This window comes from Glycine soja, unplaced genomic scaffold, assembly GCF_004193775.1.
Source record: "Glycine soja cultivar W05 unplaced genomic scaffold, ASM419377v2 tig00104511_1_pilon_84547_1256723, whole genome shotgun sequence".
Classification (NCBI taxonomy): domain Eukaryota; kingdom Viridiplantae; phylum Streptophyta; class Magnoliopsida; order Fabales; family Fabaceae; genus Glycine; species Glycine soja.
In genome coordinates, this window is record NW_021144441.1 from 1043017 (window position 1) to 1115105 (window position 72089).

General features: G+C 38.4%; 1 protein-coding gene across 6 annotated transcripts; it reads left to right on the forward strand.

The window, feature by feature from the left end:
* The first annotated feature begins 23353 nt into the window (after positions 1-23353).
* LOC114404544 (golgin subfamily A member 4-like) lies at positions 23354-35804 on the forward strand. Of its 6 annotated transcripts, none has more exons than XM_028367447.1 (9): positions 23354-23691; positions 24033-24172; positions 25104-25755; positions 25916-31674; positions 32666-33503; positions 33602-34284; positions 34706-34847; positions 34943-35024; positions 35108-35804. In XM_028367447.1, the coding sequence occupies exons 2-9, from the start codon at positions 24122-24124 to the stop codon at positions 35208-35210; spliced, it is 8310 nt and encodes a 2769-aa protein (XP_028223248.1). In that variant the 5' UTR covers positions 23354-23691; positions 24033-24121; the 3' UTR covers positions 35211-35804. The 6 variants fall into 6 exon arrangements, with proteins under 6 accessions (XP_028223248.1, XP_028223249.1, XP_028223250.1 ...); XM_028367448.1 differs by having other exon boundaries at positions 32669-33503; XM_028367449.1 differs by having other exon boundaries at positions 23355-23691; positions 33602-34272.
* Positions 35805-72089: the final 36285 nt, after the last annotated feature.

Sequence of the window (72089 nt, forward strand, 5' to 3'; positions counted from 1 at the left end):
AATGGAAATAGGTTAAAAAAAGCAATCAATCTTAAAATACAAAAACACATACAATGATGTTCTTCGCCCCATGAGAGAAAAATTAACCATCATTCTTTTTGTGAACTTTGTTATACACTTCATTGTAACAAACACGATGGCTCTTTTTTGCCTCTTGTAATAACACTATAATGAAAATTGTAAAACATTGTCAGTTTTAAACTAAAGTAACAAGACGCAAACAAAACCCACCACTAGAAAGACTGGTTTTAACATCGCTACGTTTAACATCGATTTTAGATAAAAACCAATGTTAACAAAAATGTGGTGGCCTATTCATAAATAACATGATTTCGATAACATCGTTTTTCAAAAAATTGATGTTAACATTAGTTTATTAACATTGGTTTTTGAAATAACCAATGTCAACATGAGTTTGTTAACATCGGTTTTTGAAAAACCAATGTCGCTAGAGGCAAATTAACAACGATTTTTTATAAAACCAATGTTGACACTTTTATATATGTAAGTTTGAAGCACGTTTTCAGTACTCCCTCACGTCTCATTTCGTTCCAAAGTTTCAAAACTCCCTCGCTTTCTTAGTTCCAGTGAACCCTAACATCGCTGCAACTTTAGCTCCCTTACACTTGGCATGTTTGTCTCTTTGCATCTTGACGAAAACAAGTTCGCTTCTTTGTTCTTCACCGCTATTGTTTAGGTTTGTGACATTGTTGACATTGGGAGGCTTTTTGTGTAGAGTGGGGCATATCTCAAATTCTAGATTGGTTTTGTGTAAAAGGTCTTCGCGTCTTGACGAAAACAGGTCTTCATTGTTTCCATATAGTGATAATCATTGGTTTTAAATTGATAACAATCATCAAGTTACCCCTGTTAGCCCTTTTGTTCCAAATTGGATGATTTTTAGCAATTTGAACATATAATATGTGACATTTTTTATCACTTTGATTATAATTATTTTATTAAGTCATAAAACTAGAAGAAATAGATTGTTTGAACAAATTATGTATAGTTACGAGACTCACCAAGGGTAGACCTTGGGTTTGTCGAGCCTTTAGAGATGTGGGACTCACCAAGGGCGGATCATGGATTTGTCGAGCCTACGAGACTCACCAAGGGCAGACCTTGGGTTTGACAAACCTTTGGAGATGCGAGACTCACCAAGGGCGGACCTTGAGTTTGACGAGTCTTTGGAGAAGTGAGACTCACCAAGGAAGGACCTTTAGTATCTTTACATTTAATTTTTCTTCCTCAAACACTTTCCCAAGGCCCTTGAGATGATTAACTATATGAGTTAACCTATTTTGAAAATCTTAAATTGTTTCTCCTTGTTGCATCCAGAATGTCTCGTACTCTTGAATGAGAGAATATTTCATTGCTCTTCTAACTTCTGGAGTACATTCAAGAGGCACTTGAATGAGGTCCCACATCTCCTTCGTCATTGTATATGCCGACACCATGAAAAATTCATCACAATTCAAGGACGAGTAAATGATATTCATAGCTTTAGAGTCATATTTTGCTCTTCTAATTTCTTTTACAGGCCATGATTCGAAGGAAACATTTGTAGTTTTGTCATCAACAACTTGGGTTGGAATTGCGTAACTATTTACTACCGCATGCCAAATACCTTTATTAATAGATTCCACAAAAATTTTAATTCGGAATTTCCAAAAGGGATAATTCATGTCACAAAAGAGTGATGGTATGTTAATGGACACACCTTTCGCAAATGGTAATTGATTCTAGCCATATTCAATTTTTTTTGATAAAATCTTGATTAATTTTCAAGACCTCAACTCTAGATACTAATGTTGGATCAAGTGGTCTCAGAATAATTAAGAAGGGGGGATTGAATTAATTATGAACGTGTCTTGACTAATTAAAAATCTATCCTTCTTAATGTTACTAGATTCTATTAGGCTTTTACTACTAAGTTAAAAAAGTAAAGAACATAAATAGAAACTTAACCAAAAGTAAAAGTGATAATTAAAAGTACACAACGGAAATTAAAGAGTGTAGGGAAGAAGAAGACAAACACAAGAATTATACTGGTTCGGCCACAAACCGTGCCTACATCTAGTCCTCAAGCAACCTGCAGTTCTTGATATTTCTTTCAACCTTGTAAAATCCTTTACAAGCCAAAGATCCACAAGGGATGTACCCTCCCTTGTTCTCTTTGAATAACCAAGTGGATGTACCCTCCACTTGAACTGATCCACAAGAGATGTACCCTCTCGTGTTCTCAGTATAATAATCTCCAAGTAGATGTACCCTCTACTTGTACCACAAAGTATGTACCCTCCAATGTGTTGGGACAAAGAATTCTCAGGCGGTTAGTCCTTTGAAATATTTTGCTTAAGGGGAAGGGAAGAATCAAAAGAATTCTCAGGCGGTTAGTCCTTTGAATCTTTTGTAAGGGAGAAGAGAGACACAAAAGAATTCAGGCAATTAGTCCTTCTGTTCTTTTGGCAAAGGGAGAAGAGAATAAAAAAGATGAATAACACAAGTTTTTGATCAAAGAACTTTTCTGGAAAGAGAAAGTATTGAACAAAAACTTTTAGAAAGATGAAGAGAAATGAATCAGAACATTTTGTAGAAAGAGTTGAAAGATATGTTTTTTAAATTGTTGAAAGATGTTGAAGGATGTTGTGAAATTCATGCCATGGTCACATATTTATAATCTCTAGATGACTCAAGTTAAAGTTTGTGACTCTTGGCAATTTCTTTAAAACTAGTCACCTTTTAACAATTGTGACTCTTTTGAAAACTAGTCACTTAAAAAGTTGTGACTTTTGAAAAAATCTTCAGAAACAAGTCACTTGAAGAATTGTGACTTTTGGAAACTTATTTTTTGAAATCAGTCACTGGTAATCGATTACCATTAAGGTGTAATCGATTACACATCAACAGATGTGACTCTTCATTTTAAATTTTGAAAATCAAAACATTTAGAAGCTCTGGTAATCGATTACAAGTATTAATCGATTACACAAGTTTAAAATGATTTGAAAATGTTTAAACACAAGTTGTGACTCTTGAAATTTGAAATATAACGTTTTAAAACACTGGTAATCTATTACTACCTTCTGGTAATCGATTACCAGAGAGTAAAACTCTTTGGTAATGATTTTGTAAAAACTTCTTGTGCTACTCAATGTTTTAGAAAACTTTTTTAGTACTTATCTTGATTGAGTCTTCTCTTGAGTCTTGAATCTTGATCTTGATTATTCTTCAATCTTGATTCATGAAACTTGATTCTTGAATCTTGAATCTTGGATCTTGAATCTTGATTCTTGAAACTAGATTCTTGAATCATTGGAATTTGCTTAACTCTTGATTCTTTGGCATCATCAAAATAACCTTGGAAGGTATTGCTTCCACAACCAGTTATTGGAATAATCGGGAATCTAGAAGGGAAGGTTGAATAGATTCTTTAAAATTTTACCAATTATTTCTTAGATTCAATTGAAATCAATACTCTTTTACAAATCAAGGTTTTCTCATAAGACTTGTTGAAGAAAAATCAACAACATAAGAAAACAAATATATTCAAAAACCTTAGAAAACTAAGTTTTACGACCCTTTCACATCAATTTTATTTCCAATATTGATTCACAAAACTAAGGTTTAGAGAAAGAGAGAATCACACAAAGAATTTATATTGGTTAAATTCTCAAGAAGACCTACATCTAGTTGTTCTAAGATCCCTTAGAATATCTGTAACACCTTAAATTATTTTTTTTCCAAATTTTTCTTCAAAAACTATTTAAATAATAAATATTGTGGAATACACATCATTAACTTTTAATTTTTATTTATAAGTTGGCAAAATATCCCCTCAATTTTTTTTTTGTATAAGTAAGATAAAATAAAATAAATTAAAATAAGTGTGTTGCTTGGAAAGCGTTAAGTTTTCATGTCACAATTAAATCTATATATAAATGAGCACGGATTTATAATATGAATTCTTTGTACGTAAATAAAGCAAATAAATAATGTCACGGTAGAAGAAATTTAGATACAACCCAAAGCATAAAGTAGTGAAACGATCGATACACATCTGCTACACCAAAAAAAGAAATTTTTTTAGTAAACATTGTCCCTCAAAATACATCAAAATATCAAAAAGTATCTAGGATCAGAGCAAATCACTACCTGACTAAAAGTATTGAACTATGCCTAAGGTATAAACACAAGAAGGTAATCAATCATCCTCCTTAAATGAAGGCTCTAAATCTCGTAGAAGCTCGCGATACACTTCCTCCTCCTCGGGCATCATGCTGATGTGACCTCCTTGGTCCTTAGTGACCTACAGGAACATACTAACTTGAATCTCTAACTCAGGACATTACCTCTCGCATCAAACCTCACTAGGTCACTTCGAATTCTTAAGCATTGAGAGGTACTTCCATACCCAGATAAAAACTGATGTCTTCAAACCTCTCCAATTTTCGGTGAGACATAAATCCCCAAGGAATGTAATAATACTGATGGTGATCGTTAGTGATGGGCGTGGCATCTGCTCTATCCACCAAGACCATGTGCACCAGAGTGTGACACATGTAAATTGACGTGCGTGTCTCCTAACACGACCACACTCTTTCTATCTGCCTACTACGCTAAGCTCGCAGGGGGCACGACTCCCTCAACATCTCTTGATCCTAAAAGTTGTTGGTTGTAGGAGTGAGTCCTCCATTCCTCAAATGCCACAAACAACCCACAAAGCATACAACTTACATAACCATGGCGTATGATTTTTCTAGGCAAACAACACTTTCGATGCCCTAAAGCATATAACTATCACACTTGACATAAATGACTATAGTACTTAACACCGCCAACTGACTGTATCAAATACTACACTTGACATAATTGATAATCACATTGGACACAACCGACTATCACACTTGACACATAACAGGGCCCAACAATGCCACCTAGCCTCCCAGGTATTGGTGGTCTTACATAACCATATGGATGACAGTTGGGAGTGATCGCCATATGCGGGTACAACATATATTGATCCCCAAATTCCCAACTCCAAAAAGTATAATCTCGAAGCCCATCATGAGTAGCAAAGTGAGGCCTATGAGTTCCCCCACGCCAAATGAGTGCACCGAATGTCGAATAGTCACCACTTGCTTAGGTTCTTTGAACCTCTCCACCCATTATTCCCTAGTGTACCCTGTAAATCATCCATTTCTCAACATAAAACTCATCATCTCACAGATGGAACATAATCATATACCTCATCATCTTATAGATGGAACATAACTACTTACCTCTTAAATGAATCCAAATAACAAAACACGTCATCTCATAGATGGGATAGAACTAAAAATTCCTTACTCTTCCTTCAATCTGTTTGAATCCTTCCATTGTATTGCTTGTGTAGTCCTCATGTCGCGAACAATACACAAAACAAACATTCATAGAAACACACACACACACACACACACACACACACACACTGTTGGATCAAGTGGTCTCGAAATAATTAAGAAGGGGAGATTAAATTAATTATTAATGTACCTTGACTAATCAAAAATCTATCCTTCTTAATGTTACTAGATTCAATTAGGCTTTTACTATAATGTTAAGAAAGTAAAGAACAAAATTAGAAACTTAACCAAAAGTAAAAGCGCTAATTAAAGTGCACAACGGAAATTAAAGAGTGTAGGGAAGAAGAAGACAAACACAAGAGTTTTATACTGGTTCGGCAACAACCCATGCCTACATCCAGTCCCCAAGCAACCTGCGGTCCTTGAGATTTCTTTTCAACCTTATAAAATCCTTTACAAACAAAGATCCACAAGGGATGTACCCTCCCTTGTTCTCTTTGAACAACCATGTGGATGTACCCTCCACTTGAACTGATCCACAAGAGATGTACCCTCTCTTGTTCTCAATTACAACAACCCAAGTAGATGTGCCCTCTACTTGTACCACAAAGGATGTACCCTCCAATGTGTTAAGACAAAGTTCTCAGGCAGTTAGTCCTTTGAAACTTTGTGAAGGGGAAACAAAAGATATCTCAGGCGGTTAGTCCTCTGAAATCTTTTGTTTAAAGGAAAGGGAAGAATCAAAAGAATTCTCAGACTGTATCGTTTTGAATTCTTTGAAAAGGGAGAAGGGAGACACAAAAGAATTCAGGCGGTTAGTCCTTTGTTCTTTTGGAAAAGGGAGAAGAGAGACACAAAAGAATTCAGGCGGTTAGTCCTTCGTTCTTTTGGAAAAGAGAGAAGAGAGACACAAAAAGAATTCAGGCGGTTAGTCCTTGGCGAATTCTTTTTGGCAAAGGAAGAAGGGAATGAAAAAGATGAATAGCACAAGTTTTTGAACAAAAAACTTTTCTTGGAAGAGAAAGTTTTGAACAAAAACTTTTAGAAAGATGAAACAGAAAAAATCTGTTGAAAGAGATGAAGGAAAATATTGAAAGATTGATTGAAAGAGATGAGTAAGATCAATGAATAATGTTTCATGCCAAGGTCACATATTTATAATTTCTTGATGACTCAAGTCAAAACTTGTAACTCTTGGCAATTCCTTTAAAACTAATTACTTAAAAAGTTATGACTTTTGAAAGAATCTTCAGAAACAAGTCACTTGAAGAATTGTGACTTTTGGAAATGAATTTTTCAAAAACAGTCACTGGTAATCGGTTACCATTAAGGTGTAATCGATTACACATCAACAGATGTGACTCTTCATTTTGAATTTTGAGAATCTTAACGTTTTAAAAATATTGGTAATCGATTACTACATTTTGGTAATCGATTACCAGAGTGTAAAACTCTTTGGTAATGATTTTGTGAAAACTTCTTGTGCTACTCAATGTTTTGAAAAACTTTTTTAATACTTATCTTGATTGATTCTTCTCTTGATTCTTGAATCTTGATCTTGATTATTCTTGAATCTTGATTCTTGAAACTTGATTCTTGAAAACTTCATTCTTGAATCTTTGGAATTTTCTTGACTCTTGATTCTTTGGCATCATTGGCATCATCAAAATAACCTTGGAAGACATTGCTTCCACACACACAAACGAGGCTCAAGTGATTGAAATCACTTTTCACCCAAATCTATCGAAAATTCATAACAAGCAATTTGTTGAGGGTCGAACACCCCCAAACACATACCAAAGCACGTATAGGTGAATATCAATATATTGCATAAATATAAATCACACACCACAAATACAAGTGTTGGAGTTCACACTTTCTCGATCTTAGGCATTCATAAGCAATAATAAAATTTCATCGTTCATTCATATCTTAGCAGTCACACTAACAGGCAATATATTCACTTAATGTGTAACAATAGTCATCTGACATGCACACAATCAATCTCAGCATTGAACATGACATTCACCTTATATCTCAACCATCACATCAATGATATCCATAACATTTATGTTAGATCAAGTGGCCTCGGAATAATTAAGAAGGGGGGTTGAATTAATTATTAATGTGCCTTGACTAATTGAAAATTTATTTGTCTTAGTGTTACAAGATTCAACTAGGCTTTTACTACTAAGTTAAGAAAGTAAAGAACAGAAACAATAACTTAACAAAAAGTAAAAATGACAATTAAAAGTACACAACGGAAATTAAAGAGTGTTGGAAAGAAGAAGACAAACACAAGATTTATACTGGTTCGGCTACAACCCGTGCCTACGTCCAGTCCCCTGCAACCACCGATTCTTGAGATTTACAATAACCTTGTAAAATCCTTTACAAGAAAAGATCCACAAGGGATGTACCCTCCCTTGTTCTCTTTGAACAACCAAGTGGATGTGCGCTCCACTTGAACTGATCCACAAGAGATGTACCTTTTCTTGTTCTCAGTATCACAACCCAAGTAAATGTACGCTCTACTTGTACCACAAAGGATGTACCCTCCAATGTGTTAAGACAAAGTTCTCAGGTGGTTAGTCCCTTGAATCTTTGTAAGGGGAAACAAAAGATATCTCAGGCGGTTAGTGTTGGATCAAGTGGCCTCAGAATAATTTAGAAGGGGAGGTTGAATTAATTATTAATGAACCTTTACTAATTAAAAAAAACTATCCTTCTTAATGTTACTAAATTCAATTAGGCTTTTACTATAATGTTAAGAAAGTAAAGAACATAAATAGAAACTTAACCAAAAGTAAAAGCGATAATTAAAGTGCACAGTGGAAATTAAAGAGTGTAGGGAAGAAGAAAACAAACACAAGAATTTATATTGGTTCGGCAACAACCTGTGCCTACATCCAGTCCCCAAGCGACCTGCGATCCTTGAGATTTCTTTTCAACCTTGTAAAATCCTTTACAAGCAAAGATCCACAAGGGATGTACCCTCCCTTGTTCTCTTTGAACAACCAAGTGGATGTACCCTCCACTTGAACTGATCCACAAGAGATGTACCCTCTCTTGTTCTCAGTCACAAAAACCCAAGTAGATGTACCCTCTACTTGTACCACAAAGGATGTACCCTCCAATGTGTTAAGACAAAGTTCTCAGGCGGTTAGTCCTTCGAAACTTTGTGAAGGGGATACGAAAGATATCTCAGGTGGTTAGTCCTTTGAAATCTTTTGTATAAGGGAAAGGGAAGAATCAAAAGAATTCTGAGACTGTGTCGTTTTGAATTCTTTGACAAGGGAGAAGGGAGACACAAAAGAATTCAGGCGGTCAGTCCTTTGTTCTTTTGGAAAAGGGAGAAGAGAGACACAAAAAGAATTCAGGCGGTTAGTCCTTGGCGAATTCTTTTTGGCAAAGGGAGAAGAGAATAAAAGATATAGCACACTTCTGTTTTCAAGGTTTGGAAAACCAAAAAACTTTAGAAATCTTTTGCAAAGGAAGAAGAAGAATAAGAAGTTCAAGAAGATGTTCAAAGAGATTCAAAGGTTGTAAAAGAATATGTGGAATAGTTGTTTGTAAAGGTTGTAAGTGTTATTCAAATGCAAATCAAGGTCTTGCTTTTATAGACTCTTCAGGTCTGGTCAAGAAAACCATTGGAAGAGTTATAACCTTTAGAAAAACCTGAAATCCATTGGAAGAGTTACATCTTTTGATTTTTGTTCAAAACTTGTCACTGGTAATCGATTACCAAATCCTTGTAATCAATTACACAGCTTTTTATGAAAGGATGTGACTCTTCACAATTGAATTTGAATTCCAACGCTCAGATGCACTCGTAATCGATTACACCATTTTGAAATCAATTGGAACGTTGCAAATTCAGTTGAAAACTTTTGAAATCAAACTTTGCCACTGGTAATCGATTACAAAAAACTGGTAATTGATTACCAGAGAGTAAAAACTCTAGTAACTTTGAAAATTTTGAGAAAAACTCTTTTGAAAAACAAAATTGTGCTATGTTGTTTTTTGAAAAATCTTTTTAATACTTCCCTTGTGAAGTCTTCTTGATTTCTTCTCTTGAATCTTGAATTCATCTTCTTTTGAATCTTGAATTCATCTTCTTTTGAATCTTGAAATCAATCTTCTCTTGATTCTTGAATCTTCTTGATTTCTTCTCATGAAACTTGAAATTAAACTTGATCTTGAACTTGTTGACTCATTCTTGAAATCATTCTTTGGGCCTTTTGTCATCATCTTTGTCATTATCAAAACTACTTGAATCAACTTGATTCATCATCATGAAGCTTGCTTCTACAGTTAGACCTTTGAAATCTTTTGTTTAAAGGGAAAGGGAAGAATCAAAAGAATTCTGAGGCGGTTAGTCCTTTGAATCTTTTGTCAAGAGGGGGAAGGGAGAATCAAAAGAATTCTCAGGCGGTTAGTCCTTTGAATCTTTTGTCAAGAGGAAGAAGGGATGAAAAGATAGCACACTTTTGTTTTCTGCAGAATTTCTACTTGCAGAAAAACAAAGTTTAGAAAGCTTTTTGGCAAAGAAAAAGCAATAGGAAATGGTTAGAGAAAGATTTTGAAAAACAATTGTTTGGAAGAATATCATATATGTCTATTGAATGTGTGCCAAAATCATGCTTTTATAGACTCTTCATGTTTGGTCAAAGAAACCATTGGAAAAGTTGTGACTTTAGAGAAAACTATGTTAAGAGTTATAACTCTTAACTTTTTCTTCAAAACTGTTCACTGGTAATCGATTACCACAAAGGTATAATCGATTACACAATGCATTTTATGAAAAGTTGTGATTCTTCACAATTGGATTTGAATTCCAACGTTCAGATTCACTTGCAATCGATTACAAATATAGTATAATCGATAACACTATTTGAAAAACATTTTGGAATGTTACAAATCATTTGAAAACATTTTGAAAACCAAACTGGTCACTAGTAATCGATTACTAATAACTGGTAATCGATTACCAGAGAGTAATCACTCTAGTAACTTAGAAGATTTGAGAAAATTCTTTTGTAAAACAAAACTGTGCTATTTGGTTTTTGAAAAAATCTTTTAATACTTATCCTATATGAAGTCTTAACTTGTTGCTTCTAGATTTCTTCTCTTGAATCTTGAATCTTGGATTGGATTCTTGATGCTTGATCTTGAAGTCTTGAATCAATCACTTGGGCTTTTGGCATCATCAAAATTGTTTGGTTCATCATCATGAAACTTGCTTCTACAATTTAGAGGCATAACAATAACCATCGGAAAACAATTGCAATTAATTACAGTGTTGATCATAAAATTCACAAATATTGCATACAACATCAACTTACAAATTAGAGAATTAATACAAGTTGGTCCTTATAGGTTTAGTAATTTTGTTTGTCTTAGCTTACAAGTTTATAGTGGATCCTAGAGCATTTCTCAAGGCTCCCTGACACTCTCCCTTGGGTTTTCATCATTCTAAATCCATTTTTAGTCTGAAAATCATCAAATTAAGTTATATGATGTCCATTATCAAGCTGTTGTCTTGTTTCACAAAGTTTCACTCTTAAACTTGTTTTCAAATTTCTAAGTGTTCTAAAAATTGGTCTTAAATTTTACATGTAACCCTATAGTTTAGACCCTAATTAATTAATTAATTTATAATGTCAATATATGAATAAAAGTAACCTATGGGATCAGTTTAGCCAGATGCAACTCGAACCAATTTTAGGGTTCTTACAAAATCACTACAAACTCAATTTTCTCATAACTTTCTCTATAGAACTCTTTTTTAAGTGAATTTTAGATCAAAACCTAGCTTTTGGCATGCATGGAATCCATTTTTGACATGATTATAGTAAGAAAAACATTGCACCATACAGTTCACAACATGGCAGAAACTATGAATTTCTCGCATTAAAAAATAACTCCTATTGAAGCTAGCTTCTAATCAATAATAGGTTAGGGTTTAAGAATTGGAAGGACATAAAAGCTTATGTCTCCAACTTCTAAGAATGAAAAAAAAATGAATCCATAGATGAGAAACTAGCAAGATTCTAGCGAAGAAAACATGTCCAAAAGAAGGATTTGAGACAACTTACCTAAGCTTTCATGGAATTAACTTCAAGAACACATGTATGAACTTGGGAGAAGAAGAAAAATATGGTCTCCCCTCTCTCTAAAAGCTTCAAGCAAAATGGGAGAAATGACCTAGACTTTGTCTTTTAAAACAACACTAATTGTAGGTGAAATGCTTGGAACAATGGAAATTGCAAAACCTAATTTTTATCTTCTTAGTCTAAGCACTTTGAATGACAATTAATATGACTAATGGGTAGCTTGGATAGCCCGTGATGTGCTCTCTATGACCTCAGTCATGCCTTATATGACTTATTTCACTTTTTCCAAAACTAACTATAAAAGGCTAAAGTGTGCTTTGGCCAAAAATGGAAAAGTTGCTTTTACTAAAATTGGCAATTCCTATCTTAATCCTCTAGACAAATGTGCTAACCTTTATAGATTAATGTTCTAATCTCTCTTGAAATATATGTAGTCAGAGTTTACCTTGCACAAAGCCCACTCACATAGAGCCAAATTACATTGTTGTTGCTCGGTGCAATTCTCTCGTAGATGGAAATTTGGTTCAAACAGTTTCTATTTTTCTGTCAAACTTTGCTAAACAAATCATATACACATATATTCATACATGGAACGAAATTCCATGATTAAAAACATATAATTACTTAAATTAAATTCATACATTCATAAATGACATAACACAGAGTTTTCTTTATCAATCCGAGTTGTAATTTTTCAAGGTGTTACAACTCTAACTTATTTTAATTATTCTACATCATATAATCAGACGCTTTAATTGGTCACCAACTAGTTAAACTAAAATTATATTTTTAAACAAGTTGTATAGTCATTTATAACAAGGCCCTCCACTTTAAACCTTTATGACATAATTACCCCTTTTCTAATTCTATGAAATCTAGATCACGATTAATCAACCTTAATTATCCCCACTTAATTTCTAACCTTACTTACATTAAACACTAATTTTCCTCTTTCAAGCTTCCAATTTCTATTTCTAGACTAAAATTCAATTATTAACATCTAGGGCATTAATGAGTTGACCATTATTTAACCAGAGAATTTTATCTAAATTATCTTTATTCTTTCTAGACTTTAACTTAAAAACTTAAGAGCTTAACAATGCTTAGGTATCCTATGGTAACATCTCATTTTCTATCATTTCAATAGTCTAAAAACACTACCTAATCACACAACAAAGCAATAACACTGTCTACTGTGGCATCCCCAAAATAATGACTGGTTTAATAGTAATGATTTAAATAACAAAAACCATGGTAAAAATTTTTTTCTTCTTTTTCTTTTTCATTCCTTTCTCTTTTCACAATAATTAGGTTCAGAAGGAAAATCCTCACTATAGAGTCCTGAATGGCCAGTTCACAACTCTATTCGGAGTCATTTCTTTCTTACCACTCGTAATCTCTAACTATTTTGCTGTTTCAAAAGGAAGAGTATACCAGCCATTACTTTAGGTCGTCACGTGAAAATAATAAAATAAAATACGGTCGGTAAACTCTTTTGTAAATAAAGTTTGCTAATGCTTTCTTTTCAAATAACAAGGTTAAACATAAGTACATTCATCATTTAATAGCTGTCCAAAATATGGGAGTTTTACAAAATACATAGTATCATCCAGAGCAAAGGTGTCCACAATGGTGGCTTCAGCCACATGTATACAATCATCAAATTCCTATACAATAGGTCTACCCATACAAAAACAAAAGAGTAAACCTAACAGTCAGTCCTAGATACACCCACCCTCAAAAGTATATAAAACTAATCCAATGAGCTGTCTACTATGATGAAAAGCCTCCACTGATCGCCATCTCTCCAGGACCACCATCCTCCGTAGAGTCTGCCTCAGATGCCGACATGACGTCCTCGGGAGAATCCACCTCAGGGAGTGGGTCCTCATCACCCTCTAGAAAGTCAAGAGCATCCACAGCAGGCTCAAGAGGTAGCTCCTCGGGATCCTCCTCAGGGTCTTCCTCGGATGACGTCACCTCGATCACTTAGACTGGCTCCACTAGACGGTATGGTGTAGGCGTGGGTAGTATCCACTCCACAGTACGCTGAAGCGTGCGCGCGGGTTCATCTGGATGCACCAATGAAGTAGCCGTAAATCGAATCGTGCCCCTAAATCGGCACCTCGTGTTGCCTTCGAGGGACTCCCAAGCTCCCTCTAGGCACTCCATCTCCACTCGATCATGGATTAGCTGCGCCGCCATCACGATCTACAAGAAAGAAAAGAAAGGGGTAGACTCTTTCACGAGAATCTAACTACGCCGCAACATAATGCGTCTCATAACCACTACATGCAAGTAAAAGGGGTATCTTTAGGCTTTTCATCTCTGGTAATCGATTACACAGCCTTGGTAATCGATTACCAGAGGCCAAACTCGAATTACACAGCTTCAGGACATGAAAACCTGAAAAAGGCACTGTGTAATCGATTACACATACCTGGTAATCGATTACCAGTGGCATGTTCCCCTGTGTAATCGATTACACAGCCTGGTAATCGATTACCAGAGGCCTCCACAACATGCTGCCTTCATTTCTAAGCCTGGTAATCGATTACACCCCTTGGTAATCGATTACCAGAGACCATCTTAGTCTTCTGTCTTCATTTTTAAGCCTTGTAATCGATTACACCCCTTGGTAATCGATTACCAGAGGCCATATCCCATATATCAATCAAAGTTCACAGCTGGCCAGCCACCACACAAGCCTCCTTGCTTTGTGGTCTTTGTTCCTTTTATCTGTTGACTGCCAGGAGCTCGTCTGTTTAGGTACATCACAGGTTCTCAATGAATGACTATGCCCGGGTTGGGTCGAGATTGGTCAAGCTTGGTTTTGGGCAATAGCACCCCACCTGACGTCCCCAAGGTCTCCTGACCCCCACGACATATCTCCAGGTACCACTCTGTGGTCAACGAATAAAAGCAGGAAGTCTCACCCTTCTACACTTCCTCATTTCAAGCTTGTCGGATTATGGGGTACCCATCACATGTGGTACTAGGTGGCAGTCGGGCGATGGTGCAAAACGATTCTCCACATCCACAAATCACGTATAACCCACCATCCCCTGTTGCCCACCTCTAACTGAGCTCACGTACTCCCACGTAGCCCTTATCCTCGTTCCTCTCAACGCCGGGTCCCCATCAATCCTCCCAAGCTTCCACAACATCCAAGTAATTCCACATCCAATCATCATGGACTAACAAAACCAAGCAAAACAGGGCAAAGGCAGAAAACTCTGCCCAAAACACAACTCAAAATCACAACTTTTCACATACAAATACCCCAGTAACATTTCCTTTGTTCCAATTCGTTAACCGTTGGATCGACTCGAAAATTTTACTGGAAGTCTCTAGTACATAAGTCTACATTTTGACCGTTGGGATCTGCTAGCAAATGTACAAAACCCCATATGTACTACCCTTTTTACAACCAGCCATACACAAGCATTTTTTCTGCACTTATACAAAATTCTGCTGCACATTTCAACAGCAAAATTCTGCATAAAGTGCAGATTTCGAAAACCACTCTTTCCCTCATCCAATTTTGCCCAAATTGAATCCTACAAGTCCCAAATCATGTACCAATCATGTCTAAACCAAGGACAAGCTTCAGACCAAAGCAACACAAAATCTAGGTATCCAAAACCCCTCAATTTAATGGATTTTCAAGGTTTGAGAAGTGAAATTGATAATGGGGTAAATTTGGAGCAAACTCTCACCTCACACAAGTCTATAACATCAATTTAAACTTGTTCAAACTGGATTTACACCTAAAATTCCACCGAACCAAAATTTGACCCCTCAACACCTAATTTTACCCTAGAATGGCTCTTTGTTCACTTTGGTCATTTGTTTTTCTCTCTAGCACAGCCCAAACTTTCTCATAAGTCTTAAATGACATTTCAAGCTAGGATTAACTCACTTTAACCTCCAAATACCACTAAATCCAGATTTGGCCTTCCAACTTTCAAAAACTCACTCTTTTTCCACTCATAACACCATATTCTCACTTTCTAACCCTAGGTTAACTCTACCCTTCATCTCTAACAGTTTTCCATAAGCAATTTCAGCACATAAACATCACAAGCATCATCATAAAAACCCTAAAACTGAATGGGTAAGCTTAACTCATCCAAACATGGCAAGTTCAACATGCTTTCAACAAATTTCTTTACAAATAACTATCATGAAGCAGAAACCTAACAAAACTACCCATCATATCTCCCAAAACCCAATACCCACAAAAATCAAGTGAGAAAGAAGTCTACCCAAACCTGAAATTCCGAGGTCCCACACGTAGAGATGCGCTTCACGACTCCGAAAATGCATTCCTTTCACGATTTGGAGCAGAAATGGCTACCAAAGGTTGGAGCTTTGTTGGTGCTTCAATGGTGGAGGAAGAAGAAGAGAATGGCAACGTGAGAGAGAGAGGAAAAGGCTTCTGAAATTTTGGGGCTGAGTGAGGAGAGATAATACAACTTTTTGGTTTTAAAAAGGGTTTTCTCTTTTCCTATTATTTTATTTTAAGCTATGTCACATGTCTCCATTTGAGTGGAGCGAAAGAGTCCACTTTTTCTTCTTGATGTGACTCATACTCAGTCACAAAGAGGGAAAAATTTGACCTTTGCAACGCTAAAATCCTGCTTCGGTTTGCGTGCCATTTCTCTGGTTCCAGTTCCTCACGTTTCTCTGCGCCCGTTGGGGCCAGTTTTCGAAAGTAGGCAATATATATATCAAAACGCTCAGAATGAAACCCCGAGCGTGGTTCAAAGGTTGGTTTTGTTAAATTTTAAGTTACATGCAAAACGATGATTTTTAGACTAATTAATTGAGGATTAACCTATAACCTTCCAGTTATAGATTTCTCTTCCTTAATTAGCCTAACCCGCGTATCTTGCCCCCACTATTCCTACTTCTACCAGGAACATATATGCATATACACTGAATAATACTTATATATATATATATATATATATATATATAATCATTCAAAATACACCGTTTACAAAAATTCCGGGTAGAAATTTCCAGGATGTCACATCTACTACACACATATGAAAAATTTGGATGTTACAACTTCAACTATTAGAGAATCAAGTACAAATACTATGCACATGCAATTTCCTAAAGTTCTACTTTTCCCTTAAACCCTACAAGAGAAAAACCAAAACCTTGAAGTACCATACACCAAGAAATTCCTAGATTTAAAACCTATCAACTCATAAAACCCTTGGTAACCCTAACCAAGATTAAGAAAGTAGAAAGAAATTAGAATTGGATTGAATACACCTTGATGTGCAGATCACAGCATTTCCATGTTCATCCTTTGATTATCAACTCATGATGAAGAATGAATGAATCTTGATCAACCCTAATCTCTTGAAGACTCTTGAAGAAATGCAAAGTAATTCCCTTAGGTGACTTTTAGAATGTGTTTTCTAAAAGATAAAATCATATCAAGAGTCACTAATGAGAAAAAAAACAAGTAAAGGTATTTATAATTTTAACAACTAAAACTGATTTAGTCAATTATCAAATATGATAATTGATTAATTCGTTCAAATCTCTCTTTGTTCTACATTGTTAGAAACATGGTAATTGATTACATAATGTTGTAACTGATTATCTCGTTTCACAAAGAGCTTTTATGATTTTGGGATAATCAATAATCAAATGCGGTAATCAATTATTTTAACATACAAAGAGCTCCTAAAGTTTCTAGATGCAATCTAATCGATTACTAAATGTGATAATCGATTATCTTGAGCAATATAGTCTTCCTTCTGCTAAAATTGGCAATTGATTAATTTGACGATTCTTGTCAAATTTCAAGTAGAAGTGACTTTTGTTGTTTGTGTCTAACATTTTGTTATTGATTATTAACCTATATAATCAATTACAATGTGTTGAACTCATTGCTGCTAAGAAACTTTGAGATCAATTCATTAATCTACCATGTTCAATTTCTACTAAGCATGGATATAAGAAAACTAAGACTAAATCACTCATCATGCCTAGTCTAAAAACATCCAATACAAATGAGACATCTTTTAAAACTTGTTTGGCATTGTAAAATGATTAAAAGCAAAAACCTAAGACTAATCTTCAAGTCTTCAATCTTTGATTTAACAATTTCCACACCAGGTTGGGTGCTTGAGATGACTGAGTGCATTCACCCCCTTTTTTGGATAAAATTGAAAAACCTTTATTCTTTTCTTTTGATAATTTCAAATCAATAAAAATCTTTTTTATGTTAAAAGTTTGGATGCAAAAAATGGCAGAATTTGAAATTTCGAGTTATATAGAGGAAATGGAAAAAGAAAGTATGAAAAAAGAGGAGGAAAAAAAAGGAAATGAGGAAAGAAAATGTATAGAAATAGTAGAATCTAATGAAAAGAAAGAACTTTTGTTTTCTAATAGTTTGGGGGATGGAAGTCAACTTGCCCTTTTATGGTTCTCCCCAAAAAAAAATATTTTCATCCTTGTTTTTACCCCATTTTTAAAGAATTAAAAAAATGAAACAATTTCAATTTTTCACTTTTCAAGTTCTAAAAGTTTTTAAGTATATTTAGTCTAGGGCCCTTTATTTTATATGTATTTGATATGGGTAGGCCTAGGATTTAGTACTTTTTCTCATGTGTATATTTAGTCATTTACTCTTGTCTCATATACAGTTGTACCCTGAGTTGTGCTCATTACTATACTCGAGGAAAACACTTATGCATATTTATATATATTTTCTAAACTTCGAATGTGTTATTTCTTTCTTTTTGCTTTAATTGTTTGACCACGGTATGCTTCTTTTTGAAAATGTGAATAAGTACTTTATTGATTATGTAAGGTTGATCTTAGAAAGTAACTAATGAAAGTTTTAAAAATTCACTAAAATTATCGTTCATGCTTTCTCGATTTTATTTGATTATAAAAATTAAATGGACTAACACACTTTATAAAATAAAGAAATTAATTAATTAAGGTATAATCACAGTCTTAGAATTTAGGGTGTCACACAACCAAGTGGAAATTGAAGCAACTACTTAACAAATTCAAGCATTGTAGAAGAAAATTAAAAAATTGATAAAGATCTAGTCTCAGGTTTCAAACTCTACACCTCTTTACCACACTTGTGAGAAGTGTGGATGTGTCCATGGTTCACGATAATGCATAATAGGCAATGAGTTGGCCCAAGGCATGGATGAGATTAACTTTGTGGGAGGCATGAAAAATGGTTATGAGCAGTAATCCAACAACAACTTCAATTAGGGGCAAAATTACATGTAGGGTTAGAATAAAAACTTGTATAGGCCACCACACAAGAAAAACTAGAGGCCTAAACAAGAGGAGAAAAGATCCAACGTGCAAGAGGCACTAATGCAATATATCTCCCAAAATGATTAGCGAATGAAGCTTATGGAGTCTCAGCTCACTTCTATACAATCTCTTATCTCAAAGAGCTCCTGGCACACTTCTTTCCCAAAATGAAGCTAATCCTAAGAAGGAAGAGGTAAATGTTCTAAGTACCAGGAGTGGACAGCCTATGGCAGAGCTAAAGAAGAAGGAGAAAGTCATTCCACCACAAAAAAAAGAGAGGCTATTACTGAAGAGAGCCAAGAGGCAAACAAAGAAGGTGAGAAGGAGGCACTGCCACCTCCTCAGGTAAGTGTTCCCTTCCCTCAAAGATTGAAAGACGAGTGAGGATTGATAGTTTGCTAGATTTGTTGAGATGCTTAAAAAGGTGCACATCAATATCCCTTACCCTTTCACTAAGGCAATTGCTTAAATGCCAAAGTATGTCAAATATTTAAAAGAAATTCTTTCAAATAAAGGAAAATTGACAGACTTTGCTACAATTGACCTCAATGAAGAGTGCTCTCTAGTGTGATTTTAAGGAAGTTGTCACTTAAGCTTAACGATCCAAGGAATGTTTTAGTCCCTTGTACTTTAATAAGAAAACTGAATAAATTTGAAGTTATAATACCACATGATTCTTTAGAATAAATTTTCTTTTATAATAAATAATTAAGTGATATAATAAATATTAAAATAATATATTTTTTATCTAATAAAACAAAACATTTATCATGATAAAAATATATTATTATACTTTATTTTTTAAGATACATAATTATATATTTTTAATTTAAAACTATCTTAATATTTATCTTTATGATTCACAAACAACTTAATAATAATGTGATAAATGCTTACTAATCTATATTATGGTATAAAACTATACAACATTACAACTATAAGCCATCCAGTGGAGTGGTTTCAATCAGAGGAAAAGGGAGGGGACTGGTAGGCCATGGTTCCCACAAGTTTTTAAAAATGTGCTTATATTATTATATAAAAAATATTATGGTCCCCTTAAAATTAAAAAAATATTTTAAAATGATCCATTAATTTCTTATGTTAGTTGACGTTAAGAAGAGAAAGGATAGAAGAAAGAAAAATATAAATATGATAAGTAACTTGATTTGATAGAAAAAAAGAGTTATGAAGAAATTATAAGTTTTAGAGAACAATTTATCATATAATTACCCAAAATTATTTTATTTATCTAATCTATTTGTTTTATTATATACTAGGGAGAAAGGCACTTCCTGTCTCTTTACATATTAAAAATTAAAAAAAAAGATTTAGAATTTAAATAAAAAATAACTAACAACTTAAGCAAGACGACCCACTTGCACCTTTTGTATTCACACTGGTCCTGAAAGGCTTGAGTGGTTTGATAAGGGTGATCACTGCTACAAATATTTTTAAAAGGTTCAAAGTGGGTGATGGGAGAGGAATGCTTGAGTGGGTAGTTAGGAGGAGAGAATAGAAAAAATTTAAAAACTGATAAAAGATAGAATTGTCTAAAATTTGTGGATACTAAAAAGAAATATTCCTTTTATTAATAATATAGATTACCTATATTTGTTATATACCGAACACATAATTAATTTATCAAAACTAAACAAAATAATTAAGTTATTTAATTTTAATTAATATTATTATAGAATTAAATAGTTTAAGTAGTGATTATATTTAATATTATTATTTCTAACTAAGGAATATTTTTTCATTAATGAGTGTGACTTAAATGGTTAATAAATCAATGAATGCATCTATTAGTGAAATACTTGAGTGTTTCATTAATAAAATTCTTAATAATTTAATGGTAGAAAAAAAATATAATTAACACATTTTTATTATAAAAATTTGAAAAACTGCTTTGAAAATGAATCTATGTTTTTATAATTAGAAAAAAATGTATCATCATTTCTTATATAAAAATAATATTATTTTTATACTTGGTATAATTTAATTTGTTTTTATTTATAAAAATATTAGATATATATAATATTAAATTTTTTATATTTTATGCATGTAAAAATTTAAATTTTATTTATTAAATTATATTTTTTCTTGGTCCTCCTCCAGCCACTTTTTTTGCTCCGCCCCTGGTTTCAATAGTAAATTAGTAATTTGCCACGTGTGATATGAATTGCGCAACAACACTTCAACTTTCACTTGACCAAAAGCTATGTTAGTTCAATAATAAGTATTTTATTCTTTTTGATTTTTTTATTCGAAGGAATTTTGTTTTTTTTTTTTATAAACACACTAACAATCATAAATTTCACACTATTGTTTTTTCACAAATTTTATAAATTTTTATTATAATCGTTTAAATTATATTTAAGATAATTTTAATTAATTTATAGTAAAAAATAAAACTCTTAAATAAGTTGTTTCTGAAAAATAGATTATTTTATAGTAAAAAATAGATTTTAGTTTATTTTTTAATTTTCTATAAATAAAAAACATTTGAATATTTAAATAATTAAAAATTAACAAATTTATCCTATAGGATACTTTATGACTGAATAACATCATAAAAAATATTTTTATAACATTTTAATGAAATTCATTTAAAATATTAATCCAATTAAAGTGTCATAAATAGAGAAAATAACTTATAATTTAATTTTTTATAAAATTATTAAATCACAAATATATATATATATATATATATATATATATATATATATATATATATAAATTTATTATCTTAGTTATTCTTATTTCATTTTTTTATTTAGTTCAATTTTTATCTTTTAAAGAATTCAATTTGTTTTTTTTATTCAGTTCATGGATAACAAAATCTAATCCAACTCTATGAATACCCACAAAAATAGTTACAAGGGAAGTGGATAATTACCGCAATATTGGGATTGCTATATAGGACGGATATATAACCACAAATTTACACACGGATATGAGTATAGGTACAGATAATATATATAAATAAAAGTAAAGTGTGGATTATGAATACTGGTATCAGAATATAGGTATCCAATGAATATAAAAATAATGATTAAAATTGTTACCGTGTAAATATGGGATTGTGTACAAATAATTTTAAAAGTAGGTTTGAAAATGGATATTATAGGATCCTTATTCATTGTCATTATTCATTATCATCCTTAGTTAAGTTTAGTTCCTTATCTTTTAAAAAGTTTATTTTGATCATTTATTTTAATTTTTGTTTAATTTAATTATTCAATTTATTTAAGATTGACGTTGTTAATCATTTAAAAATGATTTTTTTTGTTAAAATGAAGTAAAGGGAAAGGGAAGAAAACTGAACAAAAATAAGTTTTTTTTTAAATGATTAACAACATCAATCTTAAATAAATTGAAGGATCAAACTAAAATAAAAAAGAAGATAAATGATCAAATTGATAAAAAAAGATAAAAGAACAATTTTTTTAAAAAAGATAAAAGACTCAACCAAAAAATAAAATAAAAAACCAAATTAAACTAAAAAAATCAAACTGAACAAATAAAATAAAAAGGATCAAATAGGTTATTTACCCTATAATTTTTTACACACAATTTATATAAATTAAACTAAATTCTAATTTTTTTTATTCATAACTAAACTATAAATAAATACAATACTCAAAGCATAGGAATTAGGAAGGAAAAACAAGAAGCGAAGAAAAAACTGAATTGGCAGCCAAATCACTCACAAAGGATAAAGAAAGTATGTCAAAATATTTTAAAATGTTGGTTTTAACTTTTATAAAATTTTAATATGTCCTATAAAGTTATATAATTTTAATCTTTTATCAAGAATTGAACCAACCACATTCAATTTTCAAGAGTATGATTGGTTTTTGATCTAGTAGTTCAAAAGACATCCATAATATATAATGCAAGATAAATAAAAAGTACATATTTTCTGAATAAATGTATATAATTATAAAACATATTAAATTTTTATAAGAATTAAAATTAGCATTTAAGAATACTCTGTTGGAGAAAAATATATTTTATTCAATGGATTATCAGATTCAAACCGATTCAAAAAAAAAAAAAAACTAAATTGATATTTTTTTAATCCGTTTGGATGACTTTATGCTAAAACTAAATGATTGTTTTAATATTATATATTTTATATTGTATATACCATTATATTTTATAATATTTTATAACATTTTATAGTTTTATGAATATGACACCTATATAATGTTTATTACTTTGTTTTTAGACAAATTTTTCAAAATTAGTTTGATTTAAAATGGATAAAAATTATTAGAAGATTTTGATTATAAAATATTTAATACATTAACTAGTTTTAAAGATTGTTATTAACAACTTTTTAAATATAATTTGATATAAAAGATGAAAAGAAAATAAAAAATTTTAATAGAATAAATATTTTAATAAAAATCCAAAAAATTAAACCAAACTCTTAAAAGATTGATTTAATTTAATTCGGATTTTAAATTAAGCTTAAGTTGAACGAAACCACACCTGAACATCCCTAAATTATCCCACAAATAAAATTTTTCACGCTCGCAATTGCAGATGCTGCTCCCTTAAGAAACCGACACCAAACTATAACCGTCACTGGTGCAAATCCCAAACCCAAACTGAACAATCCTATTTTTTATTTATTTATTTTGTCTCTTTTTCGGGTCATAAAATCCCTCTTCTAAAAAATGAAAAATTGATGTTGCTTGATTCGACACTTAAACCAGCGGAGAAAATAACGCCCGCGTTGCGTTTAGATCTGAGAAACGCTGCTACCAACAATACCACCACACCCTCTTCTCCTTCCTTCACACACAAAAACCGAGAAAGAAACGGAACCATTCAATAGCCATAGCCATAGCCACCGAGAACCTCACTTCGAATGACACTCTACGACGTCGTTTCAAGAACCCGCAGCCAAGGTTCTTCTCTTTTCTTTCTTCCCTACAAAAGTTTTCGCTATTTCATTTATTCATTCATGTAACTTTCAATTCATTGTATTATTATCTGCGTTTCGAATCAGAAGATTAGGTTATGCCTTGTTTGGCTGGTGCGGAAATGGAAATGAATTTTAAACACCTTCACACGCAACACGAACACGTTGTTGTTTTTATATTTAAGTTTAATTCTGGGAGGATATAAGCTATGAATATTTTGATTTCTCTATTTTGTTTTTATTTGTTTTGGATTTTGAAGGGCGTTAATGGTTGTGACTGTGCCGAATTTGATTCGATTCGATTCGGTGGTTTTGTTTGGGTTGCAGTGTAATAGGTGGATCTGAAGGATCGCCGTGGCTCGTTTTTAGTGACTGCGGTGGTTACCGTGGGGAGCAAGAACGGGGTGGATCGGAAAATGGACCGGAACAAGAACCGTACCGATCTACTCGCAGCTGGCAAGAAAAGGGTATGTGATCTTTGCAATTTGAATTTCAATTCTTGCTTTGTTAAGTGCGTGTGTGTGTGTGTTTGGAGGAGAATGAAGTGTAGCTGTTGTGTTTCTAGAGCAAGTTTTTCATAATTGGATTTTGGTTGGTTCCTACTAGAGAGTTAGATTGTATAGGAATTAATAAGTTGTTGGGTCTAAGTGTGGGGCGTATATACTGTACTTTAGAGAGGAAAATGTAGATTTGATAACCAGTGATGAGACTATTAAGTATCAATGGCTTAGAGTTTAATTAAACCAAGACCTATATAACGAATCATGTATGTGTGTGAAGGCTAATTCCTTGTTTTACTTGTGAGCATTCACTACGTGCACTAACTTATTTAGAGGATCCAAGTCCACTTAAGAAAATAGTGCAAGGGACTGTACTGTACCCTGTAGAATTCACCTGTTCATTTATTTTGGAAGGCTGATGTGACTGCGTGATTTGATATTTTGATAGAACTGGTATCATAACAGCAAGAAATAATGAGTTTTTTATTTAATGAAACTCGGGAGAAGCTCCCTAGGAACTAATACACTGCTCTGGATCCACTCCTTACACCGTTTTCTCAGTTTCCAAAAGTCTCCTAAACTGTTTACACTTTACAGTTATTCCTATTTATAGGCAGCTGCTGGTCTGCTGACATAAGCACACCCTTAATGGGCCTAGTCAGTTGCATGCCTGGTCCACTTCTTTCTAACACAAAAGGCTTGTATTTCCTTGGCCAAGTAACCTAACTAATGTGTATCTATCAGATTTTTCTTTTTTATTATTATATGATCAGAAAGCATGTGATTTTATCTTTCTCTTTCTATTTGATTCCTTTCACTTTATGGTTTCAAAATATATAGGGTGTACAATTTACTGGTTGCAGTTCTCAATTTTCACTCTTCATGTTTTCATTTTCAGCTCCAACAATTTCGTCAGAAGAAGGATGGTAAAGGTGGTAGTAGCCGTGGAAAATCATCAAAACAAGCTGGTAAACCTCAGCTACCGGACCCTGATTCTGATGCTGCAAGTAGTGCCTCAATTTCAACGGTATCATCTCAAATTACTGATGGAAATGTTGAAGCTGACAGCCACTCCAATATGGTTAATACAGAATCATCAGAGTCACAGTCTGTGACAAACTCATTAGCTCCTGACAATACTGATCCATCTGTTGATTCATCATCAGTGGTCACTACATATGATACAGGCAATGAAACTGTATTGGACTCTAATGCTGAGGTAGCACATCAAGTTCATGGGGTCTGTGAGAATGATTCTGAGTTATCCGCCCAAGATCAAGGGGAAATTGCTCAAGACATTGGTGCTGATGTGCTAGAGGATGTGTCTTTGAGAACTTCAGATAGCCTGGTTTCTGAAGGTGGAGCAACACATGATCGTGAATCTGTAACTGTTGCCGTTTTGTCCCCACCTGCTTCTGTTACAACTGCAGTGGGTGAGAGTGTTACAGATGAACGAGAAGGTGAAAAGAGGGAGGAATTGTTGCTTTTATCTGAGGATATACCCAATACATCTGTGATGCAAACAAGGGAAGATCAGGTAACAGATTTAGGTTGTGCTCTCTCTCTCTCTCTCTCCCCACACAAACACACCTTTAATTTAATATTATATTATACCTTTATGTTTAGGTATTTGGATATTAGTTGGGCAGGCTGTGCAAACTAATACATGGATTTGATTTATAATTTATATTCTCATTTGTTGCTGGGTAGGGGCAATGCAGGAAGCTGATGGTTTGGACATGAAGAAATCTTATCAAAGCACTGATCCTGTGATTGATGGTCAAAAGGAGCTTTCTTTGTCTGAGGTTGGTGAGAGTGACCAGTCTCTTTCGGGAATTGCTTTGGAGAAGATTAGAGTTGAGGAGGCATCTCATGAAGCTGAGCAACTACGCAAGTCAATTGAATTACTCTCCTCTCAGTTTCTGCTCGAGGCAAGAGGAGCAGTCTCTGATTTGGATCCTTTAGCCAGTAGTTCAGTTCTATCAGACAATGACATTTCAGAAGCATTTCAGAGTCTCAAAGAAGAATTGTTTCTTGCAAATTTAATGAAAAATATATTTAACACTCAACTAGCTGAACAACTGGAGTCTGATGATCAGCGTCACCAGTTGGTTGATGAAATATCTCAGCTTCATGCTTCTCATAATAAAGTAAATGACAAGAATCAACAACTTACTGAAGAACTTGCTAATTGCCATGTTGAACTACATGATATTTCTAGCAAGAACGTAGAAGTACAAAATCAATTTAATGCTGCCATGGCTGAGGTGGAAGCACTTTCTGTCAGAGTGATTGAGCTGCAGAATAGTTTTGATGTGTCCCACAAAGATTCGTTGGAATTGTCCAGAGAGTTGGCTGACTGCAGAGGCTTGATCTCAAGTTTACAGGTGGAAAAGAAGGGCATGAATGAAACTCTTAATTTGATGATTGCTGAGAAAAATAAACTTGTGGAGGAGAAGGAATTTCATCTATGTGAAAGTAAGAATCTGGCAACTGAATTGGCTGACTTCAAGAGTTTGATGGAAGGAGTAAGAGTTGAGAATTCCAACTTAATTGACAGGATCTCTTTGGTGACTGAAGAGAGGAATAAGATTGAAGCAGAAATTGAGCATCTCAAACATGAGATTGACAGACTGTCATTAGATTTGGTTGAAAATAAAGATTTGGTGGCAAGTCTAGAGGCAGAAAATTCCAACTTAAATCGTAACCTTGCATTGTCAGCTGATAAGATTAAAAATCTTGAAGATGAGAATCAAAGACACTCTTCTGAAATCATTGCCCTAAATGAGCAATTGTCTACAGAAAAGGCGGAACGAATGAGGTTTGAAGGTGACCTTAAAGAAGCCACAGTGCACTTGGAACAAATTTCCAAGGAAAATGTGTTTCTCAATGACACTTTGGATAAGCAAAAGGCCAAGATAGAAGAAATTGGAAAGGAGCACAGCCAACCACTATCTCAACCTAGGGACCTTGGAAATCAAGCTCATGTTGCACGTACACAAAGTAAGGGCCTTGAAATTGCTATTGCTAACGATTCTCTGCATATGGATCAGGAGCCAGATGAAGGGGCACTAGGAGGACCACATGTGAATATACTTGAGCATGAAGTCTTTGATGATTCTCATGGGTTTGTTTCATTGAAAGCTTGCTCGGATGAGGTAGAGAAAGTTCTGGTGAAGCTTGAAAAGGCAATTGATGTGTTGCATTCTCAATCAGTATCCTCCAGCAGGGCCGGTGAAAAAGTTTCTTCGCCTGTGGTTTCGAAATTGATACAGGCTTTTGAATCAAAAGTACAAGAAGATGAGCATGAGACAGAAAGTAGGGATTCCAGTGATGTTCTGTCATCATCAAACTCATTTATTATGTTAACTAAAGAGCAAATTGGAGATTTGAAAAAATTGCTTTCAAAGTGGAAGCTGAATGTTCAGATTGCAGGTACATTATTCAATGGGGAGCGAGATGATCGGAAAACTGGTGATGCAAAGTACAGTGATCTCAAGGACCAGTTTGAACAATTGAAGCAACATTGCTCAGATTTGGAAGCATCCAACATTGAACTTGCAGTTCAATATGAAACTGCAAAGCAACTTCTGGGTGATATTCAAGAAAAGAAATGCCTTCTTGAGGAATTCTATGATGCTTTAAAGCAAGAAGATACCCATCTCAAAGCCAAAAATAATGAACTTTATGAGAAGCTTGGCTATTGTCAGTCAAAAATTAGTGAATTGCATACTGAAATGAATGATGTGAAACAAATTTCAAATGATATGGCTTCTACTGTTGGCAGTCAACTGGAAAATTTGCAGAAGGAGGTGACAGAGAGGGCAATGCTACTTGAGCAAGGCTGGAATATGACTATTGCCCAGATTGTTGAGTTAGTTGGGAAGCTGAAAGAATCAGTTGGTGAAACTTTGTGCACAACTGTTTCTTCTGATGCTTATGGCAACTTGGATATCTGTCATCAGTTAGAAGTTTCAGTTAATGCAGCCGCTGAAATGATTTTTGATCTGCAGAAGAAACTTGAAGCTACTTATTCGGAACATGAAATAATGTGCACATCATATAAAGAAATGAATTCAAAATGTGATGATCTGCTTGGGAGGAATGAATTGGCTGTTAGTCTATTGCATAAGATGTACAGTGACCTGAGGAAACTTGTGTTTAGTAATGGTGGGACTATGGATGAAGATAAGATAGATTTACAAAGTGAAGTGCTGCCTGATCTGCTGAACTATAATAGCTATCAACCCATCTTGAAACATATTGGGAATATATTGACCGAGAAGCTGGAACTTGAGTCTGTTACCAAGGAGATTAAGTCAGAATTGATGCACAGGGAAACAGAATTGGAAGAATTGAAGATGAAGTGCCTTGGTTTAGATTCTGTTAGTAAGCTAATAGAAGATGTCGTGGGTGTGCTGAATGTGGACATTTCAAAGATCGATATAAATAAATCACCCCTTTCTTGCTTAGATTCATTAGTCTCTAGTCTTGTACAGAAAACCAGAGACACTGAAATCCAGTATCACACGACTAAAGAAGGATATGGATCTAAGGAGATGGAATTGGCTGAATTGAAGGAAAAAATGCATTTTCTAGACACACTTCGTCTTGAGAATGAAAATGAAATCCTTGTTCTGAAGGAAAGCTTACATCAGGCTGAGGAAGCTCTTACTGTTGCTCATTCTGAATTGCACAAGAAAGCAAATGAACTTGAGCATTCAGAACAGCGGGTGTCCTCCATTCGGGAAAAACTTAGCATAGCTGTTGCCAAGGGGAAAGGGTTGGTTGTACAGCGAGATGGACTCAAGCAATCCCTGGCAGAGACATCCAGTGAATTGGAGAGATGCTTGCAAGAGTTACAGTTGAAAGATACAAGGCTTCATGAGGTTGAAACGAAAGTTAAGACATATGCAGAGGCTGGTGAGCGTGTTGAAGCTCTGGAATCTGAGCTTTCTTATATCCGTAATTCATCTAATGCTTTGAGAGAGTCATTTCTTCTTAAAGATTCAATGCTTCAGAGGATAGAAGAGATATTGGAAGACCTAGATCTGCCAGAGCAGTTTCATTCAAGAGATATAATTGAAAAGATTGATTGGTTGGCTAGTTCAGTTTCAGCAAACTCATTGCCAATTAATGATTGGGAACAGAAGGAAGCTATGGGAGGAGGCTCATACTCTGATGCTGGTTATGTTGTCACGGATTCATGGAAAGATGATAGTCAGCTACGACCAGATTCAGATGATTTTAGAAAAAAATTTGAGGAGTTGCAGAGTAAGTATTATGGGTTGGCTGAGCAAAATGAAATGCTGGAGCAATCATTGATGGAAAGAAACAGCTTAGTTCAGAGATGGGAAGAGCTTGTAAATAGGGTTGAAATGCCTTCACATTTGCAGTCTATGGAGACGGAGGATAAGATTGAATGTATAGGCAGTGCGCTTACTGAGGCTAATCATCATATAGATTCTATGCAGCTGAAGATTGAAAAATATGATAGCTACTGTGGATTGCTAAATGCCGATCTGGAAGAGTCTCAAAGGACAGTGTCTGCTCTTCAAGAAGACCTTAGTGCTCTTACATCTGAAAGAGAGCATCTTTCTGAGAAAATGGAGTCTTTGGTGTATGAGTATGAGAAACTATCATTGCAGACAAGGGAGGCTGAACTTGAGAATGGAAAGCTGCATGATGAAATAACTAGTTTGAAGGATAAATTGGAACACAAAACTGCAATTGAAGAACAAATTTTCACTATTGAAGGCAAGATCAGAAAGTTGCGAGACTTGGTTGGTGATGCCTTGTCGGAATCTGAAACAGAAAATATGGTTTCCGGTAGTGCAAATATTGATTCCTTGGAAGAATTGCTGGAAAAGCTTGTAGAAAAGCTGAACATGGAAAGGAAACCATCAGCACAGACAAGAGAAGCTGAACTTGAGAATGAAAAGCTGCATACTGAAATTTCTAGTTTGAAGGATAAATTGGAACAGAAAGCTGCAATTGAAGAACAAATTTTCACCATTGATGGTAAAATCAGAAAATTACAAGACTTAGTTGGTGATGCCTTGTCAGTACCTGAAACAGAAAATCTGGTTTCTTGTAGTGCAAATATTGATTCCTTGGAAGAATTGCTGAGAAAGCTTATAGAAAATCATGCAAAGCTTTCATTAATGAAACCTGCATATGGGGTTGTAGGTGATGGACTCCATTCTCAAAAGGAGGATGCTACACTTCTCGAGGAAAGAAGTATGGATGTGCATGATAAGGAGGCGGCAGATATTGACATATATAAAAGAGATCTGGAGGAGTCTTCAAATGAATTGATGCATGTGAAGGAGGAGAGAAATAGATCTTTGGAAAAGCAAATATCTTTATCAGGTGAAGTTGAAGCTCTGACAAAAAGAATTGAGGAATTGCAAGGGCTTCTTAATCAGGAGGAGCAGAAATCAGCTTCTTTTAGAGAGGAGTTAGCAAGTGAAGTTGAAACTCTGACAAAAAGAAATGAGGAATTGCAAGGGCTTCTTAATCAGGAGGAGCAAAAATCAGCTTCTGTTAGGGAGAAGTTATCAGGTGAAGTTGAAACTCTGACTAAAAGAATTGATGAATTGCTAGGGCTTCTTAATCAGGAGGAGCAGAAATCAGCTTCTTTTAGAGAGAAGTTAAATGTTGCAGTAAGGAAAGGGAAGTCATTGGTGCAACAACGAGACAGTCTAAAGCAAACCATTAAAGATATGACTGTTGAGATGGAGCACTTGAAATCTGAGATAAACAACCGGGAAAACACTCTTGGAGAGCAAGAACAGAAGTTGAGACAGTTGTCAACCTACCCAGATAGGTTAGAAGCTCTTGAATCTGAGAGTTTGCTTCTGAAGAAACATTTGGAAGAAACTGAGCACCATTTGCAGGACCAAGAATATTCTTTGAAACTGATTTTGAACAAGTTGGGTGAGATTGAGGTTGGCGGTGAAGGTCATATAAGTGATCCAGTGAAGAAATTGGAATTGGTTGGGAAGTTATTTTCTGATCTACATAGTGCTGTGGCATCTTTAGAACAAGAATCCAGGAAGTCTAAAAGAGCATCAGAACTCCTCTTGGCAGAGTTAAATGAGGTTCAAGAAAGGAATGATAGTTTTCAGGAGGAGCTCGCAAAGGTGACTGCTGAACTTGTGGATCTCAGAAGAGAAAGGGATTCAGCTGAGGCTGCCAAACTGGAAGCGGTTGCACATCTTGAGGAGGGGAAAAAGAGCCATTTTTCTGACATCATGGAATTAAAATCTAGTATGAACCAAGTCTGCAAAAGCTTTGGTGAGGTTCAGAATTTACTGTGTAATGCTTTTTTCATGGATTTGGAATCTTATCGGAAAGTGGAGGCTGGTCTTGAGTCATGTATGAAAGGAAACAATGATAAAAATGTGGTGGATTCATCCATCACCAAAGAACATGATGGCATTTTACACTGCTCATCTGCTAATAAGGTATTAATATCACACAGATATTCAATTAGTTTAAAAGTACATATATATGTTACATCAATTTTTGACATTTTCTATATTTCTACTTCATCTGTCTTTCATGTGGTATATTATGATAACAAGAAAGTGATGATAACTATCATACAATGATGTTGGCTGGTGTGTGACAACAGATATGTTAGTTTAAATTATTGTACTAGTAATTTTTTGGGGTGTGTGGGTGATCTTTAATATTACTTTATGTGCTATTTAAATATGCTATTGATCTCTGATGTATCTGGTATTCTGGTTTGCTCTGAATGCATAATTTTCAAGGTTGTTCTTTTGTGCTTACAGATTTTAATAGGATAAGGTTGTGTTCCTGGCCTATGTTTGATGTTCTGTGAATGGCTATTTATTTCTTGGAAATTTTCTTTTCTGATGTGCTGATGGATTGAACAGCTTTATTCCATCTTTGATATCTTTTAGGGTCATTATTTTTGTAGTTTCTATTTCCTCAACCATCATTATAATGCTGTTGTAGATATTTGTAAATGAACACTGACTTTTCAAACTGGAACAAATTGAGCAGTAGAAAGTAGAGATATTTGTTGTTTTTGAGCATGTATATCAGTATCTTGGTGGCATTCTTTCAATCACTCGTTTGTTGAATATAGTTTTCTTCACTTATTTTAGAAATGTGAAATATGTTACAATGTGGTTTTAAATTAAGATTAATTGGAAATGGGTAAATTGTTGTCTTAGAATTTAAGTCTGTAATTAGAAGTTGAGCTTATTTATATTGTATGGAATGTTGCAACTGCAATTCCAACTCAAACTCTCACTCTCTGTTTTAAGTTTATGACTCAAATTTTACTCCTTGCAAAATGTGCCTTCTGGTTTGTATCATTTTATAGATTTTTCGTGTTAAGGCTTAATTGCACTCCTTGTTATTACTATTTTGTGCAATATGACCTAGTTTCCTTCTTAAATACTTGTGATATTTGTTCTCCAGAAGAGCTCTGTGTCTGCAGATCCTTGGTCAGATTTTGACAGAATTGACCACTATGATGATAATACTATAGTTGAAATTTCTCGTCTATTTGGGCATCAACTGCAAGAGCTCATGGTGGAGGTTAGTTCTCTCAGGGAAAGAATAAACATGCACTCAAGTTTGGCGCAGGAGACGGACAAAACTCTATCTAAACTAATAGCAAGTATTCAAAGGGAAATGACTTCCCAAAAAGAGGCGTGTGAAACGATGAAGAAAGAAGTAAGTGAGCGAGATGGGGAACTTGCTGTATTACGTGGGAACGTTGCCTATCTTTATGAAGCATGCATTAATTCTGTCATTGTACTTGAAAATGGAAAAGCTGAACTGGTTGGAAGGAAGGTTGAATCTTCAGATCTGGGAATTAACTTGGAAATACCTTCATTTGATGATGGCATATCTGAGGAATGTATTAAAACCCTGACAGATAGATTGCTGTTGAGTGCAAAAGGGTTTGCTAGTTTAAAAACTGAATTTTTAGATGCCAATCAAAAAGAAATGAAGGCTACTATAACAAATTTGCAGAGAGAGCTTCAGGAGAAGGATGTTCAAAGAGATAGGATTTGCTCAGAACTGGTGAAACAGATCAAGGATGCTGAAGCTGCTGCAAACAGTTACTCTCAAGATCTTCAAGCTTTTAGTCTTCAAGAACATAATATAAAGAAAGAGGTGGAAGCAATTGAGGCAGAAAGGAAGATACTGGAACAGAGAGTGAATGAACTGCAGGATAGACAAGAAACCGCAGCTGAATTAGAGGAGAAAATGAGATCTCAAACTGGTTTACTGGCTGCCAAAGATCAAGGTGAGCTTTGTCTGATTCCTTCTCTTTTGAGAAGTGATCTTGTAATATTTTTTATAAATGAGAAACTTACATTTCTGGAACTTAATGGTTTATTGCAGAAATCGAAGCACTAATGCATGCACTTGATGAGGAAGAAACGCAGATGGAAGAATTAACAAATAAGATTGTGGATCTTGAAACGGTAGTTCAACAAAAGAATCAAGAGATTGAGAACCTTGGATCTTCCCGTGGTAAGGTTATGAAAAAGCTTTCCATAACTGTTAGTAAGTTTGATGAGCTTCACCACCTGTCTGCAAGTCTCCTTTCTGAGGTTGAAAAGCTCCAATCCCAGTTGCTAGAAAGAGATACTGAAATTTCTTTCTTGAGGCAAGAGGTTACTAGATGCACTAATGATGCTCTTCTTGCATCACAAATGAGCAACCAGAGTTCTGATGAGATCTTTGAGTTCTTGATGTGGGTTGACACAATTGTGTCTCATGATGGGGTGCATGATATACATCCTGATATGAAGAGCAACAGTAAGGTTCATGAATGCAAAGAAATACTTCATAAGAAGCTTACGTCTTTATTGTCAGAATTGGAGAATCTAAGGGAAGTTGCAGAAAGCAAGGATGCAATGTTGCAAATAGAAAGGAGTAAGGTAGAAGAATTGAACTGCAAAACAGAAACTCTTGAGACATCCTTACATGAGAAAGAATTGCAATTGAATTTGCTTGAAGGTGTGGAAGAAACTGGAAAGGGAGCTGGCACAAGCTCAGAAATTGTGGAGGTAGAACCAGCAGTAAGGAAATCAATTATTTATTTAATATTTGATTATTCCCACTAGTACAAGAATCTTATATTAAATCTGGATTAAATAAAATTCTTATTCAAATTAGAACTTCAATTGGAATAAAACATGAAATATGTTATTGTGCATTACCTTGTCATGATCAACAACATTCTCATTATATGTGTCAACTTAGAAAAGACAAATATATTCTAGCAGTTTGAAAGTTCATTTTTATGGTAGAGTTATCTAGGTTAAGATGGTACTTTTGATTAAATATGATAATTAATACTTGCTTTTAAAAACAGTAAATAAATAAAACTATACGAGTAAATGGAAATTAAAGATATTTTGTTTTTTTCAACATGACATTGACAGTTATGGTTGATTTGAATTTGAAGGGATTGAATTTATTTGCCTTTTTTTCAAATAGATGAATGATTGGTCGTCATCTGGTGCTTTTGTAACACCCCAAGTTCGCAGTTTGCGCAAAGGCAATAGTGATCATGTTGCCATTGCTGTAGATGTAGACCCTGGTAGTACTAGTAGGATAGAAGATGAAGAGGACGACAAAGGTAATTATGTTTTACTAAACCTGTGTACTGGCTTCTGTTGTTTTCAGCAGCATCGCCTGAAATTTAATTCTGGCATTCCCACTTTTCTGTTGCAGTCCATGGTTTCAAATCCCTCACAACATCCAGAATTGTCCCAAGATTTACTAGACCGTTGACTGACTTGATTGATGGCTTGTGGTATGTGTATATCCCCCCCCAATGCTTTCATGGTTTCAAATTTCTTTTAATCTGACGAATGGTTTGCATTTGTATTCATGCAGGGTTTCTTGTGATCGGACTCTAATGAGACAACCCATCTTACGGCTTGGAATTATAATTTATTGGGCCATAATGCACGCACTCCTTGCATTTTTTGTTGTTTGAGGTGGGAGGCCCTGATTTGGCTTTGTATGATTTAGCCGGCCACAGGAATTGCCGTGCCACCTTTATAGATTGGGGTTACATGATTGACTCCACTGATACTTGAAAAAAGGACTCAGTTAAGTTGTACAGTATCTTCCTTCTGCTTAGTTCTTGTTGCGGTGAGAGACAGTTACAAGTATAATGAATTTAAAGATGCAGCTGCCAGAAAGAGTTACAGGCAGAGCATTGAAGAAAAGATGAGAAAGCAGATTGCTCAATATTTTGAAGAGCAACACAAACATCATTCCAGTTGGTGTTTTTAATAAGGATATGCCTTCAACAAGATCAATACTATCTGTTGGAGGGATAGTTTGTGTCTTAAAAATCATGGGATAGTTTGTGAGCAGGATGAATGACCAGTTAGGTATAGAAAGACGTAATTCTTTTGAACTTTAATTAAGGTTTTTGTTATCTGCTTAGCCATTAGAAATTTTAGTTGCCATTCTTTGTATTCTCACATCAATCATAGCATCGTTATGAATATTTTTGGCAGTTTGTCAAGCATTAAAATACATACATGTAAACTTGGAATATATTTAGATTTTGACCTTCATACGTGCTTGTGTCGTTTGCTTCCAAGTAGTAAATCAGTGTATGATTTCTCAGATGCATTTTTAAGCATTTGATAACATTGATAAACCAAAGAAATAAAGAAGTAGCATTATGTGACGTGCTTTTTTTTTTAAAAAAAAGAAATTGTTAGACTGCACAAGAAATTGCAGAAAGGTCTAACAAGTTAAGGAAAAGATTCCCTTGGGGTTTATTTGTGACCCTTCCGCTATAACGTAGGCTCATACTATTGGCACTTTTGTTTTTCTCCTAATTACACTGGATTATCTTCCAAAAATACTCTCTTCTATAACCACCCACACCCGACTTGTCTCATTTCATTTCTGGAAACATTTCTTGCCACCTGTCAATCTTACCGCCCCCCCTCTCAGTGTTTGTCGCATGGTGGAAGAATGCTTGTTAAACAATAACTTGTTCTTACACCCTGTATGACCGGTAAGAATGTTGTATGCACGGTGTAAGAATCGGTTCTGGTAAAAGAACAAGTTCTTAACAATAAAAAAAAAAAATCATTTATAATGCTCTCACTCTTGAGCAACCATTTGATTCTAGAAACCCAAAAGGAAGGTCAGATTCAAGAGGTGAACAAATGGGGATTATAAAAGTGAAACACAAAATCAATCTAAAATTAAAGAAATCAAATTCAAAATTAAGGCTGAGCACTGCCTCGCACGACCAAAGATTGCTGTGCTCCGTCACTGCACAACTGAGTGGGTTTGGGGTAAGGTAAGAAACAAGAACAAAGAGGAAAGAAATAAAGAGGTTAGGCGAGAAACTAGAGGAAGAAGTGCAAGGGAGAGTGAAAAAGAGAAGGATGAGTTACTCATTAGAATGAACATGTATAGGGATCCCCAGAGGATCAATTCTGAGTTATTTTGGGTTGTTTCTTTCTTTAAATTAAACTCTATTTTTTCTAAATTTTCGTTTGTCATTGTGATTGAATTTCACTTGTGCAAAAATTGATTTATTTACATATACTGCAAGTTTTAATTTCACGTGAATTGTTTGCCTATTTCAATGCTTTGATTTCAATTTGAATTATATAATAATAATAATAATAATAATAATAATAATAATATGTATATAATCGGAAGTGGCATTCTAATTTGACTTGATTAATTCTAACCATAAACCTATGGTTTGTTGATGTTATCCTTTTTGTTTTTCATAAGCAAAAACAATATTTTATTGATGCTAATGTCCTGTCATCTGGTTTTTCTTGGAATGAATTTGTAAGAGCCATAATGTATTGGATTATATTTATTATGGTATGGAATCATTCAATTTTGATGTTGGATACCTATGTTTTATTGTAATAAACTGTAAGTTAACTTTGTCCATTTGTCCTTATTTTCTCCAAGTTTGAATAATTATTTTAAAATGTTGTAATAGTCTAAACGGATTTGCAGCAGTAAAAATGTTGATACTTAGAGGCTTCTCTTGAAGGGCAATATATATGTTTAATAAGTTAATGATTCTGCATATTTAATTGGTAAACGGATTGCAGCAGTAAATATTCCTTTCAAGGTGTAGTAATACATGTTTAATAGGTTAATCATTGAAGATATTAAATTTGTAAATGGTTGTGCAGCAGTGGTAATATTCACACGGTTCTTGCTTTTATTTGTATATATATATATATATATATATATATATATATATATATATATATATATGTTTATCTAATAATATGTTATATATATACGGACAGAGCCTCTTAAGGTGAAGCATACTTTTTTTTTAATGTTAACTTGCCTATTAGTAATTGAATTCAGGAAGTTACTGAAAGGAGGTCAAATTCATACTGTTCAAACATATTTGATATTTCCAAACGTATTTGAAATCAAAATGCTCTAGATATTTTTCCCAGTAGTTCCAACAGATTAAAGGTGAAGGATATGTGATGTGTTATATATATTTGCTACATGTAAATATATTTATAAGTTTTGAAGTTAGATATATTTCGTTATTATGATACATGCTTACCTATTAGTTAAACATTTTTGTCGTTAGTTAATTCAGACTTAGAGGTGTATATCAGTATTTTATACTTAATGTTTTGATTTGGTTAGTGCGTATATACTACCTTGAATTTATATTGTTATTAATTTATTGACATTGAAGATGTTATAGTGTTGCTTTGATATGATTTTGAAAATTATTCGAGTCGATGTGTATGTACTGGGTTGTGTCATATAAATATTGCTATGAATGTATAACATGATATATGAGTATAATTGAAGGATGCGATGAATTGTGAGTTATGAATTATGCAATCACACAACTATAAGACCCTTTAAGGGCGACGAGTTAATGCACAATGAGTTGTGATGGGTTCCACGGTAGGAACCCGACGAGTTTAATCACTTGAGACACGATGAGTTAAAATAATTTTGGAAAATAATTGAGATTTTGAAAACAATTGAGTAGTTGTGTGCATTGCATAGTTCATAGGTAGAGTTTGTGTGTTAAAATATTTTTTGGGTTAGACCTGAATTAGGAGGGAGAGGCCTTGACGGACTCCTCGGAGTCAGCCTCGGGGGTAAATACACCCGGTTTGAGTGCTCCTTTAAGCCTGTGTTAATCCCATATGGTTGGAGTATTCTCGCAAAATAGAGTGACCATGACTGGTCTCCCTATGACACTACTACAAAAAGCAGTTTTAACATCGGTTTTGGACAAAACCGATGTTAATCTAAACGCGGTGGCATAAATGTTAATAATATATATTCATTAACATCGGTTTTTCCGAAAACCGATGTTAATCAAAAGACGTTAACATCGGTTTTCGAAAAACCGATGTTAACATATGATACGATAACATCAGTTTTTTGGAAAACCGATGCTAACGTCTTTTGATTAACATCGGTTTTTAATAAACCAATGTTAATGTATGATATGTTAACATCATTTTTTCTCAGAAAACCGATGTTAACGTTAACATCGGTTTTTTATTGAAAACCGATGTTGGACTTATATATTTTAAAATTTTAGAACCCAAGCCCTAAACTTTTCCTCGCGCTTTGTTCTTCTCTTCTGCTTTGTCTTCGCTTCTTCTTCGCTTCTTCTTTGTGACCGTGGGTATAGGTTCTTCAGCTTGTTTGTACGGCTTATCCAAATTACCTAGGAACAATTTGTTTTTCTTCTTCGCGACCTTAGGCTCTGTTGTCTTCTTCTTCTTCTTCTTCTTTGTTTGTTTGTTTGGGGAACTTGTGCTCACTGCAAGGATGTTTGTTGTGTGTGTTGCAAGGAGTTGGTTTGTGGAAGTTGTGGTAGCTCGAAGGAGTTGGTTTGTCGTCATTGTCGTGGGCTGTTTGGGGTGCTGACTTTGCATTCTGTTTGGGGTGCTCACTCGTGCTCGCAAGGTGTCATTTTCAGTGAGGTAATTTAGATTGATTTGTGTCCTTTGAATGCCTAATGGGTAGGTAGGTAGGTGTGTGTTGTAATGCGTATAGCACCATGGCAAATGTAACAATGTTCTACTTTTCCATTTAATGTTCTGTGTTCTGAGCTTTGAGGAGTCACTGTGTCTCACTTGATTTGTTGGTCATTGTGCTTTGTTTTTGTTGAATTTTTCACTTCTGAAAGTCCTAGGTGGATTGTCGTCAAGGTACGTCATTTTCATAAAACTTCCATTTATATATATTTCTTATGTGTCTGTACACTAATTGTTTAATTAATATCCAAATTTTATTATGTATTTAGTGTAATAGACAAAAAGGAAGTACTGAGTGCGGCTACTATGTCATGCACTGGATGTCTACCATCATTTTAGGAAGTTTTAGGAATAACTGGGAAGCGGTACGTTTATTTCAAACAAATTCGATTTTTTTCATAATTTGTATTACATTATTAACTTATTATCATTTATTTCATCATGCAGTATTTTAACGATCCTAGACCATTGGACCCAGAGAGATTAAAGGCGTTGCAGATCCAATGGGCACAGTATTATCTCCGAGTTAGAGATCAGACTTAGGGTATAGGGACATTAAGTTTAGCTTAGTTTACTTTGGTTTAACATTTTTGACATTTCCTATGTAATTTGAACATTGAATTCATTTGTTGATCGTTGTTTATGATAAATCAATTATTCAATGTTTATTATGATTAAAATTACTTTAAAGCAGAATAAAATGTTTATTTGCTGTGAATTGGGTCTGAAATTGCATTTTACAGGTACAATTTTGGGTTTATTGTAAAAACAGAAAGTTTATATATATAAAAAACTTCAAAACAACATCGGTTATTAACAAAAACTGATGTTAATATAGTAAACAATATCGGTTATTTACAAAAACCAATGTCAACAAGAACCTTAACATCGATTATCTAAATAACCGATGTTAATATACAAATGTTAACATCGGTTAATTATACATAACCGATGTTAACCTTTGTACTTTGTCATACCCTAATTTCGTCCGGGTGTGACATCTTGGAAATTTCTACCCGGAATTTTCAAAAACGATGTATTTTGAATGATTATATATATATATATATATATATATATATATATATAAGTATTATTCAGTGTATATGCATATATGTTCTTGGTAGAAGTAGGAATAGTGGGGGCAAGATACGCGGGTTAGGCTAATTAAGGAAGAGAAGTCCATAACTGGGAGGTTATGGGTTGATTCTTAATTAATTAGTTTAAAAATCATCGTTTTGCGTGCGACTTAAAATTTAAAAAAACCAACCTCTGAACCACGCTCGGGGTTTTATTCTGAGCGTTTCGATATATATATATATTGCTTGCTTTCGAAAAACTGGCCCCGACGGACGCAGAGAAACGCGAGGAACTGGAACCAGAGAAATGGCACGCAAACTGAGGCAGGATTTTAGCATTTCAAAGGTCAGGTTTTTCTCACTTTTTGTGGCTGAGTATGGGTCACAATCAAAAGAGAAAGTGGGCCCTTTTTGCTCCACTCAAATAGGGACATGTGGCATAGCTTAAATAAAATAATAGAAAAAGAGAAAACCCTTTTATTTAAAACCAAAAAGCTGTTCTCTCTCCTCACTCAGCCAAAAGAAAGAAATTCAGAAGCCTTTTCTCTCCCTCTCTCACGTAGCTTTCTTCTTCTTCATTCTCCATTGAAGCTCCAAACAAAGCTTCAAACTTTGGCCATCATTTCTGCCCCAAATCGTGAACGGAGAGCATTTTCGGGGTCGTGAAGTGCGTGCCTACGAGTGGGACTTCGAAATTTCAGGTTTGGGTGGACTTCTTTCTCCTTTGATTTTCGTGGGTATGGGGTTTTGGGAGATATGATGGGTAGTTTTGTTAGTTTTCTGCTTCATGATAGTTATTTGTGAAGACTCTTGTTGAAAGCTTATTGAAATTGCCATGTTTGGATGAGTTAAACATACCCATTCTGTTTTAGGGTTTTTATGATGATGCTTGTGATGTTCATGTGCTGAAATTGCTTATGGAAAACTGTTAGAGATGAAGGGTAGAACTAACCTAGGGTTAGAAAGTGAGAATGTGGTGTTAGGAGTGGAAAAAGAGTGAATTTTTGAGGGCTGGAAGGCCAAATCTGGAATTGGTAGTATTTAGAGGTTAGAGTGAGTAAATCTTAGCTTGAAATGCCATTTAGGACTTATGAGAAAGCTTGGACTGTGCTAGGGAGAAAAACAAACGATCAAAGTGAACCAAGAGTCATTTCTAGGGCAAAATTGAGTGTTGAGGAGTCAAATTTTGATTCGGTGGAATTTTAGGTGTAAATCAAGTTTGAGCAAGTTTAGATTGATGTTATAGACTTGTGTGAGGTGAGAGTTTGCTCCAAATTTACCTCATTCTCAATTTTACTTCTCAAACCTAGAAAACCCATTGAATTGAGGGGTATTGGACACCTAGATTCTGTGTTGCTGTGTTTTGAAGCTTGACTTTGGGTTAGACATGGTTGATACATGATTTGGGACTCGTAGGAATTGATTTGGGCAAGATTGGATGAGGGGAAGTGTGATTTTCGAAATCTGCACTTATGCAGAATTTTGCTGTCAAAATAGGTGCAACAGGATTTTGGCTTTGTGCAGAAAAATGCTTGTGTGTGATTGGCTGTGGAAAGAGTAGTGTAGAATGAGTTCTGGATGTTTGCTAGTAGATCCCAACGGTCAAAATGTAGGCTCATTTACTAGAGACTTCCAGTAAAAATTTCGAGTTGATCCAACGGTTAGCGAATGGGAACGAAGGAAATGTTTCTGGGGTATTTGTATGTGAAAAGCTGTGATTTTGGTTGGTGTTTTGGGCAGAGTTTTCTGCCTTTGCCCTGTTTTGCTTGGCTGTGATAGCTTGTGCTGTGTGAATGTTGTATTACTTTGATGTTGGGGAAGCTTGGGAGGATTGATGGGGACCCGGTGTTGAGAGAAACGAGGATATGGGCTACGTGGGAGTACGTGAGCTCAGTTGGAGGTGGGCAACAGGGGATGGTGGATTTATGCGCGCATTGTGGATGTGGAAAACTTGTTGTGCACCATCGCCCGACCGCCACCTAGTGCCACATGTGATGGGTACCCCATAATCCTACAAGCTTGAGATGAGGAAGTGTAGAAGGGTGAAACTTCCTGCTTTTATTCGTTGACCACAGAGTGGTACCTGGAGATATGTCGTGGGGGTCAGGAGACCTTGGGGACGTCAGGTGGGGTGCTATTGCCCAAAACCAAGCTTGACCAATCCCGACCCAACCCGGGCATAGTCGGTCAGTGAGAACCTGTGATGTACCTAAACAGGCGAGCTCCTGGCAGTCAACAGATAAAAGGAACAAAGACCACAAAGCAAGGAGGCTTGTGGTGGCTGGCCAGCTGTGAATTTTGTGTGATATATGGGTTGTGGCCTCTGGTAATCGATTACCAAGGGTGGGTAATCGATTACAAGGCTTAAAAATGAAGACAGGAGGCTAAGATGGTCTCTGGTAATCGATTACCAAGGGGTGTAATCGATTACCAGGCTTGAAAACGAAGTCAGGAAGCTAAGGGAGCCTCTGGTAATCGATTACCAGTCTGTGTAATCGATTACACAGAGGAATGGGTCACTAGTAATCGATTACCAGGTATGGGTAATCGATTACACAATGCATTTTTGCAGATTTCATGTTCTGAGGCTGTGTAATTCAAGTTTAGCCTCTGGTAATCGATTACCAAGTCTGTGTAATCGATTACCAGAGATGAAAAGCCTTAAGATACCCCTTTTAATTGCATGTAGTGGTTATGAGACGCATTGTGCGGCGGCATAGTTAGATTCTTGTGAAAGAGTCTACCCCTTTCTTTTCTTTCTTGTAGATCGTGATGGCGGCGCAGCTAATCCGTGATCGAGTAGAGATGGAGTGCCTAGAGGGAGCTTGGGAGACCCTCGAAGGCAACACGAGGTGCCGATTTCGGAGCACCATTCGATTCACGGCTACTTCTTTGGTGCATCCAGATGAACCTGCACGGACGCTTCAGCGCACGGTGGAGTGGATACTACCCACGCCTACACCATATCGTCTAGTGGAGCCCGTCCAAGTGATCGAGGTAACGTCATCCGAGGAAGACCCTGAGGAGGATCTGGAGGAGCTACCTCCTGAGCCTGCTGTGGATGCCCTTGACTTTCTAGAGGGTGATGAGGATCCACTTCTTGAGGTGGATTCTCCCGAGGAAGTCATGTCGGCATCTGAGGCAGACTCTACGGAGGATAGTGGCCCAGGGGAGATGGCGATCAGCGGAGGCTCTTCATCATAGTGGACAACTCTTCGGACTAGTTTTATATACTTTTTGAGGGTGGGTGTATCTAGGACTGACTGTTAGGTTTACTCTTTTGTTTTTGTATGGGTAGACCTGATGTATAGGAATTTGATGATTGTATACATGTGGCTGAAGCCACCACTATGGACACCTTTGCTCTGGATGACACTATATTTTGTAAAACTCCCATATTTTGAACAGCTTTAAATGATGAATGTATTTATGATCAATCTTGTTGCTCGAAAAGAAAACATTTGCAACTTTATTTGTAAAAGAGTTTATCGACCGTATTTTATTCTTTTATTTTCACGTGACGACCTAAAGTAATGGCTGGTACATTCTTCCTTTTGAAACAACAAATTAGTTTAGAGATTATGAGCGGTAAGAAAGAAATGACTCCGAATAGAGTTGTGAACTGGCCATTCAGGACTCTATAGTGAGGATTTTCCTTCTAAACCTTGTTTTGGTGAAAAGAGAAAGAAATGAAAAAGAAAAAGAAGAAAAAAAATTTACCATGGTTTTTGTTAATTAAATCATTACTATTAAACCAGTCATTATTTTGGGGACGCCACACCGGGGACCATTGTTGATGGCATGCAACCTTTGCTTGACCGCTTCGAGGTACTTGGCACCCATTGTTGCACAATACGTGAAGTTCCGTAACGTATCGGAAGTCAAAAGAGAGCATTGTGGCACGATCCGTGAAGTTCCGTAACATGCCGGAAATCAAAAGGAAGCATTGTTACTCAATCCGTGAGGTTCCGTAACATTCTAAAAGCCAAAAAAGGAATGATTACGTAATCCGTAAGGTTCCGTAACATTACCGAAGGAAAACAAGTATCGTTACGGAATTCATAAATTTCCGTAACGTTACGGGAAAAGAATCAGCAAAAAAGGCAGGGGGTGTATTTAGTAAATAGGTGGGTGCAAATAGCAACCAGGCCCACTTGGGCCTTCCAGGATGTTCCTCCAGAAGGCACCCTAGCTCGCCTGGGCGAGCTGGGTGGCAAGCTCCTCCCTGATTTTCCTATAAATAGGGGGAGGAGGGAAGAAGAAAAACGTTCAGCCCTCCTGGTATTTGAGGATCACTTGAAACTAGTGAAAAAAATCATTTCCGTGAAGAAAATCTAAGCCGAGAAGCTTCCGTAACGCGTCCGCAACGTTTCCGTGGGTGATTCCATGAAGATTTTCTGCTGTCTTTCGTTTGTTCTTCGGTCTTCAACCGGTAAGTTCCCGAAATCGAACTTTTTAATTCATTCTATGTACCCTTGGAGGTCCCCATTTGTTTCGTGTACTTTTATTTTCATTTCATTTACTTTCCGTACCCCTTTTTGACGCGCTTTAGTCATTTATTTAAGTCATTTTCTCGCCTAATCAAAAAATAAAATAAATTTCCACCGATCATTTGAATTGTAATATCCGTTAATTTATGTTAAAATGAAATCCGACTGTTCGGTCATGTCGTAACCACGTTGGAAACCAAAAAAGAGGTAAATTAATAATATAATAATCAAAAAATATCTTTTAGTAAAATAAAACAAAAAAAATCAATCGGACGTTTTCTTTGGTATTTTTCTTTCTTAATTGAATTGACTAATAACTAAAGTGAAACTAAGGCTAAAATCAACTCACAAAATCAAGCTTTGTCCGCAAAAATCACTAAAAAAACATTTTAAGGTCCAATGCCTCAGCTTTTCTCACCAAGTAAAAATGGATCATTTTAAGGTCCAACGCCTTAAATGACCACCTTCCAAGTAAAAAAAGAGAATCACTTGATTCACCCCTTTTGAAAGAACTACGTAGGTCTGATTTCCTCTTCGATGGAGGGTACGTAGGAGCAAGAGCCCCGCTTTTGTCGACCTCAAAAATAAAAAAGAAATAAATGTTTAGATACATAATTTCACACAATTCTAATCTAAGGCTGTTGTCCTTTGGGACAAACGTGAGAGGTGTTAATACCTTCCTCTAATGTAAAGATAACTCCCGAATCTGGAATATTCTTCATGACCGGTTTCCTTTGGTTTTTCTAATGTTTTCCTTTCAATAAAAGTTGGTGGCGACTCCGCGCATTTTCCTTTCTTGGAAGACGCACCCGTGAGCCTTGCCTCGCTCACCCGCAAAAAGGGTAGGTTGCGACAGTTGGCGACTTCACTGGGGATTGTTTTGTGAGTTAGGCCTATTTTAGGAAAGTGTGGAATTATGAAACTTTGTGTGTGCTTTTTTTCTTGAACTGTGTAAAAATAATAAATGTTGTCTTTTTCATATTTTTACACTGCATTCCAAGCACCCACGGGTTTGAGTAAAAAAGGGGCCCTATACCCGGGTTCATAGAAATCTAAGGAGTGGAGGTGAATCTATGGTCATGCTAGGTCTCCGACTTGCTTGATAATAGTGAAACCTCGTCTAGAGCTTTCTCTCTTTATAATGTGTTGTCGCTGGTATTCCATACCGCCGCAATATTATTATCTTGAGTGATGATACCTCTAGAAAATAGCCATGTCAGATATGGATAATTGGAAGTAGTTATTAGAGACCCCTAGATATTATCCTATAGGTCCCCAAATAGGGGCATGGAGCAAGCACGCTCTGTACCATTTGTTCTCATGCATTCTTCTGTGAATAGCACATAAATTATAGCTTTGTTGTATATCTAGTGATATCTTGTCTCTTTAGAGTAATGCGTCACTTTTTAATGCGTACGTTGGGGCGCCGCAATGCCTAGAGCCTAGTATTAAAAAGATGGATCTTTTTCGGTCTTGTATATGTAAATTACCACTTGTTTTTCTTTTCGTTTCATGCATGTGCATTGCAATATCAGAGCCTTGATTCACCCCTTTTTAGGTAAATGATGGGGACAAATCAAATCGGGAAAAAGTTCTATCAAGTCAAGATTAAGGGCCTAGATGTCACCAGCCTTAAGGAGTTAGGACAGTTGATGGGTCAGCTCCAGCGGCAAACTTTTCGCAAAGCTTACGGTAAAATCTGGGACCTAGCCATGGTAGAAGTCTCCATAGAGGCCATTGCCTCCCTCGCCCAGTATTATGATCAGCCGTTGAGATGCTTTACCTTTGGGGACTTCCAGTTGTCACCCATGGTGGAAGAATTTGAAGAGATCCTAGGATGTCCTCTAGGGGAAGGAGACCATACCTCTTCTCAGGGTTCTATCCCTCATTAGCTAGAATTTCAAAGATAGTCCAAATCTCAGTGCAGGAATTAGACCATGGAAAGCAAGTCAGAAATGGGGTGGTTGGAATACCGAGAAAATGTTTGGAGGCAAAAGCAAGAGCCTTGGCAGGTAGAGGCGAATGGGCCCCGTTCATAGACATTCTCGCACTGTTGATCTTCGGAGGAGTCCTCTTTCCAAATGTGGATGGGTTGGTGGATCTAGCAACGATCGACGCTTTTCTCGCCTATCATGACCACAAGGAAAGCCCGGTTGTCGCTATGCTAGCCGACCTATATGACACCTTCGACCGAAGATGTGAGAAGAGCAGTACGAGGATTGTTTGTTGTACTCTAGCTCTTTATGTATGGTTGGTTTCACACCTTTTTCGCCAAGAGGTGAGACATGCTTGCCCGCTAGAGAGTCACCGTTCATGCACAGAGAAAGGAGGGGCAAATTGGGACCAACTCTTAGCAAACAAAGAAGGAGCGTCTGTCAACTGGTTCCCTCGATGGAAAGAAGGAAGAACCGGGGTTCTTATTTTATGCAGAGGATTTCCGAATATTCCCTTGATGGGGACAAGGGGTTGCATCAGTTACAACCCCGTTCTTGCTATAAGGCAACTTGGCTACCCTTTGAGAGGGGCACCGCTAGAGGAAGAGCTCACGCCTGTCATTTCACGAGGTTTCAATAAGACCAACGGGGAGAAACTTTAGAAGGTCCGCAAGGCATGGGAGGTGGTGCAAAAGAAGGATAAAGAACTCAGGGGTAGTAACAATGGGCCCATCGGTGGCTACCGAAGGTGGTTGAAAGCCCACGTGCAAGGTTTAGATTGGCTCCCGAGTTTGAGAACTGCTAAAAGGGAGGAAGTGGAGGCACCGGAGGAAGACGAAGAGGTGCAGGCCCTTAGGGCAGAACTCGAGCAAGCCCAAACAATCAAAGAAAGGTTCAGATGAGTAGCTCTTAAAATCCGAAAGGAGAATGCCGAACTAAAAGATACAAACATAGCTACCACCAAGGCCTTGGAACAAGAGACCAAGAGGGCTCGTAGGGAAGAGCACGACCGGAACAAGTTCCGAGGGGCTCTGTGGGGCAGCAACAGCGAGCTTAAACTCCGGAGAGAGGAAAGAGACCAGTCACGAGTACATGGCATGGTCTTAAAGGAGGAGTTAGCCGCTTGCTCAAGATCCAAGAAGAGTTTGGCCCAACACTTAGAAGCCACGGAGCAAAGCATGCTAGCTATAATAGGGCAGTACAAAGAAGAGTTAAACCAGTCTTTGACCCATGAGCAAAAGCTAGTAAAGGACTTCGTGCAAGCATACACCGAGAAGGAAGCAAGAGGGAGGGTGATTGATGCATTGCATCAAGAAGCGACCATGTGGATGGATAGGTTCGCCTTGACCTTAAATGGAAGTCAAGACCTCCCGCGACTACTAGCCAAAGGAAGGGGCATGGCCGAAGTGTGTTCAGCCCCAGAGGAAATTCATGGGCTAATCAATTACTATCAACACATGATAGATTTAATGGCCCATATAATTAGAAACCGTTAGGTTCTGTTGTAACACTTTTGTAAAATCTTGGCTAGATGAAAGCTTTTGTTCCTTTTTATAAAAAGAGAAGTTCTGAAACTCATCACGTTGTCTAAAAAGGCCTTGAGGTGGATCTAAGTGCTCTGATCATTCATTAGCATATTCATGATTTGGTGGCATGCTCACCATTGTTTGTTTCTTTAGGGAACTCACCATAACTAAAAAAGTGCAAAGGCACCCCCATAACACCTGATCCAAAAGTAAGATGGATAACAAAGAGGGAGTGTAAGAGCAGATGAAGGCCGACATGTCGGCCTTAAAAGATCAGATGGCTTCTATCACGGAAGCCATGCTAAAAATTCAAAAATCAATAGAAGACAATGCTATGACAACCGCTTCCTATACGGCTAGGGAAGCGGAACCGGTGCTACAGCCCGCAATGAACTTGGGCTGGGACAGAAGCGCGACGGGTTTCAATCGGAGGTATAGTCCTCAAGCCTACCCTTACGGTTTGCCTCCAGACTTCACCCCCCGTACCGCTCCAGACGATTTGAGCCAAGCCTCTACCTTCGAGGGGCAACTCCCTCCTCATGCCGACTATCCTCTACAGGAAGATGATGAAGGAGATGCCCATTTAGGCCCTCTACTTCCCCTCAAGGAACCGCCCCCCCATGAGTTGCCCCAACCAAACATAATCCGCCATGCCCCGTCTCAATCCACACCCGTTAAAGAACTCCTTCCCATTTCAAAAGACAAGGGAAAGATCGATCTGCTTGAAGAGAGGTTGAGAGCGGTGGAAGGCCTCGGCAACTATCCTTTCTCGGATTTAGCCGATCTGTGTTTGGTACCTGACATCATCATTCCTCCCAAGTTTAAGGTACCATATTTTGATAAATACAAAGGGACGACGTGTCCAAAGAGTCATCTGTGGATGTATTGTCGAAGGATGGGGGCATATTCCATGGACGAAAGGATGTTAATGCACTTCTTTCAAGACAGCTTAGCCGGAGCAACAATGACGTGGTACACAAATCTGGAAGCCTCTCAGGTCTGATCGTGGAAAGACTTGGCAACTGCTTTCATTAGGCAGTACCAATACAACACAGATATGGCTCCCGATCGGAACCAACTTCAGAGCATGAGCGAACGGGAACATGAGTCCATCAAGGAATATGCTCAAAGGTGGAGAGACCTAGCAGCCCAAGTCATCCCACCTATGACTGAGAGGGAAATGATCACGATTATGGTAGATACGTTGCCTACGTTCTACTACGAGAAGCTGATAGGATATATGCCGACCAACTTTGCAGACCTCATCTTCGCCGAAGAAAGAATCGAGTCCGAACTGAGGAAAGGCAAATTTAAATACGCCTCCAACGCTAGCCCCAACAGCAATAGAAGAGCCCTAGTGGTGGGCACACGGAAAAAGGAAGGGGATACCCACGCGGTCACCACCGCCCCAACGTGGATGAAAACGCCCCAAAATGCTCAAAACTCATACCAACACAACCACCCAAACTTTTCGATCCGAGCCGGAAGTTCCCTCCCAACTCAAGTAGAAGGGCCTGTCACAATAGAAAAACGCCTGCACAACACGCGGCTCCAGCCACACCCCGGCCAACCAATAATACGACTCCTGGCACGAGCTATGACAATTCACGACGCTCCCCGAAAGACTAGTTATCTCCTATTCCCATGGCGTATTCCGAGTTATGGCCCTCATTATTGGAAAACCATTTGGTGGTGGCCATACCTGGGAAGGTCTTCCAGTCACCATATCCCAAGTGGTACAACTCAAATGCCACGTGCGCATACCATAGTGGAGCCCCCGGACACAACATTGATTCTTGCCTGCCATTCAAGTATAAGGTGCAACACCTAATAAATGTCGGATGGCTATCATTTCAAGAAGAGGGCCCCAACGTTAAGACCAATCCACTAGCCAGTCATGGAGGAGCTAGTGTAAACGCCATTGAAAAGGATAGGTCGTCAGGATCAAAGAGATTAGAAGATGTGGCTACATCCAAAAGATTCATCTACCAGTCGCTGCAGGCAGTATGCATGGTCTCTCGTGGCGGAGAGAAAAGCGACGAATGTTTGTTTCATCTCAGGGAATCACACGACATGGAAACCTGCCCCGCGATGGAAGAGCTACTTCAACAGCTCATGGATTGGGGGCAGCTCGAAGTGTTTGAGAGGGGTAGGGAAGAACCGCAGATTTGCACGCAGTCGGCAGAAAGGAAGGCTCCCCCAACCCCCAAAGCCCTAGTAATATGTTTCACTAGGAATATGACCAACCCCAGGTCCGAGTACCCCCCGACAATGCCCAAGCCAACGCCATTTTCCTATCAAAGTAATAAGGCCGTCCCATGGAAATATACCCCTCCCGCTTTTGGAGAAGGGGCTGCAACCGAGGTTGACTCCTTGTCAGCCAAAGAACATTACCGACCTTAGTGGCATAACCCGCAACGGCCGGGTGTTCGCTTCCCCCTACTCGGCGGAATTGCCCTCCAAGGGGAAAGCACCCATGACCCAAGAGTCCGCAGGCGCGACCACCCCCTCAAAAGAAGTGAATCCCCTGGTAGTAAAGGGAGCTGAAAAGAAGGAAGGTCTCCAAGGAAAGGCGGTGACCTTGGAAGAGGCTCATGAGTTCCTTCGTCTCATCCAACAAAGTGAGTTTAAAGTAGTTGAGCAATTGAATAAAACTCCAGCAAGGATCTCCATGCTCGAACGTCTCATAAGCTCCGAGCCTCATCGTGCACTATTGATAAAGGTCCTCAACGAAGCCCACACAACACACAACATCTCAGTCGAGGGTTTTGAAGGCATTGTTAATCACATAACTACAAATAACTATATCACGTTCGCGGAAGAAGAGATTCCACTTGAGGGGAGAGGGCACAACAAAGCTCTACATGTGTTTGTCAGATGCATGGACCATGTCGTCGCTAAGGTACTCATCGATAATGGTTCAAGTTTAAATGTGATGCCAAAGACCACCTTGGAGAAACTTCCTTTTAATGCGTCACATCTAAAACCCAGTTCGATGGTAGTACGAGCTTTTGACGGTAGTCGACGGGAGGTGATGGGGGAAATTGACATCCCCATTCAGATAGGCCCCCACACTTGCAATGTGGTTTTCCAAGTGGTGGACATAAATCCCGCCTACAGCTGCCTTTTGGGGAGGCCATGGATTCACACGCTAGGTGTGGTCCCTTCGACGCTTCACTAGAAATTGAAATTCGCGGTTGGTGGACTCTTGGTGATAGTGTCAGGCTAAGAGGATATGTTGGCAAGTTGCCCCTCCTCGGCACCATATGTAGAGGCAGCAGAGGAATCATTGGAAACAACTTTCCAATCCTTCGAGGTGGTAAGTTGTGCCTCTATGGAAACAAGTCCATTGCTACCTTGTCTCTCTAATGCGGCCTTGATGGTGGCGTGGGTAATGCTCAGGCACAGTTATGAGCCCGGAATGGGTCTGGGCAAGGACAGCCACGAGAATGCCGATGTGGTTGACATTAGGGGTAACCTGTACAAATATGGGTTGGGGTATGAACCCGGGAAACCTGGAAGAAGGAATGCACCATCAAGACTCCAGGCAGATAGGGCATGGCCAGGTCATGTTAGCCAGTGTTTCACAAGTGCCGAGATAATGTTTGAGGAAGAGGTGGAAGCAATAGGAGAAGAGGCTCCACAAGATCCGCCGAGTTTCGTGCGACCGTGCCATCCCAATTTCCAAGTAGGGAACTGGCACGTGATGAGCCAGTCAGAAGTCTATGCCGCTGATTCAATGTAATTGGAGGCTGTAGATTCCTTTCTCTTTTGTTTTATGAAACCTACCTTATTAAATAACAAAGAGATCTTGTTTCATCTGTTCTTGCGATTCCACCTTTTCTCATATCATTTTGCATGTTTTTGTTTTTTGTCTTGAATGGTATAGATGTGAGGATCGATCCTTTGAGGATCCTAACAACGAGGGTTTGATAATCAATTTTGACCGAGAAGTAAGTCAAACAATAAATGAAGAAGAGGAAGAGGACGTCCTTTCACCAGAGTTGGATAGATTGATCGCTCAGGAAGAACACGAAATGAAGCCTCACTAAGAGGAAACCGAACTGATAGACTTAGAGGCCGGAGAGGGAAAGAAAGGAGTGAAAATAGGGACCGGTAAGACCGCACCTATTCGCCAAGGTTTGGTAACCCTTCTTGAAGAATACCAAGACATCTTCGCATGGTCGTACCAAGACATTCCAGGTCTGGACCTCGACATTGTGCAGCATAGGTTGCCATTGAATCCTGGGTCTTCCCCGGTTAAGCAAAAACTATGAAGGATGAGACCCGAAATGTCTTTGAAAATTAAAGAAGAAGTAAGAAAGCAGTTCGATGCGGGTTTCTTGGCTGTGGCTCGATACCCGGAGTGGGTAGCCAACATTGTCCCGGTCCCATAAAAGGATGGCAAAGTGCGAATGTGCATAGACTATCGGGATTTAAACCGAGCCAGTCCTAAAGACAATTTTCCCTTACCACACATTGATATACTAGTAGATAATACAGCTAAGTTCGCCTTTTTCTCATTTATGGACGGTTTCTCAGGGTATAACCAGATAAAAATGGCACCCGAAGATGTGGAGAAGACCACTTTCGTCAACCTATGGGGAACATTATGCTACAAAGTAAGCCTTCAGGCTAAAAAATGCTGGGGCAACCTATCAATGTGCCATGGTAGCTTTATTCCATGACATGATGCATAAAGAGATAGAAGTCTATGTAGATGACATGATTGCCAAATCTCGGACCGAGGAAGAACACCTCGTCAATCAGCGTAAGCTGTTTTGAAGGCTGTGGAAATACCAACTAAAACTAAACCCCGCCAAGTGCACCTTCGAGGTAAAGTCAGGAAGGTTGTTGGGTTTTATCGTGAGCCAGAAAGGGATAGAGATAGATCCCGAGAAAGTGAAGGCCATTCTTGAAATGCCAGAGCCGCGCACGGAGAAGTAGGTTCGAGGTTTCCTGGGCAGGTTGAATTACATCGTGAGATTTATCTCGCAACTCACCCCTACTTGCGAACCCATCTTCAAACTATTGCGTAAAAACCAGGCGGTCCTGTGGAATAGCGACTGCCAAGAGGCATTCGAAAAAATCAAACAGAGCTTCGTGAATCCCCCGGTGCTCATGCCACCTTTGACAGGAAGACCTTTTTCCTGTACATGACTGTGTTAGACGAGTCTATGGGGTGTGTGTTGGGTCAGCACGATGACTCTGGGAAGAAGGAACAAGCCATTTACTATTTAAGCAAGAAGTTTACCGCTTGTGAGATGAATTACTCAATGTTGGAAAGGACGTGTTGCGCCTTGGTATGGGCGTCACATCGTCTTAGGCAGTACATGCTCAGTCATACCACTTGGCTTATTTCCAAAATGGATCCCGTGAAATACATCTTTGAGAAACCGGCCCTCACGGGACGAATTGCTAGGTGGCAGGTACTACTATCTGAATTCGATATTGTGTAAGTCACCCAAAAGGTAATAAAGGGAAGCGCCTTGGCAGATTACTTGGCCCAACAACCCCTCCAAGATTATCAGTCGATGCACCCTGAGTTCCCGGATGAAGACATCATGGCCCTATTCGAAGAGAAGCGGACGCACGAGGATATAGACAAATGGATTGTTTGTTTCGATGGGGCATCTAATGCTTTGGGCCATGGAGTAGGGGCAGTCCTTGTATCCCCAAATGATCAATGTATTCCTTTCACGACTAGGCTAGGTTTCGATTGTACCAACAATATGGCCGAATATGAAGCGTGCGCCCTTGGGATTCAAGCTGCCATTGATTTTGACGTAAAGCTACTCAAAGTATATGGAGACTCGACTTTGGTAATACGTCAGTTGAGAGGAGAATGGGAAACTAGGGATAAAAAATTGATACTCTATCAAACTTATATCTTGAAGATAGCCAAATTCTTTGATGATATTTCTTTTCGCCACATACCTCGTGAAGAGAACTAAATGGCTGATGCATTGGCCACCTTGGCATCCATGTTTCAACTTGCCCCACACGGGGATCTGCCGTACATTGAATTCAGATCTCGGGGCAAGCCGACACATTGTTGTGTGATAGAGGAAGAGCGAGATGGGAAATCGTGGTATTTCGACATCAAACAGTATGTCGAGAACAAAGAATATCCACCAGGGATTTCTGAAAAGAAAAACGTTAAGGAGATTGGCTACTGGTTTCTTTGTGAGTGGTACCATCTTGTACAAACAAAACCATGACACGACCCTCCTACGATGCATAGATGCCAAAGAGGCAAACTACATGATTGAGGAAGTCCATGGGGGTTCATTTGGGACACATGCCAATGGGTATGCTATGGCTAGAAAGATCCTTAGAGCAGGTTATTACTGGCTCACTATGGAAAGCAATTGCTGCACCCATGTAAGGAAATGCCATAAATGTCAAGCGTACGCAGACAATGTCAATGTTCCGCCACATCCTCTGAATGTCATGTCCGCCCCTTGGCCTTTTTCCATGTGGGGGATAGATGTCATAGGGGCCATCGAACCCAAGGCTTTGAACGATCATCGCTTCTTTCTCGTGGCAATAGATTATTTCACCAAATGGGTCGAAGCGGCTTCCTATACCAATGTCACGAGGAGTGTGGTGGTCAGATTCATAAAGAGGGAACTGATTTTTCGATATTGACTCCCTAGGAAAATCATTACTGACAATGGCACCAATCTGAATAACAAAATGATGCAGGAAATGTGCGAGGATTTCAAGATCTAGCATCATAACTCCACCCCTTATCGGCCGAAGATGAACAGGGCTGTGGAGGCTGCAAATAAAAATATTAAGAAGATTATTCAGAAGATGACGGTGTCATACAAAGATTGGCATGAGATGTTGCCTTTTGCCCTGCATGGATATCGAACCTCGGTACGAACTTCTACTGGGGCAACACCGTACTCCGTGGTTTATTGGATGGAAGCGGTACTCCCATTTGAGGTAGAGGTCCCTTCCCAGAAGATACTAGCAGAATCAGGCCTAGAAGAATCAGAGTGGGCTCAAACACGCTACGACCAACTCAACCTTATTAAAGGTAAGCGTTTGATGGCCATGAGCCATGGGCGCCTGTATCAACAAAGGATAAAGAACGCGTTCGACAAGAAGGTGCGCCCGCGCAAGTTCAACGAGGGGGACCTTGTGCTGAAAAAGATATCCCACGCTGTTAAAGATAATCGAGGGAAGTGGGCCCCGAACTACGAAGGGCCTTTCTTTGTGAAAAGGGCTTTTTCTGGAGGGGCTCTGGTGCTCACCAACATGGATGGCGAGGAGCTACCCTCACCCGTGAACTCCGATGTTGTCAAGCGATACTATGCTTAAGATCTGGGGCAATTGAGGAAATCACTGGATGTTCTTTTATTTTTGTGTGTTTTCCTTGGTTTCCCCCAGGGATTCCTGTCCGCTGTAATTTTCTCGTCACAGTTCTTTAAGAGAAGAGAACATGGGTTTAAGGTTTCAGTCCTCACTTTGGTTTTAAACCATGTGCAGTTTGTGATAACCTGAGCCTTTTCGCTCAGTTCATGGAGTGCCCCAAGCGCTTAATTAAAACTGAACCTAACCAGCTTTCACTAAGAAGATTGTTGCATTTGAAAAACACTCATGCATACGCATACTCATGCATATTTTGTGATAACAGGGGTAGAATCGTCTTAGGTAGTGGTCAGATGCCGGAACGAAGCTGAAGGCAGAAACCAATCAAGGTAAAACAGTAACGCAGTCACAGTTTTCCGTGCAATGTCGTTTCCTATTTTCAGGTACTTAGGGACAGACGCAAGTAGAGGCTAGGGTCATGACCGATAGATCATCGTCCCTTGCCCATCTCTGGACAAACGAAAAGCGCCGTTGCAAGGCAGCCTAGTATCCTTTAAATTCACAGTAATTATTACTGTTGTGTCTTTAAAGTAAATATTGGATGTTTAATCTATCTTGAGGGGGGTTCGAGTAAGCGAACGCTGGCCCATAGGAAGCCGCACTTATTTGATACCAAAAAAAAAATTGCAGGTTAGCTCGCCTGGGCGAGCAACCCCTGCACGAAATGGGTTAAAAAAGGGGGAGGGGTAAGGTTTCTGCACCAAAAACTCTCCCCCCTCATTCAAAAAAGCAAAAACTCATGAATTCACGAGTTTTGCAGCCCTTGGGTCACCATTTTTCGCATTTTTGATTCCATTTTGCTCTATTATTCATCTCCAACAAGTAAGTACCTTATTCTTGGGCTCTCTAGCTTTCCATTGATGTATTTTGGTGCTCTAAGTTGCATGTATTTGCTCAAAAACATGGGGGATTTATCCTTGGATTGTTGCTTGTTTTTGATGAATTAAGGGGTTGTAGGGGATGGCCCTAGGCCTATGGTGCATTTTGAGATAATGGGGCATGCCACATTGCCCTTATTCCCTTGATTTTCATGCTTAAACATGCGCCCACCAAGTGTTCGGTGAAATTCCTCAATGGCATTTGCACATGATTTTGTGAAACAGCTTGTGAAACAAATTGTGCACATATGGCTGCCATTGTGAGTGTGTGGGCAGTTTTGTAGAAGCTAGACTAAAGTGCCAAAAGCATGACTTACGCCTAGGAATCTAAGTTTTTGGTTTTGAATGTAAAAAATGCATGAATATTAGAACGTGTTTGAGAAGTTTTTGACTAGAATTTGAATTTGCTGCCTCATGAGGGATACCTTGCACCTAGGTAGCATGAAAAATACTTTTCAATAGTATGTATATATGTGAATATATAGCATGGAAATGCATTGCAAAGTGTGTGAATATATAGCATGAAATACCTTACAAAGTGTGTGAATATATAGCATGAAAATGCCTTACAAAGTGTGTGAATATACGGCAAAAAAATGCCTTTCAAAATTTGTATATGTTGGATAGGTAGCGTAAAAATGCCTTTCAAAATATGTATATTTGTGAATAGGTAGCATAAGGAGCCTTTAAAAAAATGTGCATATATGTGGAATGTAGCATGAAATGGCTTATCAAAACATACATAGATGTGTGTCGTAAAATGCCTTTCACCAAATTTTTTTATGTATGCATGTGTAAATGCATGTATATAGATATGTGTCATAAAATAGCACATGCCCCAATGTGATTATTTTGTAAAGCGCATGTTGAAACTCGCGCCATATAAGTGTTGTTTGGCTCTTGTTTGTAATGATTGATATCTTCTTGTAAACTAATTTTCCAAATGTTTGTTCTCGCAGGAAATGGCTCCAAAAAAGCTTTCCGCGAAGAGATCTAGGAGGGACGCTGCGGCTGAAGGAACCAGTGCCGCCCCCGAGTTTGATAGCCACCATTTCAAGAGCGCCGAGCACCAGCAGCGCTTCGAGGCCATCAAAGGATGGTCGTTCCACAGAGAGAGACGCGTCCAGCTCAAGGACGATGAGTACACGGATTTTTAGGAAGAGATAGCTCATTGACGTTGGACGTCGCTGGTCACTCCCATGGCTAAGTTTGACCCAGATATAGTCCTGGAGTTTTATGCTAATGCTTGGTCCACAGAAGAGGGAGTACGGGACATGCGGTCATGGGTGAGGGGTCAGTGGATTCCCTTTGACGCAGATGCCCTCAGCCAGTTCCTGGGTGACCCGCTAGTGTTAGAGGAAGGCCAGGAGTGCGAGTTTAGTCAGAGGAGGAACAGGGCCGATGGGTTCGACGAAGAGGCCATTGCCCAGCTATTATGCATACCGGGTTAGGATTTTGCTCGGACCGCTGCAGGGAGGCGGGTGCGGATCATGCGCACCAACATGATCACCTTGACCCAGATGTGGATGACATTGCTGCTCAGCAATGTCTTGTGTTAGTGCTTAGCTTTACTGAGTTTTAAAAGATTGGCTAAAATTTTGTTAAAACATAAGCACTTAGACAATGAAGGAAAGCTGGAGTTGCTGCACATGATGTCCAACGTTATGTCAAGGAATCAGATTGGGCTGCACAATGCACAAGGCAAGATAAAATGTCAAATGAAGAATTGAAGCTGCAGGATCCACGATGTCGGATACGATGTCCAGGACATCCTGCCCGAAAATACTGGACACATAAATCTGTTATATCTTTAACAGATTAATGTGCAGTTAGCAACAGATTTGGCGATCTATCTTTAGGAACGAATTAAAAGATAATTAAAGTTCGAATTACAAACTTGAATAGTTCGTTCAGGGATTAAAGATTAAAGATAAAAACTAAAAGATCAAACTTTATCTTTTAGATCTTTAAGTGCAGATTTTCAGGAGAATGATAGATCTCATCCAGCGCAAGTTGTTGCAGCCCAGATACGTACACTGCTATATAAACATGAAGGCTGCACGGGTTTTCTACCAAGTCCGAGATTGAAGAGTTATTTTGTGAGTTTTGGGACTTGAGTGTTTTGTGAGCCACCTTGATGTTACCCTAACATCAAGTGTTGGACCTGAGTGTGTAGAGTTGATCTCTATTGTTCAGAAAGCAATCTCTGGTGTGTCTTTGATTTATTTGTAAACACGGGAGAGTGATTGAGAGGGAGTGAGAGGGGTTCTCATATCTAAGAGTGGCTCTTAGGTAGAGGTTGCATGGGTAGTGGTTAGGTGAGAAGGTTGTAAACAGTGGCTGTTAGATCTTCGAACTAACACTATTTTAGTGGATTTCCTCCCTGGCTTGGTAGCCCCCAGATGTAGGTGACGTTGCACCGAACTGGGTTAACAATTCTCTTGTGTTATTTACTTGTTTAATCTGTTCATACTGTCAAAAATAATCTGCATGTTCTGAAGCGTGATGTCGTGACATCCGGTACGACATCTGTCATCGGTATCAGAATTTCAATTGGTATCAGAGCGGGCACTCTAAATCACTGAGTGAGATCTAGGGAGATAAATTCTGATGAACATGGAGAAAGAAGGAGGACCAGTGAACAGACCACCAATTCTGGATGGAACCAACTATGAATACTGGAAAGCAAGGATGGTGGCCTTCCTCAAATCACTGGATAGCAGAACCTGGAAAGCTGTCATCAAAGGCTGGGAACATCCCAAGATGCTGGACACAGAAGGAAAGCCCACTAATGAATTGAAGCCAGAAGAAGACTGGACAAAAGAAGAAGACGAATTGGCACTTGGAAACTCCAAAGCCTTGAATGCCCTATTCAATGGAGTTGACAAGAATATCTTCAGACTGATCAACACATGCACAGTGGCCAAGGATGCATGGGAGATCCTGAAAACCACTCATGAAGGAACCTCCAAAGTGAAGATGTCCAGATTGCAACTATTGGCTACAAAATTCGAAAATCTGAAGATGAAGGAAGAAGAGTGTATTCATGACTTCCACATGAACATTCTTGAAATTGCCAATGCTTGCACTGCCTTGGGAGAAAGGATGACAGATGAAAAGCTGGTGAGAAAGATCCTCAGATCTTTGCCTAAGAGATTTGACATGAAAGTCACTGCAATAGAGGAGGCCCAAGACATTTGCAACATGAGAGTAGATGAACTCATTGGTTCCCTTCAAACCTTTGAGCTAGGACTCTCAGATAGGACTGAAAAGAAGAGCAAGAACCTGGCGTTTGTATCCAATGATGAAGGAGAAGAAGATGAGTATGACCTGGATACTGATGAAGGTCTGACTAACGCAGTTGTGCTTCTTGGAAAACAGTTCAACAAAGTGCTGAACAGAATGGACAGGAGGCAGAAACCACATGTCCGGAACATCCCTTTCGACATCAGGAAAGGTAGTGAACACCACAAAAAGTCAGATGAAAAGCCCAGTCACAGCAAAGAAATTCAATGCCATGGGTGTGAAGGCTATGGGCACATCAAAGCTGAATGTCCCACCCATCTCAAGAAGCAGAGGAAAGGACTTTCTGTATGTCGGTCTGATGATACAGAGAGTGAACAAGAAAGTGACTCTGACAGAGATGTGAATGCACTCACTGGGAGATTTGAATCTGATGAAGATTCAAGTGATATTGAAATCACTTTTGATGAGCTTGCTATATCCTATAGAAAACTATGCATCAAAAGTGAGAAGATTCTTCAGCAAGAAGCACAACTGAAAAAGGTCATTGCAAATCTGGAGGCTGAGAAGGAGGCACATGAAGAGGAGATCTCTGAGCTTAAAGGAGAAGTTGGTTTTCTGAACTCTAAACTGGAAAACATGACAAAATCAATAAAGATGCTGAATAAAGGCTCAGATATGCTTGATGAGGTGCTACAGCTTGGGAAGAATGTTGGAAACCAGAGAGGACTTGGGTTTAATCATAAATCTGCTGGCAGAATAACCATGACAGAATTTGTTCCTGCCAAAAACAGCACTGGAGCCACGATGTCACAACATCGGTCTCGACATCATGGAACGCAGCAGAAAAAGAGCAAAAGAAAGAAGTGGAGGTGTCACTACTGTGGCAAGTATGGTCACATAAAGCCCTTTTGTTATCATCTACATGGCCATCCACATCATGGAACTCAAAGTAGCAGCAGCAGAAGGAAGATGATGTGGGTTCCAAAACACAAGATTGTCAGTCTTGTTGTTCATACGTCACTTAGAGCATCAGCTAAGGAAGATTGGTACCTAGATAGCGGCTGTTCCAGACACATGACAGGAGTTAAAGAATTCCTGGTGAACATTGAACCCTGCTCCACTAGCTATGTGACATTTGGAGATGGCTCTAAAGGAAAGATCACTGGAATGGGAAAGCTAGTTCATGATGGACTTCCTAGTCTGAACAAAGTACTGCTGGTGAAGGGACTGACTGCAAACTTGATCAGCATCAGTCAGTTGTGTGATGAAGGATTCAATGTAAACTTCACAAAGTCAGAATGCTTGGTGACAAATGAGAAGAGTGAAGTTCTAATGAAGGGCAGCAGATCAAAAGACAACTGTTACCTATGGACACCTCAAGAAACCAGTTACTCCTCCACATGTCTATCCTCCAAAGAAGATGAAGTCAAAATATGGCATCAAAGATTTGGACATCTGCACTTAAGAGGCATGAAGAAAATCATTGACAAAGGTGCTGTTAGAGGCATTCCCAATCTGAAAATAGAAGAAGGCAGAATCTGTGGTGAATGTCAGATTGGAAAGCAAGTCAAGATGTCCCACCAGAAGCTTCAACATCAGACCACTTCCAGGGTGCTGGAACTACTTCACATGGACTTGATGGGGCCTATGCAAGTTGAAAGCCTTGGAGGAAAGAGGTATGCCTATGTTGTTGTGGATGATTTCTCCAGATTTACCTGGGTCAACTTTATCAGAGAGAAATCAGACACCTTTGAAGTATTCAAAGAGTTGAGTCTAAGACTTCAAAGAGAAAAAGACTGTGTCATCAAGAGAATTAGGAGTGACCATGGCAGAGAGTTTGAAAACAGCAAGTTTACTGAATTCTGCACATCTGAAGGCATCACTCATGAGTTCTCTGCAGCCATTACACCACAACAAAATGGCATAGTTGAAAGGAAAAACAGGACTTTGCAGGAAGCTGCTAGGGTCATGCTTCATGCCAAAGAACTTCCCTATAATCTCTGGGCTGAAGCCATGAACACAACATGCTATATCCACAACAGAGTCACACTTAGAAGAGGGACTCCGACCACACTGTATGAAATCTGGAAAGGGAGGAAGCCAACTGTCAAGCACTTCCACATCTTTGGAAATCCATGTTACATTTTGGCAGATAGAGAGCAAGGGAGAAAGATGGATCCCAAGAGTGATGCAGGAATATTCTTGGGATACTCCACAAACAGCAGAGCATATAGAGTACTCAATTCCAGAACCAGAACTGTGATGGAATCCATCAATGTGGTTGTTGATGATCTAACTCCAGTAAGAAAGAAGGATGTCGAAGAAGATGTCAGAACATCGGGAGACAGTGTAGCAGATACAGCTAAAAGTGCAGAAAATGCAGAAAACTCTGATTCTGCTACAGATGAACCAAACATCAATCAACCTGACAAGAGTCCCTCCATTAGAATCCAGAAGATGCACCCCAAGGAGCTGATTATAGGAGATCCAAACAGAGGAGTCACTACAAGATCAAGGGAGATTGAGATTGTCTCCAATTCATGTTTTGTCTCCAAAATTGAGCCCAAGAATGTGAAAGAGGCACTGACTGATGAGTTCTGGATCAATGCTATGCAAGAAGAATTGGAGCAATTCAAAAGGAATGAAGTTTGGGAGCTAGTTCCTAGACCCGAGGGAACTAATGTGATTGGCACCAAGTGGATCTTCAAGAACAAAACCAATGAAGAAGGTGTTATAACCAGAAACAAGGCCAGACTTGTTGCTCAAGGCTACACTCAGATTGAAGGTGTAGACTTTGATGAAACTTTCGCCCCTGTTGCTAGACTTGAGTCCATCAGATTGTTACTTGGTGTAGCTTGCATCCTCAAATTCAAGCTGTACCAGATGGATGTGAAGAGCGCGTTTCTGAATGGATACCTGAATGAAGAAGCCTATGTGGAGCAGCCAAAGGGATTTGTAGATCCAACTCATCCAGATCATGTATACAGGCTCAAGAAGGCTCTCTATGGATTGAAGCAAGCTCCAAGAGCTTGGTATGAAAGGCTAACAGAGTTCCTTACTCAGCAAGGGTATAGGAAGGGAGGAATTGACAAGACTCTCTTTGTCAAACAAGATGCTGAAAACTTGATGATAGCACAAATATATGTTGATGACATTGTGTTTGGAGGGATGTCGAATGAGATGCTTCGACATTTTGTCCAACAGATGCAATCTGAATTTGAGATGAGTCTTGTTGGAGAGCTGACTTATTTTCTGGGACTCCAAGTGAAGCAGATGGAAGACTCCATATTCCTCTCACAAAGCAAGTATGCAAAGAACATTGTCAAGAAGTTTGGGATGGAAAATGCCAGCCATAAAAGAACACCTGCACCTACTCACTTGAAGCTGTCAAAAGATGAAGCTGGCACCAGTGTTGATCAAAGTCTGTACAGAAGCATGATTGGGAGCTTACTATATTTAACAGCAAGCAGACTTGACATCACCTTTGCAGTAGGTGTTTGTGCAAGATATCAAGCCAACCCTAAGATAAGTCACTTGAATCAAGTAAAGAGAATTCTGAAATATGTAAATGGCACCAATGACTATGGGATTATGAACTGTCATTGTTCAGATTCAATGCTGGTTGGGTATTGTGATGCTGATTGGGCTGGAAGTGCAGATGACAGAAAAAGCACTTCTGGTGGATGTTTCTATTTGGGTAACAATCTTATTTCATGGTTCAGCAAGAAGCAGAATTGTGTGTCCCTATCTACTGCAGAAGCAGAGTATATTGCAGCAGGAAGCAGCTGTTCACAACTAGTTTGGATGAAGCAGATGCTTAAGGAGTACAATGTCGAACAAGATGTCATGACATTGTACTGTGACAACTTGAGTGCTATTAATATTTCTAAAAATCCTGTTCAACACAGCAGAACCAAGCACATTGACATTAGACATCACTATATTAGAGATCTTGTTGATGATAAAGTTATCACACTGGAGCATGTTGACACTGAGGAACAAATAGCAGATATTTTCACAAAGGCATTGGATGCAAATCAGTTTGAAAAACTGAGGGGCAAGCTGGGCATTTGTCTGCTAGAGGATTTATAGCAATTACTTTTATCTGAACGTGCTCAAACGTTAATAGCGCGTTCACTACTGGGCCAAAACAAAGTCGACCGTTGCTTCACACGTCCCTCTACATTCCTCATTCAAACTCATATTTTCGTGGTAATCTCGTTTTCATCAGCATTCCCCAACACCTCTCAGAGATTCACGAAACCACTCCAAAGGCTCTGCTTCTCCATGGCTACCTCACCAAAAGAAACTTCATCTCCTGGTTCACCCTCTGTACCATCATCTCCATCATCCACCAAAGCACCATCAAACCAGGAACAACCTGAATTCAGTGTCCAACCCATACAAATGATTCCTGGTCAAGCCCCTGTTCCTGAGAAACTGGTCCCCAAAAGACAACAGGGAGTGAAGATTTCTGAAAACCCTAGCCTTGCAACAAGTCCTAGGGAAGTAGACACGGAGATGGATAAGAAGATCCGCAGTATTGTGAGTAGCATTCTGAAAAATGCTTCTGTCCCTGATGCTGATAAAGATGTTCCAACATCTTCCACCCCAAATGCTGAAGTCCTCTCTTCATCCAGTAAAGAGGAATCAACAGAGGAAGAGGATCAAGCCACAGAGGAGACCCCTGCACTAAGGGCACCAGAACCTGCTCCAGGTGACCTCATTGACCTAGAAGAAGTAGAATCTGATGAGGAACCCATTGCCAACAAGTTGGCACCTGGCATTGCAGAAAGATTACAAAGCAGAAAGGGAAAAACCCCCATTACTAGGTCTGGACGAATCAAAACTATGGCACAGAAGAAGAGCACACCAATCACTCCTACCACATCCAGATGGAGCAAAGTTGCAATCCCTTCCAAGAAGAGGAAAGAAATTTCCTCATCTGATTCTGATGATGATGTCGAACTAGATGTTCCCGACATCAAGAGGGCCAAGAAATCAGGGAAAAAGGTGCCTGGAAATGTCCCTGATGCACCATTGGACAACATTTCATTCCACTCCATTGGCAATGTTGAAAGGTGGAAATTTGTATATCAACGCAGACTTGCCTTAGAAAGAGAACTGGGAAGAGATGCCTTGGATTGCAAGGAGATCATGGACCTCATCAAGACTGCTGGACTGCTGAAAACTGTCACCAAGTTGGGAGATTGCTATGAAAGTCTAGTCAGGGAATTCATTGTCAACATTCCCTCTGACATAACAAACAGAAAGAGTGATGAGTATCAGAAAGTGTTTGTCAGAGGAAAATGTGTCAGATTCTCCCCTGCTGTAATCAACAAATACCTGGGCAGACCAACTGAAGGAGTGGTGGATATTGCTGTTTCTGAGCATCAAATTGCCAAGGAAATCACTGCCAAACAAGTCCAGCATTGGCCAAAGAAAGGGAAGCTTTCTGCAGGGAAGCTAAGTGTGAAGTATGCAATCCTGCATAGGATTGGCACTGCAAACTGGGTACCCACCAATCATACTTCCACTGTTGCCACAGGTTTGGGTAAATTTCTGTATGCTGTTGGAACCAAGTCCAAATTTAATTTTGGAAACTATATTTTTGATCAAACTGTTAAGCATTCAGAATATTTTGCTGTCAAATTACCCATTGCCTTCCCAACTGTATTGTGTGGCATTATGTTGAGTCAACATCCCAATATTTTAAACAACATTGACTCTGTGAAGAAGAGAGAATCTGCTCTGTCCCTGCATTACAAACTGTTTGAGGGGACACATGTCCCAGACATTGTCTCGACATCAGGGAAAGCTGCTGCTTCAGGTGTTGTGTCCAAGGATGCTTTGATTGCTGAACTCAAGGACACATGCAAGGTGCTGGAAGCAACCATCAAAGCCACCACAGAGAAGAAAATGGAGCTGGAACGCCTGATCAAAAGACTCTCAGACAGTGGCATTGATGATGGAGAAGCAGCTGAGGAAGAAGAAGATGCAGCAGAGGATACAGAATCAGATGATGATGATTCTGATGCCACTCCATGACCATCAGACCTTTATTTTTGCTTTTACTGTTACTAGTTATTGGTCTGTAATATTTGCACATTAATTTCATGCATTCTACGTTTGCCAAATTCTGTCTAAAAAGGGGGAGTAGTAGGATAATTATGCATGATTTATGATTTTGAGGGGGAGTAGTAGTTATATGATTTTGAGGGGGAGTAGTATTTATACTACTGCTGCTGATGATGATTGATGTAAGCTACTAAACCTAGTAGCTGATAGAAGATGCCGCAGTGAACTGCTTCACAGCAGTAGGAGCATGGAGACAGGGGGAGCAGAAAGCTGATGTCACGTGAGATGTCTTGACATCCTGGAAACGACTTGCAACTTGCAGAATTTTGCTGTCGCCACTACAGATACCGCTGTGCTTGATTACTCTGATAATGAAAGTTGCTGATACCACTTGCATGACTGCTCGTACCTGCTCAGGAAGTGTATAAGTATGTTTTAGACAAAATTTGCCAAAGGGGGAGATTGTTAGTGCTTAGCTTTACTGAGTTTTAAAAGATTGGCTAAAATTTTGTTAAAACATAAGCACTTAGACAATGAAGGAAAGCTGGAGTTGCTGCACATGATGTCCAACGTTATGTCAAGGAATCAGATTGGGCTGCACAATGCACAAGGCAAGATAAAATGTCAAATGAAGAATTGAAGCTGCAGGATCCACGATGTCGGATACGATGTCCAGGACATCCTGCCCGAAAATATTGGACACATAAATCTGTTATATCTTCAACAGATTAATGTGCAGTTAGCAACAGATTTGGCGATCTATCTTTAGGAACGAATTAAAAGATAATTAAAGTTCGAATTACAAACTTGAATAGTTCGTTCAGGGATTAAAGATTAAAGATAAAAACTAAAAGATCAAACTTTATCTTTTAGATCTTTAAGTGCAGATTTTCAGGAGAATGATAGATCTCATCCAGCGCAAGTTGTTGCAGCCCAGATACGTACACTGCTATATAAACATGAAGGCTGCACGGGTTTTCTACCAAGTCCGAGATTGAAGAGTTATTTTGTGAGTTTTGGGACTTGAGTGTTTTGTGAGCCACCTTGATGTTACCCTAACATCAAGTGTTGGACCTGAGTGTGTAGAGTTGATCTCTATTGTTCAGAGAGCAATCTCTGGTGTGTCTTTGATTTATTTGTAAACACGGGAGAGTGATTGAGAGGGAGTGAGAGGGGTTCTCATATCTAAGAGTGGCTCTTAGGTAGAGGTTGCATGGGTAGTGGTTAGGTGAGAAGGTTGTAAACAGTGGCTGTTAGATCTTCGAACTAACACTATTTTAGTGGATTTCCTCCCTGGCTTGGTAGCCCCCAGATGTAGGTGACGTTGCACCGAACTGGGTTAACAATTCTCTTGTGTTATTTACTTGTTTAATCTGTTCATACTGTCAAAAATAATCTGCATGTTCTGAAGCGTGATGTCGTGACATCCGGTACGACATCTGTCATCGGTATCAGAATTTCATCTTGCCTAGTGATCATAACTCCGACCTTCCTCTGCCGAAGTGTCAGCTGGTGTATGCCATCCTGACACGGATGAGCGTCCATGTGGCTCAGTTGATTGCTGACGCCATCTATTTATTTGTAGGTATGCCACCCACCAGGCACCCTCTAGACCCGGATAAGTCTAATAGGGCCCTGGGGTTTCCAGCAATGATCACGGGCCTCTGCCAGTCATTCGGGGTTCTCGTCACACCTAGTAAGGTGATCCGACCGCCGATCACCCGGGCCTTTATTGAGAAGTATTGCAGGGTGATGCACCACAGGCCGCAGACGCACTGCCACCACCTCATCAGGCTGATCCTACTGGGTCATTAGGCATGGAGCGGTATCTACAGCACTTGGTTCGCCAGCAGGCGGCCAACCACCGGGGGCAGATGCAGATACATGAGTGTCTCTACCAGCTTAGCCTCAGTCAGCAGGGTCAGGGTTTCGTTCCTTTTGCATGCCCTACTCCTGATCAGTTTAGGGCTGAGGTCGCATGGCCCAGAGATTGGCCTGAGGCCCAGGTAGGGGAGGCGCTTGCAGAGGCTCCCGGCGATGCAGAGGAGGCCCGCATGGATGAGGAGATGACAGATTTGCTCGGTTTCTTGGGAGGGAGCGGAGCCACATGACCATGGGATCCCCGGATTCATATTCTTTTTAATGTTTCATCCTTTATCATTTACGTGTTATTTTATGTCTATGACTTGAGGGAATAACGCTTGTTTTTGTTGTTTTGATTGTCATTTGTTTTATGCATACATTTTGTTTGGGTTGTTGCGTTAGTGCTTACTTCGTTATTGTCGATAGTGTTTGTTGGAATTCCGGAACCGTGTAGAGTTTTCATTTAGGAACGTCGTCCTAAAATAAAATGAACAAACATCATGATAACGCCAAGAATAAAAAAAGAAAGAGGCGTTGTGAACAAATGTCATATCTGTATATAAAGAAAAGAAAAGAAATTTTTGTATATAAACAATGTGTGAAAAGAAATTCTTGTATATGAGCAATAAGTGTATATAAAGGAAGTTTTTATATAAACAACGAGTGTATATTGAAAAAGGAAAAAGAAATATTTGAAAAGGAATAGAGGTTGTATATATACCATGTCAGTATAAAGAGAAAGAGCTTTTCAATGCGTGTGTATATAGAGAAAAAAGTTTTTTTTTTCGTGTATAGGAACGTAGGTGTATAGAGAAAAAAGCTTTTCTCATAGATAGCAATGGATGTATAGTTTTTTTGCAAACATGCATAGAAAAAATGAAACAAAAAGAAAAGAGAAAGAAAGACCTCGAAGGTCGGCGTGTTATGGTCATAGGAAGAATAAATCATTCGTAGAGAACAAACATATCTTTTGGAAACAAGAAACTGACGCTAAGAGTTTATTTTCCAAAATAACCAAGATAAGAATGGATGGATTCGTTGAACCAATGAAAGAACATAATTTGGAAACGTTGGGTTTACTTGCATAAATCCCAAGCCTTAGTATCACAATGCCATAAACTGGATGCTTGAGTACCCACCTAGCTATATGCATGACTAATTTTGCACGTTGTTTCCAAATCATCATTGTTACGCGTGCCTCGTGGAAATAATATGGGAGTTTAACCCGAAACCGACACCCTGACACATGAATTTGTTTTTCCCCGAATATCAAAATCGGGCACGCACGATGAAAAGACCATGTTGAGACACAACCTTAAGCTACTTTGAACCTTGGCCCATGAAGAGAATCCTCATCCTTTCCCCCGAAGAAGAGGACAACAGAATCTCCTCAAGGGAGAGAAAATAACGAATGCTAAAACCCGAATTCCCAATCAAAGATCGGAAGAAAAAAAAACAAGAAAAGCAAGAAATGAAAAGAAAGAAAAGAAAAGGAAAAGAAGGATTCCCAATCAAATATTGGAAGAAAGTAAAAAGGAAAAGATCGAAGGAAAACAGAATAATTCTCGATCAATAAAGGAAACCAGGAAAAAGAACAGAAGATCTTCGGACCAAATAAATTTTCGGCGAGGTAAATGACCGCCGACAAAGGGAAAACCCATTTTTGAAGTGGTTCTTCCTTTGGGATTGCCATTCAAGGTCGCTCCCGATTGGCGATGTCCCGCCCCACATAAACAAAGAGGAAAAGACCAAAACACCCAGCTTCCTCTCCAAAAACACTACCCTCGAGAAAATCCTATTGATCCGTGATCGCGCGTGTAATCTTTTGGTTCGATAGGAAATCATGTGCAAAATAAAGTCATGGTGCAGCTATGGTTTGGAATTAGGGTAAAAGACTTACCTGTGTGAGTTTTTGTACGCTATGAGTGATTTTATTCCCAGTTTCAGTTTGACCCGACATTTCCCTTGAATGTTCATTTAAAAGCTAAACATTGACATCCTACCCTTCATTTTCAGTTACAAGGAAAACTATTTTGGCATAAGCATATTGTTTCTCTAAAATATGGTGCTCTTATGAATGATTTATTTTTCCTTGCTAAAGCATGTTTGCCTTTTAGGTGAAAGAACCCGGTGGACCATTCGGTCCAAAAATCAAATCTTATGCGGAGCCCCATGAATTGATTGCCTAGCGTTGTTCATGCATCCTCCACCATCGAGTCCGGAACCCCACGAATTGATTGCCTAGCGTTGTTCGTGCATCCTCCACCATCAAATCTTATTCGGAGCCCCATGAATTGATTGTCATTCATGCATCCTCCACCATCGAGTCCGGAGCCCCATGAATTGATTGCCTAGTGCTGTTCGTGCATCCTCCACCATCAAATCTTATTCGGAGCCCCATGAATTGATTGTCATTCATGCATCCTCCACCATCGAATCCGGAGACCCATGAATTGATTGCCTAGCGCTGTTCATGCATCCTCCACCATCGAGTCCGAAGTCCCACAAATTGATTGCCTAGCGCTGTTCGTGCGTCCTCCACCATCAAATCTTATTCGGAGCCCCATGAGTTGATTGCCTAGCGCTGTTCATCCATCCTCCACCATCGAGTCCGGAGCCCCACAAATTGATCGCCTAGCGCTGTTCATGCGTCCTCCACCATCAAATCTTATTCGGAGACCCATGAATTGATTGCCTAGCGCTGTTCATGCATCCTCCACCATCGAGTCCGGAGCCCCACGAATTGATTGCCTAGCGCTGTTCGTGCGTCCTCCACCATCAAATCTTATTCCGAGCCCCATGAATTGATTGCCTAGCGCTGTTCATGCATCCTCCACCATCGAGTTCGGAGCCCCACAAATTGATTGCCAAGCGTTGTTCATGCGTCCTCCACCATCAAATCTTATTCGGAGCCCCATGAATTGGTTGCCTAGTGCTATTCATGCGTCCTCCACCATCGAGTCCAGAGCCCCACGAATTGATTGACTAGCGTTGTTCGTGTATCCTCCACCATCAAATCTTATTCAGATCCCCATGAATTGATTGTCATTCATGCATCCTCCGTTATCAAGTACGGAGCCTCCGGTGAGGGGAAAATACGTTTTTTGTTATTTTCCCAATCGGTCCCTTCACCAATCATGTGTATATGTATATATTATGTTATTTTTGTTTGTTGTTTGTTTTGTTTTGTGTTGTGCAGAGAAAGAAGAAGGAGAGACGAGAGTCACTTATTTCAAATCGTTTTGGGTTGGGACTATTGTGATTTAGATCAATTAAATTCCAATGATGGGCAAAGGATGGCCTTCAGGGGTCATCATAGATTAATTACGGAAAAGGGCTAAGACGGACGAAATTAGTGTTTTATCTTTACTTTCCTCCTATCTCCGATAAAAGGTAAGTAAAGAGGGGCAACTGTCATACCCTAATTTCGTCCGGGGACCATTGTTGATGGCATGCAACCTTTGCCTGACCGCTTCGAGGCACTTGGCACCCATTGTTGCACAATACGTGAAGTTTCGTAATGTACTGGAAGTCAAAAGAGAGCATTGTGGCACGATCCGTGAAGTTCTGTAACATGCCGGAAATCAAAAGGAAGCATTGTTACGCAATCCGTGAGGTTCCGTAACATTCTGAATGCCAAAAAAGGGATGATTATGTAATCCGTAAGGTTCTATAATATTATGGAAGGAAAACAAGTATCGTTACGGAATTCGTAAATTTTCGTAACGTTACGAAAAAAGAATCAGCAAAAAAGGAAGGGGGTGTATTTAGTAAATAGGGGGGTGCAAATAGCAACCAGGCCCACTTAGGCCTTTCAGGATGTTCCTCCAGAAGGTGATGCTTTCTGGAGGAAGCAACCTAGCTTGCCTGGGCAAGCTGGGTGGCAAGCTCCTCCCTCATTTTCCTATAAATAGGGGGAGGAGGGAAGAAGAAAAACGTTCAGCCCTCCTGGTATTTGAGGATCACTTGAAGCTAGTGAAAAAAATCGTATCCGTGAAGAAAATCCAAGCCGAGGCGCTTCCGTAACGCGTCCGCAACGTTTCCGTGGGTGATTCCGTGAAGATTTTTCGCTGTCTTTCGTTCGTTCTTCGTCGTTCTTCAGTCTTCAACCGGTAAGTTCCCGAAATCGAACTTTTTAATTCATTCTATGTACCCTTGGTGGTCCCCATTTGTTTCGCGCACTTTTATTTTCATTTCGTTTACTTTCCGTACCCCCTTTTGACGTGCTTTAGTCATTTATTTAAGTCATTTTCTCGCCTAATCAAAAAATAAAATAAATTTCCACCGATCATTTGAATTGTAATATCCGTTAATTTCTGGTAAAATGAAATCCGACTGTTCGGTCATGCCGTAACAACGT

What these genes read in the sequence shown, in the direction of transcription:
- LOC114404544 (XM_028367447.1), top strand. Translation starts at nt 24,122, where the DNA reads ATGGACCGGAACAAGAACCGTACCGATCTACTCGCAGCTGGCAAGAAA. An exon ending in AGATCAGGTAACAGATTTAG is followed by an intron (nt 25,756 to 25,915) that starts GTTGTGCTCTCT and finishes GTTGCTGGGTAG; the next exon opens with GGGCAATGCAGGAAGCTGAT. An exon ending in ACTGGCTGCCAAAGATCAAG is followed by an intron (nt 33,504 to 33,601) that starts GTGAGCTTTGTC and finishes GGTTTATTGCAG; the next exon opens with AAATCGAAGCACTAATGCAT.